The 72089-nt window shown below is 40.4% G+C and overlaps 1 protein-coding gene across 1 annotated transcript; it reads right to left on the bottom strand.

Annotated features, from left to right (window-relative positions):
* Positions 1-46866: 46866 nt before the first annotated feature.
* On the bottom strand, positions 46867-48616 carry LOC133823353 (uncharacterized protein At3g28850). The gene has a single exon (XM_062256038.1). The coding sequence runs from the start codon at positions 48312-48314 to the stop codon at positions 47064-47066; it is 1251 nt and encodes a 416-aa protein (XP_062112022.1). The 5' UTR covers positions 48315-48616; the 3' UTR covers positions 46867-47063.
* Between the last annotated feature and the right edge of the window lie 23473 nt (positions 48617-72089).

Raw genomic sequence — 72089 nt, 5'->3', positions numbered from 1 at the left:
TTGCGGATGATCTAATTACAGACCTTGTTGTGGGTGCGTACTAGGTGGTTGATCTAGTTGGGAGGCAGGTGCAAGCTGTCCTCGGGCCAACTGAATGGCTGCCTCCAGAGCTGCGATGGAATCCCTCTGCTGTCAGTCCATTTTGGCATGCCTATAACGCCCCAACTCCAGGGACTGTTATAGTGTGCCTTATAAACAGTGCTAAACTCGCTAATCGAGCCATTTGGCCAAAATCGTGTAACTAAGTATGATTAGCGATTTAGGGATTAAAATTTTTGGTTAAGATGTAACGATTCATTAGAACGTTTATTATGTACATTGGGATCCCAAAAATATAATTTTAGAGTCTATTACAAGAAAATATTTACAACAGACCGATCTAAGCGGCAAAACAGGGTTTAACCCTAGTTCCTCTTCAAACCTCGGTTGTGGCAGTCGAGCAGCTGCATATGTACACATCGTCACCTAAGCTCTCAAACTCAAGGATGGTCCAGCTTTCTTTTTCCTTTACCTGCACCACTTAGCACCCGTGAGCCGAAGCCCAGCAAGAAAAACTTAATATGCTCATGAACAGTAATAACATGTTATCAAATCATAAGACGCACGCCTAGCAGATATAGCCCTATTCAAGCAGGCAAATGAGTCCACGTAATGTTGAGTATAACACATCAACCAATGATCATAATAATCATCCAGGGTTTTTAGCCCCAAAGAGAAGAGTGACAGTGGTACAGTCACTAAGGTGGGTTTATTCCCAATAGCCATGTGACGATAGGGTCACCAGGGCTCTATAGATAAGTGATCCTTTCACTAGCTTAGATAGGATAGGTATGTGATGACTAGTCACCAACATAAACCTATCAAGTAAATAAGTGATCATTTCACTAGCTTAGATAGGATAGGTGCATGATGACTAGTCACCAACATAACCTTCCTCATGACCATAGAGTCATAACCCTGGAACATTGTTCCCTAGCCATGTGACAAGCAGTCACCTAGGCCCTGGCTCTGAATAACTAGTCAAAGACTAGACAAGTGCTTATAAGATTCATCGACCTTAGAGTCGGTCCAGCATTAATGCCTTAGAGTCATTCAACGCTGATATTGATTAGATCTAATCTTTATTCGGCCCGGCGTTCAGGACGCTATGCCGTTTCTGACTCTTAGGTCAGTGTCCCTGACTAGTCAGTGCCATATACAAGTAAGCAATGCCACCAAACATATATCATATATCCAATATCCGAATACAGGGCATTCAGAATGCTTACTTAACAAATACTAGTACAATTAGGATCATGCATAAACACAGAGGCTCAAGCTCTAAACAATATCATACTCAGTATACAAAGCATGTCCTAATCACATGTTTCTCGTGCATTACATTTAAACATCCAACATGCATCAAGAATAACCATGCATGTCACATATACACAGGGTACAGTTTTCTTACCTCGGGTTCGAGCAAGAATTAGTAAAAGAATAACCCTTGAGAACGATCAATCCTTCGATCCTTTAGCGGTCACCTAGTCATAACCAAATATGGAATCCCATCAATAAAATAAATCATAAAAAGGTTTATAATCTAAAACCTCACTCCCAGGATCCATCCCACACTCTCGGGAATCTCAATCTACCCAAACGGGGCAAAAGAACCCATGTAACGACCCGAATTCACTAATAAGGCTTAAGGGCCTTGATTAGTGTGCCAGGATGGCGTGTTGGGATTTTTGTGTGATCTTATGAGTTAAATGCGCGGTTATGATTTAAAGCATGTTATTTGGCTATTTGTTTAACTGAGATGCATGGCTATGTTTACTAGTATGCATGTAGGCCCGGATCGTGTTAGAAGGGCGTAATTGTAATTTTGGCCATGTTGGGCATAACTGTATTGATATGTGATAATTGTATTCTGTGAATTGTACCACGTGGGTGTGGTTTTATTATTGTGATGCACGTGCCGAGACGGTCCTAGAGAGCTAGTTAACTTAAGAGTCACAACGGGATTTCTATACCCGGCTCGGGAGGAGCCTAGGGGTACCTCGGGAATTTTATGGTTAAGTAGAGAATTAGCGGTTAATGGTTATTGGTGATTTAGTAACTTGGGTAACCATTAGTTACTGCTGTGGGTAACAAGTTTAGTTGGAAAATGGTAGAATTGAAATATTAGTGAAAGGACTAGAGTACCCTTGAGGAATTAGTTGAGAAAGGATCATTTGGAGGGGTAGCATGGTCATTTGGCAAGGGTAATAGGCAATTCTCAGCTGGGTTTTAGTGGGTCACGGTTTGGGTATTTAGGGTCATTTGATGCCTTGATAAAATTGGAAGAGAAGAAGAAGAAAGGAGAAGAGGTGTAGATGGGGCTGAAGTTTTGAGACCTAGGAGGAGATTCAAAGGGATTTGAGGAACCAAAAACCAGATTTGAGCTAGGACTACTCAAGGTAAGATTTATATTCTGTTATTTCTTGGGTTCAAGGTTGATTTCTCAAAGTTTTAGTGTGGAATTTAAAGATAGGATGGTTGGTTTAAAGTTTGAGGAATTTGAAACTCTAGATGAGATTTTTAGGTGTGATTGTGTTTTGATCTTGATACTAATGTTGTGATTATTAATTGGTTTTGATTTGGGAGCTTAAGGTGAGGTTTTAAGCTTGAAAATGGTGGGTTTTTCTGGGTTCGAAGGGTCGGGCCGCGGCATGGTCCTTGTAGGGCCGCGGCCCTTACCTGTTTCTGGGCGTTTTTGTGGCCCTGTTTGGGGGCCATGCCGCGGCATGGTTGGGCCATGCCGGGGCGCTTAAGGAATTTTGGGATTTTGAGAATTTAGGCTTGGGAATTTAACTTAGGGAGCTCGGGGTTGAGTCTTTTACCATTTTTGGTGAAGTTCAACGTTCCGAGTACTAGAGCTTGGCTTGGAAGCTCATTTAAGGATGTTTCATGTGTGTTGTGACTAGGATATTGGAGAGGCTCGTGCTAGAGGACCGTGCTCGCGGCTTGAGTGCATCAGGAGGCTCGGAACACAGGTAAGAAAACTATAACACCCGTAGGATAGGGCATGGGCCCATAGTGTGATTGCCGGGCATGGCCCTATATTGCATGTTGCATGATGAGATGATTGCAGGGCATGGCCCCAGATTGTGTTGTGTGCAAATGTTTAACCTTAAATTAATCATGATGTGTGAATGATTATTTTGAAGGTACTATATGTGTGATTATGATGAAATGAGCGGCAAGTGCCGAGAACGGCGTAGGCCGGGGCGGCCGTGGGCCGAAAGTAACACCTAGCACATGGGATGCTATATTCAGGGTGGGACCCAAGGGATACATGAGTTATCCTCGCGGTGAGAACCGATACCCCAGGGCTTTGGTAAGGCTCTGGGGCGGCATGGCCGTGTTTTCTTAGTCTATTGATTGACTTGTTTATCTGTGGATTATCTGTTATGATAAACTGTATTAACTGCATATGTTATGTTCTGCATGAGTTTTCTTGCTGGGCTTCGGCTCACGGGTGCTCCGTGTTGCAGGTAGGGCAAAGACTGAGTCAACCAACCATGAGTACGGAGAGCGTGAAGCGACGCGTACATGTTTGGCCTGCCCGACTGCTTTGGTTGGGGGTTTATTTGAAATTGGCTGTAATAATCTATGATTTTATAACTGATCAACTGTAAACTTACTTCAAGATGAAAATGGTTTTCAAACCTTATTTTTGGGATCCCAATTTTTTAAAACTAGAAGTTTTCATTGAGTCAACGCATTTTCAAGGATTACAGCCTTAACTTTTATTAGTCACACTTTTGCCTCAAAACCTCGGTTAGCGAGTTCATTGCACTGTTTTGTCTTAAAAATTCACTTAGTAACGGCTCTAAGGGAGTAGGGCGTTACAACTTGGTATCAGAGCGAGCCAAGGTTTATTGGTTCTGGAGATCGACCGAACATGTACGCTCGCTGTCAGTGACAAGCTCGACTCAGGGTTGGTTGGTATGAATGATTGACATGACTGAATATATGTTTGATTGCCCTGTTTGCCTGCTTATCTAGATGGAGCATGAGAAATGAGATGACATATGCATGAGATACTGATAGGGCCTGGCCCTTGACTATTGCATGTTGAGATTGATGCATGCTGAATAATACTATTATGCATATGGATGAATATTGGCATAATGGTTCGCATATTGAGTGTATGTGGTTAATTTTCTAAATTAATTCATTAGTTATATCTGTTTATTTGCTTGTGTGAAGCATGTTGAGATATGGGTATACTTGGTGATGATGAATTTGGTAGCTAAATGTATATCATTGTGGATTTGACCTAGTATATGCTTGTGTGTGCATTATTCCTATGGATGTTTGGACCTAGTGGTGGTTTGGTTCAGAGTAGGGACCACAGAGTTCAGGAGTTGGGTCAGTTTTGACAGGTGAACTCGTGTTGTTGGTTCCTAGAAGGGTTTGTGGACCTGATATTGTGTTGAGAGCGGGATTCTAGGTATAAGTTGGAGTTGGGATCTCCAGTTATCCCAAAAAGCAGCAGCAAAGGGTCACTAGGGTGTGAGTAAGCTGTGGAGTTTGTCAGTTGTGACGGGATAGAAGGATAGCGGATTTCTCTGGGGAAATAGCTGATTTCGAGGTTTTGACAGTAAGGTTACCAGTGTTGGTTTACTGTGAAGTATGGACAGATAAGGGTACTATATGAAAGGCTTAAAGGGTGTTATCCTCGGGTTTTGAGGAGAATTCGAGTTGACAAGGAATTTATCAATAGATGAGCAGAGTTAATTCCACACATGGTTAAGAGGATGAGAGATACTGATTAGAGGGTTATGTTAAATGTTGAGGCGGAGGGATGCCTGGAATTGGTACTTGGGCTGAGGTACTGGCTTAATGGGTTGGAAAGAACCTAGATGATGAATGGTTAGAAGAGATTTTAAAGACATGATTTGAACTGTGGAGACTGGTGGACTTATAAGTTTGGTTTGGACTGTTGGGGGTAACAACAGCGTAGATCGATGGGTTTGGTGATTTGGGTAATTCATTTCGGAAAGTTCTACTGATGGATGTATCCGGAATTGATGGCGACCCATTTAAGGATGTGAGATCGGGAATAGTCTAAGGTATTTGGGCTGCTCTGAGGTACGAGTTTATCGTCTGCATGTTGATGGCAGAGAGGGCCATGTTGTTCGAGGAACTGATGGTTGATGATTAGAGCATGAGTGCTAGAGCCGCAAGGGCGGTGCTTCCTTTGATGGAATTAGTAAAGATAGATTCGTGATAATCAAGTTGAAAGAACCTCCGGATAGTGTTGTGGCTTCTGGATTGCCAAGAAAAGGGGGAAAAGTCTGACTGATAAGACGGTACTTTTGTTGATAGAACGCAGCGAGGTCGGATTCTCAATTTTGAGGGAAAAAGGACTCCAGACAGTGCTTGGGCACCTAGATTGAGATTGGAAAGAAGCCTGATCGAAAAGGGTAGTTATCGAGATGGCGACAGGAACCAGGAGGTTAATTGGTATGCACATGAGGAGGAGGATGCCACCTGAGAGGAGGTCAGGTGAGGACATGACTTCTACGTAGAATGACTCAGGATGTTAGGATGGATTTCCCATGGTGCGGGAAACGGAGAAACTGGAATGCATCGATACATTCGAGGTTCGAGGCTGAGTCCTCAAGGATGAGTATTTAACTGACGAGCTTATACTTTGGACATGTAGCGAACTGGAAGGGCTCGGTGTTGAGAATGTTCCGAGAGGGAGATGGACATAGAGAGGTTACCTCAAAGGTGCCATTTGAGAGGCCGAAGACAGTAATACTTATTGAGAAGGAATTAGAAACTCTGGCAGATGGATTGTCGAGGATATCATCTGGAGTACGTAAAGGAGACAGAGCTGACCAGTGGAAAAATTATGTGGGTATGAAAAGAAACATTTGGGAGTACTTCAAGGTTGGACTACAGATAGGATTGGTATAAGGAACGAGGTAAAGGACGGTTATGGCTGGCAGGAAATCTAATGAAGCAATCGAAGGAATTTGATCTTGGATTAGCCAGAGTGTTATACTGCGAGGATTGCTAGTATCGTCGGGTTAGGACGAAAAGTACAATGTTGGATACAAGATGGGACGATGTCCCCAAGAGTTGGTCTATGACATGGTTATTGCCAGTTGGAAACCGAGGATAGAGACATTTCGTGGATGGTCTAGTTTGCGCCGGCTAGAGTGTGAGGAGCTAGTAACAAAGATTCTGGAATGGTTCAAGCTATAGTAGCACAGGTAAGTCTTTAGACAGAGAATGCATGAACGGTGTGGGCAAGTCCCCTTCAAGCTCACGAGCAGTGCATGTGGATTACTCCCAGACGGAAATGGTGAGCAACTGATTATTATGCTGAAGACGTTAGTACCCAGAAGACAGAGTCTCAGGTAAGGTTCTACGGAGTGTTAGTTGGGTGTCGTCAGGAGTTCTCAGATTACAGCTGCAAGAAGAAAGGTCAGGTATGAGAAGATTTGATCTGAAGTCATAAAGAAGCTAATGAAGAACGTCTGAAGAATTGAAGGCATAACAAGACTGGTAAGCGCGTCATCTATTGCACAAGCACCTCCGGAGACGACTACATCCGAGATGAGAAGAACAGCAAAAATTGAGGTTAGACGGATTGAGTGGTGTCAAATCAGAAAGAAATTCAGAAGACAAGGTAAGATTTGATTGGTTACGGACGATGATGGAATTTGCGTGTGTTTTGGTTAAGTAAAGAGTGATTGCATAAAGGACCTGATCTATGGTAGGGTTATGGATATGTGGGAGTGTACCATGATTGGACACGCCCAGGAATAATTGACGCGAGGATGGATCGAACCTAGCGGGAGGTGAAAGAATGAACGTGGTTGATATACTTGGAGCGTTAAGTTAACAGTTCTGCATATCATAAGGTGCTTGAGTATTGGGTATTAGTAAGAAAGATAGCGTTGAAGACACAGAGGTGGTGAAAAGTAACGGACAGATGATCTGTGTTTGAAATCCTCGATTGAGCAAGGGGAGTTATAATTGGAGACGGAACTCCTAGCTGTGAGGCGTGTGTCAGTCAGGGGATAGCGCCATAGACTGTAATAGAGTGGACAAGGCGACGACTGAGTTTGGTGTAACGCTAGTAGGTATGATTAGCTGGTGAGTGTCAATGATCTATGGAATTCAAAGTGTTGGCTTGAGATGAAGCAGGGAAGGACCCTGCTAAGGTAGTACAAGTTGGGATACCAGGAATGGATAAAGGATCCAATTAGATTTGATTTTTGAATGAGAATTCTGAATGGATATCATTCCACCTCCTTGGGTACGTTGTACCGGGAGGGTCGAGCGGGTGACGGAATCTAGTGTTTTCCTTTGGACCCTGAGGGGTTAAGTGATGTGGTAGTGTATGATGAGAATAGACCACTTTAGACCTTGAATAAGGTGTTTGGACATGAAAAGTTTTAACTCAGTTGATGGAGTTAATGTGGTTGGGTCAAGTGAACTGGTTTCAGGATGGAGCATCGATGATATCGAATTGAGACCCTATGGTATTTTAAATTTTGGAATGGATTTAGAGAACGAAAAGAACAGAGTGGGAATCTGGGATTATCAGTTGATTGCAAGTGAAGTGGCAGTCTGAAAGCTTATCGGATATCTTAAAGAATTAAGCGCTGAGTAGGCGAATACTTGAGGTTTTAAGGGAAGTGTAATCCCTGGTAAGTTAGTCATGGTGGCAGTTGCTGGTGTCTTGTTAAAGTAACACGACATAGGACATGGTAAGAGGTGAAGGATAGTGAATACTACGATTTGGCATTGGTTCAGAGAGAGCGTCGAAAAGGTTGTTGGAACTCTTAAGGCAGGAGTGTCTGCCTATTTGAAAGCATAAGAGCTGGTAAATTGTTAAATTACGAGGAAACAAAGCTCCGGAAGGAAAGAGCTGCATCTTTGCACAATAACAGACGAGGATCTGTAAGGTGTTCAGAGAAAGAAGGGAGAGTTCTGACTCTTAATTCAACATAAATTCCGAAGTTGTACTAAGGGTTAGGCCAGCGGGGCCTACAAGTTGATCCCACCTGGTAGAGGTGATGACTTTTGAGTATCTCTGGAATCAGGAATAAGACAATGAATTGGTCATTGTAATCTAGGCAGACCCTGAGCCTTCAGCAGGGTTGCGGTGTAAACGATGAGCTATCGAGAGTATGTTTTTTTAGACAAGATCTTGTGGGGCAAGATTGTTACTCTTGTAAGGGTGTTGTTGAAAAGTAAAGTAAAGGCGGTGGACTTTGGGATTCAGGGTCAGAGTTATGGGTAAGCTGACTGATGTGTTTGGATAAATTTCGAGGACGAAATTTTTATGAGGAGGGGATAGTTGTAACGACCCGAATTCACTAATAAGGCTTAAGGGCCTTGATTAGTGTGTCAGGATGGCGTGTTGGGATTTTTGTGTGATCTTATGAGTTAAATGCGCGGTTATGATTTAAAGCATGTTATTTGGCTATTTGTTTAACTGAGATGCATGGCTATGTTTACTAGTATGCATGTAGGCCCGGATCGTGTTAGAAGGGCGTAATTATAATTTTGGCCATGTTGGGCATAACTGTATTGATATGTGATAATTGTATTCTGTGAATTGTACCACGTGGGTGTGGTTTTATTATTGTGATGCACGTGCCGAGACGGTCCTAGAGAGCTAGTTAACTTAAGAGTCACAACGGGATTTCTATACCCGGCTCGGGAGGAGCCTAGGGGTACCTCGGGAATTTTATGGTTAAGTAGAGAATTAGCGGTTAATGGTTATTGGTGATTTAGTAACTTGGGTAACCATTAGTTACTGCTGTGGGTAACAAGTTTAGTTGGAAAATGGTAGAATTGAAATATTAGTGAAAGGACTAGAGTACCCTTGAGGAATTAGTTGAGAAAGGATCATTTGGAGGGGTAGCATGGTCATTTGGCAAGGGTAATAGGCAATTCTCAGCTGGGTTTTAGTGGGTCACGGTTTGGGTATTTAGGGTCATTTGATGCCTTGATAAAATTGGAAGAGAAGAAGAAGAAAGGAGAAGAGGTGTAGATGGGGCTGAAGTTTTGAGACCTAGGAGGAGATTCAAAGGGATTTGAGGAACCAAAAACCAGATTTGAGCTAGGACTACTCAAGGTAAGATTTATATTCTGTTATTTCTTGGGTTCAAGGTTGATTTCTCAAAGTTTTAGTGTGGAATTTAAAGATAGGATGGTTGGTTTAAAGTTTGAGGAATTTGAAACTCTAGATGAGATTTTTAGGTGTGATTGTGTTTTGATCTTGATACTAATGTTGTGATTATTAATTGGTTTTGATTTGGGAGCTTAAGGTGAGGTTTTAAGCTTGAAAATGGTGGGTTTTTCTGGGTTCGAAGGGTCGGGCCGCGGCATGGTTCTTGGAGGGCCGCGGCCCTTGAAGGCTAAGTTGTGCTGAGGATGGAGGGCGGGCCGCGGCATGGTCCTTGTAGGGCCGCGGCCCTTACCTGTTTCTGGGCGTTTTTGTGGCCCTGTTTGGGGGCCATGCCGCGGCATGGTTGGGCCATGCCGGGGCGCTTAAGGAATTTTGGGATTTTGAGAATTTAGGCTTGGGAATTTAACCTAGGGAGCTCGGGGTTGAGTCTTTTACCATTTTTGGTGAAGTTCAACGTTCCGAGTACTAGAGCTTGGCTTGGAAGCTCATTTAAGGATGTTTCATGTGTGTTGTGACTAGGATATTGGAGAGGCTCGTGCTAGAGGACCGTGCTCGCGGCTTGAGTGCATCAGGAGGCTCGGAATACTGGTAAGAAAACTATAACACCCGTAGGATAGGGCATGGGCCCATAGTGTGATTGCCGGGCATGGCCCTATATTGCATGTTGCATGATGAGATGATTGCAGGGCATGGCCCCAGATTGTGTTGTGTGCAAATGTTTAACCTTAAATTAATCATGATGTGTGAATGATTATTTTGAAGGTACTATATGTGTGATTATGATGAAATGAGCGGCAAGTGCCGAGAACGGCGTAGGCCGGGGCGGCCGTGGGCCGAAAGTAACACCTAGCACATGGGATGCTATATTCAGGGTGGGACCCAAGGGATACATGAGTTATCCTCGCGGTGAGAACCGATACCCCAGGGCTTTGGTAAGGCTCTGGGGCGGCATGGCCGTGTTTGCTTAGTCTATTGATTGACTTGTTTATCTGTGGATTATCTGTTATGATAAACTGTATTAACTGCATATGTTATGTTCTGCATGAGTTTTCTTGCTGGGCTTCGGCTCACGGGTGCTCCGTGTTGCAGGTAGGGCAAAGACTGAGTCAACCAACCATGAGTACGGAGAGCGTGAAGCGACGCGTACATGTTTGGCCTGCCCGACTGCTTTGGTTGGGGGTTTATTTGAAATTGGCTGTAATAATCTATGATTTTATAACTGATCAACTGTAAACTTACTTCAAGATGAAAATGGTTTTCAAACCTTATTTTTGGGATCCGAATTGTTTAAAACTAGAAGTTTTCATTGAGTCAACGCATTTTCAAGGATTACAGCCTTAACTTTTATTAGTCACACTTTTGCCTCAAAACCTCGGTTAGCGAGTTCATTGCACTGTTTTGTCTTAAAAATTCACTTAGTAACGGCTCTAAGGGAGTAGGGCGTTACAACCCATCCCTGAGCCTTAAAAGTCATCCTAAGCCCTAAAATAGGCTTGCTGGAAAATGGACCAGCGCTGCAGCCCTATTAAATGGCGCTAAGGTGCTATTTCAAGTCAGAGAGACTCTGCTCTCTGCCCTGCCTAGCGCTGCTAGGCCCTAAATGGCGTTGCTGCGCCAACCACAAACCAGAAACTTTCTGGTTTTCCCTCCTTGCGATTTCCCTTGAAACCAACCCTCCAAACCAATCCCAAACATCCAATTCAACCCCTAAACTTCATACATATCACAACATCTTCAAAAGCCAATCAATCTTACTCAAAAACTTCCACTAATTCTCAACTTATCATCTCAAATTCTCAACTGAAAAACCAAAAGGAAAAAAATAGAGTATAGATTATTTTCAAGGATGAAATATTACCTCAAGCTTGATTTAGATCCCCTTCAATGGAAGAATCAAAGTTCTAAACCTCAAACCTTGATTTCCTAGGTTGGTTCTTCAATTTGAGGTCAAAAATCAGAAAAGGAAAAAAAGAGAATGAGAGGTACGGGAGAGAGAGATGAGAATGATAGTGATGCTCTGTTTTTTTTTTCTACAGCTTTCTAAACTCAAAGGGCTGATATATATCTTAGGGGTGAAAAGACCATTTTGCCCCTAGGTCAAATAAAGGCTTCTAAAGACTTCCAAGGGTAAAACCATCCTTTCCTGCCTATCTCGTTAATTATAATTAACACCCTCCAATTCCTGTTATTCTCAATATTCTCAAATACCAATAATTTATATCCCGTTACCCTCTAATTCCCAGCAACGTTCTAATCACCAAATTACCCCGAGACTCACTCCGAGCCCTGAACTTAATCCCGTTATGACTAGACTGAAAACTTGCATTCCATGATCGTCTCATGTCAAATGGCTCGAACCAATCCACATATAATTTGGTATTATTTATAATTCACCCACATTCATGAAAATACACAGCCACGCCCTCAACGGGATAAATTACCAAAATGCCCTTATAATAAAATGTAGACCCATATGCATGCATTTACCATCATATAATAATATAATTCACATAAACATGCATACAATAATTAAATATCATAATAAATCAATTATGGGCATCCCGGCCTCCTAATCAAGGTCCTAATCCTTATTAGAAAATTTGGGGCATTACAACTATCCCCTCCTTACAGAAATTTCATCCTCGAAATTTACTTACACAGTCCAGAATAAAATTTCCGCACCACTGATTCCAGTTTTCCAGGTCATTCTCCTCGACTTCTCTGTTTCTGCAACCTAACTTAACTCAAGGTACACTTTGTTCCTCAGAACCTTATTCTTTTTGTTACCATCTAAATTGGCTATTCCCTATCGGAGTACTTAACCTTAACCTCCAGATTCTTATTACTCAACTCATGAGTTTCTTTCAACCCATGTCCTCAGCATGGAAATACATAATGCACTGTATACAACTGGCAGTACCAAAGATAAGGTCAAACCAAAGTCAACCCGACCAGTCCTATCCAGGACTCAAACTGTTATACTACTCTAGGGCTCAGCTTGCCCTTAACTCCTCACACTTTTCCATGGCGATACTTTAAGGAGGATACATTCTTCTACTTGGAATTCCACATTCCTACTTTTCCAATTCAGTAATACTTTTCCATTTATTCTGAGAAGTGAGCATCCAAGCTTCAACCTATGATAATCTCAATAGTCCCCTAAACTACCTCAGGATCTAGATATATATATTAATTCATTCATCTTATAAGATGTTCCTCCAATAATAATTGGATAACCCCCTCTCTCTGATTTACCATCAGTCTGAGAGTAATAATATGTACTGAATTCCATTTATATAATCATCACCTTATTAACCCTTCCAAAACCTGGAAGTCGCAGTAGAGTCTTCATCTAATAAGATAGACCTTGAGTTTCATGAAGGCGCTCTATCTCTTTCACATAGAGATTCGAATGCTGATCAACTGTACTATTTACTTATCCTTGCTGATAAAAGTGAACTCACTTGGATGAACTGGTCCACAATGACCCAATGCCAACTCATACTGACCCACTAACCTAGGCAAACCCACCGCGAAACCCATCGCGATGCTTTCTTATTTCCATTATAAAATATTCAAAGGCTACAATGGCCTTACCGATTTCTAACACTCTGATCTGACCTGCTATCAGGCTAAGAACTTTACCACGCATTCCATTACATCCCTCTCCATCTCAAGACACCACTATAAATCTTTCGTATCCTGTTACATTTCCATGATGCCTGAATGAAGAGAATAGAAGAATAACATGAGATTCATCCAGAATCTCCCAATTAATCTTAGTGCCCATCGGATTCCAAATCCGACCCCATACCACAACAAATTCATATCTGACACTATACAACTCTTAGCTAATCCAGCTAAGACTTTCCATTCAATCTTTCTTATTTGTGGTTCACTTAGTCATCTTTCCTTTTTAATCCTTTCTGAAATGATAATCTTACACATAAAACTGGCCACTTGGCCCACCAGAAACTCTACTCTAGTTCTGGTCAGATCCTTTAACCAACATATTGCATAGGCAATTACTTTCCTCTGTCACTGAGATGTCATAACGACCTACTAACTGGTTCTGATCTGCAAAAAGACTCAGAACTATTTCCCAAGGCACCTGTAATATCTTTACCACCCAAGGAAACTCTTGCCTTCTAAGGCGTTCCTTGACCTTGGCAAATCTCCGCAGAGAAAACATCACAATACCATCGTCCAAGACGTTCACAATTCCCATTCAAATAGGCCTTTGAATGCTCTAATCATCTGACTCACAAACACTTGGCATTAAACAATTTCCCAAATTATAACTCAGCACTCACAGTGCCCTTATCTGTTATAACACAGACTCCTGCATATTCTCTCTCTGATCTCTAGCTGGTACTAACCAGGTCCAAGATTCACCTTAGAGATTTCCATCTTACTCAATAACTGGATCCTTTAAATCCTACAATTCTGTTGAGCCATTCAATACAGTGCCTTAAAACCTGAATCTATTCCTGGCACTAATCCAATCACCATTTTATCTCTTCATATAAAAGAAACCCTGGCAAATCCCTTAGGAACACATCTAGAACTCACAGACTAATCCAATCTGTCTTGACCCCGCTGGCACAATCTAAGTGATGTCCACCACACTAGCTAAGAGTTCTATGTATCTCCCTGCAATAAAACTCTAACTCTCGATATAGATATCATCAACATACCAAATCTATGCACAGTGTCAGCTGCCCCAAGGCTTTCCACTCTCAAGCCCAAGAGTAACTATCCTTTCCTTACCATTTAGCATTGCCCCACACTTGGCTAACCAATCCATACCCTGGATCATACTAAAACCAATCAGTCGTAACCAACTTTATCAGAATCACTGATGGGTCCTTTCCACAATAATTCACCTGATCTCTTAAATTACCAATACAATGTTACCTTACCATAACAACGTAACCATGTGATCTGTATAACAACTCCATGTGTTTCTCTAGATGCAACAAGCAAAGAACAACATGGTACCAAAACCAATCAGCATAAATTAGAAATCAAAACTAGAAAACTGACCTGCCACCCCTGAGGAACTAGTCTCAGTCTCAGACTCTGACTGCCCCGGAATAAACACTCGAGTTGGAATCGAGCTATCTATCCCCTTTTGCTCATGCTCTCCTAGCCTTGGGCAATCCTTCTTGAAATGCCCAACCATACCACATGCAAAACATGCCCTTGCTCGACATTCTCCCAGATGACGCCTCTTGCACCGAATGCATACAGGACGAGTTTTCCAACTTTCACTCTTGCTTGCTCTAATGAGTGGAGATACCACTATCTGAGCTCCGTCCTCCCTAGCACTCTTTTTCTCATTTTTTATACTCTCAACAGCAAGAGCCTTCTCTACCACCTGAGCATAGGTAGAGACTTCATGCACTGGGGCAGCTCTAATGCCCTGAACTATTCCAGGATTCAATCCTTGAACAAACTTTTCCTTCCGAGCCATATCTGTGGGTACCATGTTAAAAGAAAACTTAGCCAACCCATCAAATCTGCTAACATACTTGATTACTGTTGCATTACCCTGAACGAGATTCAGAAACCCATCCATCTGAGCAGTCTTGGCTGCATCATAGTAATATCTTTCATTAAACAGCTGCCTAAATTCTTTCCAATCCATCACAGCTATATCTCGTGTCTGGGATACTACCTCCCACCACATCCGAGCATCATCCCGCAATACAAATGTCGCACAAGCCACCCTATCATGACCCATCAGCCCCATACTATCAAGAATGGAACTGATCATGCCCATCCATTGCTTAGCTCTGAATGGATCTAGGTCTCCCTAAAAGACTGGAGGGTAATACTCCTGGAATCTTCCACAGAGGAATGCCCACCTGCTCTTAACCCTAGGCTGAGCCAAAGCTGGTGCCACTCCTGGCATAACAAAAGAAGAGGTGCTTCCCAACAGATTTTGTTGTTGCTTCAAACTCCTAATCTCTTCATCATTCCTCTGCAATCTTGATTGCAAATCTGTGATCATCTGCTGAAAATTCATCGGAGCAGATGAAGAACTGATACCCTGGCTGTAACCCCCAGCCTCATTATAACCACCACCAGGCCTCATTATCTGCCTTGGATATAAACCTGCTGATTGAATCTGCAGTCAATAACTTGACCCATTAATCATGACAAGCATATCAAGAGCTCTCCCCACGGGATAAATCTTACCACACCACATTCACAAATCACTTGTAGTGCTAAAAACATGCCCATGGAATTCATACATCAATCATAATCCATGCTCTTCCAACCTTCACACCATGCCTCCAACGCCAGCATGCATATATCACAATTACATATTCATGGAGCAGGTAATCATATGATCACAATCATACATATATTCACGGAGCATATAATCATATAGTCAAGAGCCAGGCTCTATCAGAATCTCATGCTCCCTAATACAATGTGCGGGTAAAGCATTTACATTCTATTTAAGCAGTGAAGCACATAACTACAGAAATAGTTACCATTCCTTGAGTGAAGCTATCTTCAGTGACGAGTGTACATGCCCAGCTTGTCTTCAGGAACCATAAACCTTGGCTCGCTCTGATACCAAAGTTGTAACGCCCCAACTCCAGGGACCCTTACAGTGTGCCTTATAAACAGTGCTAAACTCGCTAATCGAGCCATTTGGCCAAAATTGTGTAACTAAGTATGATAAGCAGTTTAGGGATTAAAAATTTTGGTTAAGATGTAACGATTCATTAGAACGTTTATTATATACATTGGGATCCCAAAAATATAATTTTACAGTCTATTACAAGAAAATATTTACAACAGGCCGATCTAAGCCGCAAACCAGGGTTTAACCCTAGTTCCTCTTCAAACCTCGGCTGTGGCGGTCGAGCAGCTGCAGATGTACACAACGTCACCTAAGCTCTCCAACTCAAGGATAGTCTAGCTTTCTTTTTCCTTTACCTGCACCACTTAGCACCCGTGAGCCGAAGCCCAGCAAGAAAAACTTAATATGCTCATAAACAGTAATAACATGTCATCAAATCATAAGGCGCACGCCTAGCAGTTATAGCCCTATTCAAGCAGGAAAATGAGTCCACATAATGTTGAGTATAACACATCAACCAATGATCAGAATAATCATCCAGGGTTTTTAGCCCCAAAGAGAAGAGTGACAGTGGTACAGTCACTAAGGTGGGTTTATTCCCAATAGCCATGTGACGATAAGGTCACCTGGGCTCTATAGATAAGTGATCCTTTCACTAGCTTAGATAGGATAGGTATGTGATGACTAGTCACCAACATAAACCTATCAAGTAGATAAGTGATCCTTTCACTAGCTTAGATAGGATAGGTGCATGATGACTAGTCACCAACATAACCTTCCTCATGACCATAGAGTCATAACCTTGGAACATCGTTCCCTAGCCATGTGACAAACGGTCACCTAGGCCTTAGGCCCTGGCTCTGAATAACTAGACAAGTGCTTATAAGATTCATCGACCTTAGAGTCGGTCCATCATTAATACCTTAGATTCATTCAACGCTGATATCGATTAGATCTAATCTTTATTCGACCCGGCGTTCAGGACGCTATGCCTTTTCTGACTCTTAGGTCAGTGTCCCTGATTAGTCAGTGCAATATAAAAGTAAGCAATGCCACCAAACATATATCATATATCCAATATCCGAATACAGGGCATTCAACATGCTTACTTAACAAATACTAGTACAATTAGGATCATGCATAAACACAGAGGCTCAAGCTCTGAACAATATCATACTCAGTATACAAAGCATGTCCTAATCACATGTTTCTCGTGCATTACATTTAAACATCCAACATGCATCAAGAATAACCATGCATGTCACATATACACAGGGTGCAGTTTTCTTACCTCGGGTTCGAGCAAGAATTAGTAAAAGAACAACCCTTGAGAACGATCAATCCTTCGATCCTTTAGCGGTCACCTAGTCATAACCAAATATGGAATCCCATCAATAAAATAAATCATAAAAAGGTTTATAATCTAAAACCTCACTCCCATGATCCATCCCACACTCTCGGGAATCTCAATCTACCCAAACGGGGCAAAAGAACCCATCCCTGAGCTAGGAAAGTCATCCCAAGCCCGAAAATAGGCTTGCTGGAAAATGGACCAGTGCTGCAGTGCTATTAAATGGCGCTGAGGCACTATTTCAAGTCCGAGAGGCCCAGCTCTCTGCCCTGCCTAGTGCTGCTAGGCCCTAAATGGCGCTGCTGCACCAACCACAGACCAGAAACTTTCTAGTTTTCCCTCCTTGCGATTTCCCTTGAAACCAACCCTCCAAACCAATCCCAAACATCCAATCCAACCCCTAAAATTCATACATATCACATCATCTTCAAAAGCCAATCAATCTTACTCAAAAACTTCCACTAATTCTCAACTTATCTTCTCAAATTCTCAACTGAAAAACCAAAAGGAAAAAACAGAGTATAGCTTATTTTCAAGGATGAAATATTACCTCAATCTTGATTTAGATCGCCTTCAATGGAAGAATCAAAGTTCTAAACCTCAAACCTTGATTTCCTAGGTTGGTTCTTCAATTTGAGGTCAAAAATCAGAAAAGGAAAATAAGAGAAGGAGAGGTACGGGAGAGAGAGAGGAGGATGATAGTGATGCTCTGTTTTTTTTATTTTCTACAGCTTTCTAAACTCAAAGGGCTGATATATATCTTAGGGGTGAAAAGACCATTTTTCCCCTAGGTCAAATAAAGGCTTTTAAAGACTTCCTAGGGTAAAATCGTCATTTCCCGCCTATCTCGTTAATTATAATTAACACCCTCCAATTCCCATTATTCTCAATATTCTCAAATACCAATAATTTATATCCCGTTACCCTCTAATTCCCGGCAACGTTCTAATCACCAAATTACCCCGAGACTCACTCCGAGTCCTGAACTTAATCCCGTTATGACTAGACTGAAAACTTGCATTCCATGATCGTCTCATGTCGAATGGCTCGAACCAATCCACATATAATGTGGTATTATTTATAATTCACCCACATGCATGAAAATACACAATCACGCCCTCAACGAGCCAAATTACCAAAATGCCCTTATAATAAAATGTAGACCCATATGCATGCATTTACCGTCATATAATAATATAATTCACATAAACATGCATATAATCATTAAATTGCATAATAAATCAATTATGCCCCTCCCAGCCTCCTAATCAAGGTCCTAATCCTTATTAGGAAATTTTGGGCATTACAATGCCACTCACTCAACTCTTGGCATTGCCTCTCAATCTCCCTCTGCTGCAGCGCCATTGTTTCAGCCACACTTTCTTGATTATCTCTCAGATTGGCTAATTTCTCTTGCAACACAATCAAGTCGTCCTTAAAGTTTCAGAATCCATTTCCTCGTCTTCCAATTCTATTTGTGGCTCATCCTCAGCCACATTTTGCGGAGGAGGCTGGGTTGGCGCATTCCCGAAGGTCTACTTAGTTTTCCTAGTTGTTTTCGCCATTTGATCTTCTTGGAGGTCTTGAGTTCAACTCTCGATGAAAGCTCCAAAATGTTGACCCTCGATTTGACCAACGACACAGATTCAGATAGAACGACAATAATAAGATGAAATCAAACCAAAAAGATAAATGACACAAAGATTTATAGTGATTCGGCCCCATAGATGTTAATGACCTATGCCCACTTAGTGTTCTTATTAATGTAGAACTCCAAAACCTGCGATCAATTAACTAGGGTGCATGAGTCTAACAAGCTTGGAGATGAATACAAAATGTGCGGATAACAACATTATAATTCTCTCCTTAGATCAAAAGTCTCCTCTCTTAAGCCCTTTGAATCTTATTTATAGGCTCAAGATTTCCTCCTGGGTTAATGGGCCTTAATTACATTTAATATAAGCGTATTTGAATAATAATGGAAAAATAAAGGATAAATGCAAGATCTAATATATTTGGAAATAAAAAAGCTACGATCAGTCTTGGTTGCCTATGTAATATGCCTTCTGCTGAGTGAATCCTCTTATGGTCGATGGTCGAACAGATTGTACCCCCTTGAATAGTCACATGCACCCACGTGCATATTTATTTTTCCATGTCATCAGGTGAATCTTTTTTAGGTAAACATTGGTATTAAAAGATTAAATACTAAGCAATGGAAGACTTTTTAAAAATTTAATTTTCATCAATACCAAGGTAGAATCAATATATATACATTAAATTAAATCATACAAACATTAGATCTAATACCACTTGTAGCTTATCATGTGTCATCGCTATCATTTAGTATAAAATAATGATCATCCAATTCATGAATGCAACAATGAGATCCACATCACGATATTCCAAGCCAGTCCTCAACACAGTAAGAAGTGTGTGGGCACGTAAAATGATAAAGACAAATTTCTATATTTAGATGTACTAAACACGTGAGATTTGGAGAAGGAAAAACTTTGAGAAAATTAGAGAAAAGTAAATATTTTTCTCTCTTGGTCTTTTTTAGGCTTATGAAACTTTATAACCTAGAAATATATATAGTTTAGGTCTAATATGATTATAGTTAGTTTATTTATTTAATTAGTATTTTAATAAAATAAATATAAATATTAAATAATAAATAAATAACACAAACAAGTAACAACTTAATTTGTGTCAAGCCAAGTGGGTCTCACACATGTGACTTGCGTCAGTCACTGTGCAAGCACAGTGGCTGGCATGCGACATCAAAAAAATGTCATATGACATTTTCTCATTTCTTTATTTATTTAATAAGATGTATATTTAAGAGTTTTAAATAATATTATTTCAAATGTACATAAATATCACTTAATTCAAAATTAATTTTCTTTTATAAAACTTAATTAAATTATTGCGACTTAAAAACCTAATGTTTCACACCTATTACAGTTAAATACCTAATCTTTTATTTTTACGGCAAAAATATCCAATGTTCAATATATGTTAAAGATAAATACCTAATTTCTTTTCTTTGCGGCAAAAATACCTAAAATTGCTAAAACATTATTTTTGTTAGGACCTCCTATGTTGGAGTTGTTAAGTATTGACTCACCATATATGTATAACTTCGTAATTTGTGTATTTTTGTCCTCAAAATATGTATTTTTTTAAATTAGAATTAATTTAAAATGTCTTTTTAATTCATTTTTCAAATTTAAAATGTTTTTTTAAAAGAAATTATGAAATGGACCATTTACAGAGTAACAAATGTCTACTTAGTCAACATGTTGAACAACTCTAACATATGAGGTACTGACAGAAGCAATGTTTTAGCAACTTTATGTATTTTTATCGCAAAGAAAAAAGATTAGGTATTTATCTTTAACATATATTGAACATTATGTATTTTTTCCGTAAAAATAAAATATTAGGTATTTAACTATAACAAGTATGAAACATTGAGTATTTATGTCGCAAATACTTCTATAATAAATTAATATTATTCTCTCCCAATATTAATTAACTTAAAATCAATCAATACTATATTTAACCAACATATAGTTTCAAATATAATATATCAGTTAAATTTGATTAATTACTTAATCATATGTAATTATTCAATAATTATATATTTGCTCTAGAAAATTAATTTCCTTACAAATGAATCATTTCCCTTTAAATTTGTCACTAACATTCATACCTTAGACTATGTTATATAGACGTAACTTGGGGACCATGAACCTACAATCCTATACTCCAATAAACTAAATTATTAATTAAATAATATTATTTATTAATTCCATTATTACTCCACTATAAATATGGAATTGCACTCTTAATAATTATAAAATTATATTTACAGAATAATCTCGTGTAGTTTATTGATATAATCACATCATGCAGTTCTATTCTCCAATTATTGGTTCGTAAATTAGAACTAATCAAAATTATTGTTTTACACTTCCAAGTACCTCTTGTTCCTTAAGTGTCGTTAATTCACTAATGAACAGTTAATTTATAATCATATTATAAATTTGAGCTCAACAACTATTCATTTATAGAATAAACCTTAAGAAAATCAATATACGATCAATTAGGAAAGTTTGGATTCCAAATCTTGTAAGAACATGTTCCCAACTATCCATGCTATTGAATCTCCAAAACAAAAGTCATTAGCTTGATAAAAAATTGTAGCACCCACATTATTTCGATATAATATAGCCAATAATCACATGATTGCATTGCATTACATATCATACAGTATGTATAATTTGAGCATATGCATATTTTTGTAAGTGTTTTCATGTATAAGTATAAAAGTTGTGTATGTGATGTCTATGTGTGTGTTCAACATTATTAACCTTGTGGCATTTGAGTTGTCTTTTATGGGTGTTTTATGTGCTCAAGATATAATAAAGGATGAAATGTATGGACAAGGCATGAAATCAAGTGAGAAAAGTGAGATATAGAAGGCAAAAGATGTTAAGCGGTGAAAAATAGTACAATGTTGATGACTAGTATTTCGGTGTAAAATTGAGTATTAGTGGATTTACCAAATATAATTGAGGTATGATTAAGGTCTCATTGATGAGGTAAAAATAGTTTTAGAACCATTAGATCAAGTCTTGATGGGATGTATACACAATCAGCGCCGTTGACGCAAAGTCAAAACGAGCTTAGCATAAGTACGCTACCCTCAATCGGGTAAGCATAACTATTGGGTATGAACTCATATGGACCTAAGGTTTGGTGTGAGTGTTTAAAATATAAGGAGAATAGGCCTAGCAGATTATTAAGTCAAAATTATTGAAGTGATAAGGTTTTCATAAGTCAAAAAGTGAAATGATAAGGTGAAAGGTGTCAAATTTTGATACAATAAGGCCAAATCATTGAAAATAAAGGGTTGTCATCAACCTTATCACTTTCCACGACCAAGACTCTGAAAAACAGAGAGAAAAGAAAACCAAAAACCATTTCTTGGCTGGCTTGAAGAGATTCTAAGGAGATCCAAGTGAAATCAAAGCAAAGGAAGTGGATTAAGCTTAGTTCTGGCCTTTTTATGGTAAGTTCTTGTACTTGGAAGTTAAACCACGTTTTTTTATTTTGCTGAGAGCTTTTCTATGGTGTTTTATCTTTTTTAAGATATTTCTTGGTGGTTTCCAAGTGCTTTGAGGTTTATAAAACCTAGAAGAGATTGTTTTTGCCGAAAAGTTGCTCGGTAAGTGAAATTTTGTGTTTTATGAGGTTTTTGTGGTTCTTGGAGTACAAAATGATTTTGGTTATTTGATTGAGTTTATAAGAGGGTATATATGTTTATAAATGTTTGAATAGACGTGGAAACTGATATACCCAAACCGGGTATGTTTTAAATATTTATAAATCGCAAGCGCACGAATCGTTCATATAGAATAGTGATCGTGTAAGCAAGGATGTCGAACCCAAAGGAGTTGTCTAAAATAAAAAATAAAACTATTTTAAACCAAAATTAACAAATTCTAACCTAGCACCAAAGATTGAAGAGATTTTTGGATAATGAAAATAAAATAAAATAAAAGACAATAATATAGAAATTAAAGACAATATATATTACTAAATTAATAATTGTAAACAAGATGGTAAAATAAGATTATTAAGGATTAGAATCCACAAAATATAAGTTCAATAATATTTATAAGTACATTGATTCCCAAGTTTTAGTGATAGACTATCATTTTCCAAATAGATTTATAATTTTAAGCACAAATTACTTCTAAAAAGGTAAGATTTTTCTTCACTTTTCAAAATTATAATTTCAAAGCATTTAGTGTAAATCAATCTAATAAAATAAAAAATAAATCAATGAACATTATTTATAAGGCAAAACATAATATTTTTGTTCTAAGCATGGATGTGTACAATTTAATGACACATCTTACACAAAGAATACTATGTTTTTGCACTAATGAAGAACAAAGTGTAAATATGTGCTAACAATCCAAAATACATGATATTTAAGTGAAAGAAGATATTTGAAGAAGAAAATTCCATGAACTTTGTTGCACAAAATGGGAAATCAACATACAAAATAAATACTATCTAGTTACATATTGTTTCATCATCACCTTAATAATCTTAAAAAGATTAGAAACTCATAACTAGAATAGAAAATACAAACAAAAAGATTACAAACATAAATAGGAAAATTTGGAGGATGAACCCCCAAATTTTTCCTGTAAAAGCACATAGAAAATTTACAACAAAGAAGAAGAAGAAGAAAATGGAGAGGTCTTGAAAGTGTAGAATGTGTAGTATGGTAACCTCCTCCAAAATTGACACTAAACTCCCTTATTTATAGCCAAAAAAAGTGTATTAAAATAATCAATTTAAATTAATAATAATATGGCAAATAGGGGTAAATTATAGGGTGTAATGATAATGTTTTGGGGTAAAATGTGTAGAAAAGTTTGGGTAAAAAAAATGGCAATTTTAGACACAAGGACAAAGAGACATTGTTGGGCTCAAGAAAATTGAGCATGCATGGGTTTGGTGCCTGTTGGTAGGTGGGGAAGAGGCAGGCTGCTGGGTGACTTCGGGCCCAAAGGAGATGAAGGGGCTGGCTAGGCAGCAGAAGGGAGCTGCGGCGTGGCCCTGGGAGCTGAGGAGGCGGGCTAGGCCGAGAAGAGGGAGGCGGGCCCAAGGGCTGCTGGGCAGGAGTGCGTGGCTGGTGGGATCGGGCCCGTGGGGCCTGGTGTTGAAGGAAGGCCTGGTGCCTGGCTGAAGAGGGAAGGCTTAGCTAGGTGATGATGGGAATGAGTTGTGGCGGCTGGGAAGGAGGAGCTGGGAAATGGCGAATGCGTGGCGCGAAGACATGCCCCCACCTGGCGCGCTGGTGAGAAGAGAGGCAGGGGACTGGGCTTTAATTTTGGGCATTTTCTTGCAAAAAATGTCACTTTTCTTTTCTTGTTATTTTCTTTCAAAACTACCGCTTTTCTTTTCTTTTCTTTTCTTTTCTCTTCTTTTCAAGAGCAAAAGTGCCATAAATTCCCTACAAAATAAATATAAAATATATCATAATAAAGTATTTTCAACTATAAAATAAATCAATTTAATTCTTTGAAAATATTAATTATAACTTAATTTATATTTAACATTTAATTTCAATAATACAACATTTTTTTACCTCAAATTAAACAACAATAATTCAATTAATTAACTACAACATTTTACAACAAAAGAACTATAAAAACACATCTTACATCTATAAAATTAAAATAAACCTAATAAATTCAAAATTACTTTAAAACTTAATAAATCAATTAAAAACTCAATAATTAAGCAACAATTAGCACATAAAAAGTGGTAAAATAACTCTATTTTGTAGAGTTATCACACCCCGAAACTTAATATTTTGCTAGTCATCGAGCAAAAGAAAAATTAAAAACACACACATATGTTTTTTTAATTGGTGATGTCAAATGTTTTTGTCAAAAATTACATAATGGAAATAGTTCAAAGAAAATCACAAATAAAAGTAAAGCTTATGTAATTAATTAAAAAGTTAAAATTGTTTTCAAAATAGATATTTAACACAAAAACATCAAATCATCTTGTGAACATTTAGACAAGCTTATGCAAACAAAAATAAATTAAATCTCAAGAGATAATCAAGCAAATTCTAGGATTTTTAAAAAAAAGAATTTAGAGATTTAAAGAATTTAATGTTTAAATAAATTATATCCAAATATCACAAATTCGAATAGAATAGAAAAGTGACATATTATGAAAAAAAAATATTTAAACAAAACTAACTTAGAAATTAAAAGTAAAGCTTAATAATTATTTATATTTTTCTAAGAACTAAGAACAATTTCAATCATAATTCTTATAATTAGAAAATGAAAAATTACCAATATTTTTTTTTTCAAACAAAACAAAGAAAATAATTTTTTTTAACATTATATAACAAATGAAAATCACATAAAAACAAAAAGAAAAACAAATAAAGATTTTTTTTTAATTTTACAACAAATGAAAAACATGCATAAACACAAAGAAAAATACATACACACTACCCCATGTTGACCATCGTTTTGGTCAACGACACGGATTCAAATATACGACAGGAAAATAGTACGACGCTTGAGAAAACAATCTAATGGAAAGTAAAGAACACAAAGAATTATAGTGGTTCGGTCCCAGTAATTGGTAATGACCTATGTCCACTTGATACTATTATTAATATTGAGCTTCAAATGTGTGATCAAAGAACTAGGGTTCCTGAGTTTCACAGACCTTAGAAGGTGAAACAATACAGACGATGGATAATAGCAATACAATTCGGAAAAAGATCCAAAGATCCCCCCTTAAACTATTTCTTGTATATTTATAGGCTCAAGGAGGGCTACATGAGTCAATTAATCATATCTTTCCTTAATAAACCCTCATTTTGGTCAATGACACGAAGTCAAATATAAGACAGGAAAATAGTACGACGCTTGAGAAAACAGTCTAATGGAAAGTAAAGAACACAAAGAATTATAGTGGTTCGGTCCCAGTAATTGGTAATGACCTACGTCCACTTGATACTATTATTAATATTGAGCTTCAAAGGTGTGATCAAAGAACTAGGGTTCCTGAGTTTAACAGACCTTAGAAGGAGAAACAATACAGACGATGGATAATAGCAATACAATTCGGAAAAAGATCCCAAGATCCCCCCTTAAACTATTTCTTGTATATTTATAGGCTCAAGGAGGGTTACATGAGTCAATTAATCATATATTTCCTTAATAAACGGATCTTCAGGTTATAATGCAGAGATATGCTTGGATACCATTATAATTGTACAGATTTATTCATAAATATACGGAGTATACAACCAGGCTGGTCGTATATAAAACTTGAACTCCATATATGGAAGTATCTCTGGTCGATAGGTGAGCAGCATCTTTGCCACGTGTCGGCCAAGTGTCGAAAATTCTTGCCACGTCATCAACAGCTATTTTTTGGATAAACATTTACCCCCCAAGTTTATTTATTGCGACCAACAATAAGTAAACTTAAGAAACTAACCTTTCGTATGCCCCATGAAATCTGTCAGAGTCCCTCGTGCGTTCTTGAAAATTTTGACCTAATCACGTCCAATCACGCCTTTTTGGTTTCCAAGTAATCCTTCTGACGACTATTACACTCCCGCATGCCTTGAAAAAGGTAACTCATGATTACCCCTTTTCATCATATCTCAGCCATTATAAATAATCCCCAAATTTACCTTTTAACTTTTTACTCACCATTTTCTTGCCAAGAACTCCATCTCAGAGCTCAAAAAATTTGAAGATCTTCCGTCGCTTTTCTCTAAAGATCCTTTGTTCGCACGTCCAAAGTCGCTTCATTCCAGGACCTCCGATCTTCATCTAGGTAAATTTCTTCAACTTTCAAGCCCTTTGACATGCCATGCATACTGCTATACACATGTTTTGAGTTCTGAAATTTTTTGTGTTCTTGGGTAGAAATGCATGAGGATTGAGTGTATACTGATTGATGCATGATAGGGTAGTGTAGTTTTTCTCTATAGGAGTTAGGAGCCAATTAGATAGTTAAGATCGTAAGTTTAGGGCATAAAATCGAAGTAAAAATTAGATTTTTAGGCTAGCTGAAAAAATGGGTTTTTCCCGCCTCTTCAGAGTCGAAAAAGCTTTTTTCCAAAAACTTTTTATTTCCGCTTTCTAATTTGTTTTTCAAACTGCTCGCATAGAACTTAGTGTTTCAGTTAGAATGTTGCTGGTCGTAGACGCGAGCAACGTTATTCCAACTTTCAACATAAGCTCCCAGGCTGTGTGTCTTATCTCCTCCTTTCTCTGTTCGCAGTTTACATGCAAGATCTGTGGGGAGGAGAAAGACCTATCGTCGCGACCTATTGGCTCAGCTGCTCGAGGACGAGGAGCAATCATCGTCACTTATACCTGACATTCCATTCTCTCGTGTTACTTCAAACACTTCACTTGTCCTGGCTCAAAATATGGCTCGTGCCAAAACCAAAGCCCAAAAAAAGAAAACCCCCACTCCTTCACATCAGCCTGCTCCTCAGGCTGAAACTCCCTCGACCAGTGGTCGAGCTGAAAATGTTCCTGACCCCAACATCCAAAGACACACTCGACCCCGACATGCCAATCAGTCAGATGTTGAGTGGCATTTAGTTCCTGAGAGCAGAGTGACGATCAGGATGATCGCCAACTATATCAGGAAGTATGGTCTCACGGGGGTGACCTTAGTCCGACCTAACCAAGACCAACGGGCGAACCTGCCCGGAGGCACCTTCAGCGCCTGGTCGAGGTTCCACATCAAGGCAGGGGCTACCTTGCCTCTTCACTCATTTTTCCAAGGGGTGGCAACCTATTTTGGAGTTGCCCCTTTTCAAATAACTCCAAATGGATATAGAATGCTCGCTGCACTCTATATCTTGTACATCCACAAGAAATGGCCTGTGCCAACTCCTCATGAGGTCAACTACTTGTTCGACCTCAAGTCTAACCCCAACCAAGAAGATACGGGGTTTTTTCACTTCTGTCATCAGGACACCGGGCGCACCTTCCTAACTAACACCACCCATATATCAGATGTGGGGAGGTACTACCACGAGTACATCCTCACAACCGACATGATCGCGGATAATCTGGCCTTCGCTCAAGGAGGTAAAACTTTTCATACCACTAGTTGTTGATATTTATTTAGTGTTCTTCTCCACCATCTCTTAAAATTTTAATTCCTTCCAGGCCCATGGCTGTGACCATACCCAACTCCAGATATGGAGTTGAGGTCAGCCCTCTTGGCTAGCATGACTGACGTAGAAAAAAGCGTCAAACATCTAGTCACAGAGGCAAATCTTAGGCTGGTTGGCCTCTTGGCTCCTCATCAGGACATGAGGGAGTCAATTGCAGGGAGTGCCACAACCGAGGAGGAACCCGAGCAGCAACCACCAATGTCACCTCCATGAAGGAGACCAACCAGGGTCACGATTAGGGAACCTGCTGGCACAACTCCAGCAGAGAGGCCCTCTGTCCCCTTGGGGAAGGGAAAAAAGAAGGCCACCGAGCCTGTCGAACACTTGGACGAGTCTTCAGACGAGAATGGTACAGTTATTTCACTTTTAGATAGCTTGCCAATTCCCTATCACCTATTCGACGGGGACGACAATTTCAAATATGCTCCAAATTTAGGTCCAGACTTCTTCATGTCAGAGAGTGAGTATAAGACTAGTAGAGTCTATAGGATAGCGACCAGTAATAATAGCTCGGGTATTTGACTTTGCAATCTTTCTTTATTTCTTTTCCTGATGTTATATACTTAGTCATTTACGCTATCTCACTGGTCGACATTTTGCTTCTTTTCCAGACATGGACTCCGCAAACGTGTTCAACATTTACAGCACCCCCAAAGTTGCCGCAGCTCCCCCGAGCAAAAAAAGGCAAGCAAGAGGCACCATGGGGAAAGCAGCAAAGCGCCTTAGGCTAAGAAGGCTCACAATGCAGGCCCCCCAGAGGACGGGCCCTCAGCCAATGCAAATCCACCCTCTCCTCGCGAGTAGCAGACTCCCCCTGCTCCAGCCAGATCGACTCCACCTCCAGCGGCCCCAACCGACCAGACTCAGCAGGCCGGTCCTGCTTCGACTGGGGGCGATATAACTGGTCGCGTCTTCAAATCGGTCAAGGACAGGGTCGCGAAGATTGTAAAGCATGACCACTGCCGAGAGGCGATGATCGCGACCGAAGCGATGGATGTCGACCTGATCTTAAACCGTGCCTTGAACGAGTTTACCAGTGTAAGTCATCTTTTTCTGCGGAGATAACTCTTCTATGCTTTACAGTTAGCCTAAATTCTGCTCTGACCATAGGCAATGCTGACCCTTACTGCCGGCCGCCTCCGCTCAGGTGCTGTGTCCGAGGAGGCCAAATCTTTGGAGCAAAGGCACGCTGATGAACTTAAAGTTGCCGAAGCAAAATATGCCGAACAGCTTGCAGTGTTGCTCGAGGAGAAGAATAAGCTGGCAGAGGAGTTGAAGGAGAAGCAAAAGTCTCTGGACAAGGCCATTGATCAGAGGGACCAGTTCAAGGAGTCTAACCGCTTCAATTTCCGCGCGGCTAAACAGCTCGAGGAGGAACTGGTTGCGAGTAGACAGGAGAATACTACCCTGGAGGGCCGGATCGAGGAGCTCGAGAAAGCCAATGCCAACAACTTGGAAATGTATAAGAATTACACTCTCCGATGCTTCTATGATTTCTGGAAGCATAACCAGGGTGCCGACTTCAATTACCTTCCTGAGAATGCAAGAAATGTCGATCTTGCTCGCTATGTCGCTCGACTGGCAGAGGAAGAAAGGGCGAGGATTCCTGCTTCCCCTGAGATCTCGCTGGCCGCTGGGATGGATGGGGAAGATAATGAGACTGCAGACGTCGTCGATCAAGGCCCTCCTCAAGATCCTCCGGGTGATCAAGATCCTCAGGCTCCTTAAGCTCTTTCTGTTTATATTTTATCTTTTTAACTACACGACCTACGGGTCGTGATGTAAAGACAATATATTTTTTATTGCTGCATGGGCAGCTTTTACTTTTATTTGAACAATTACTTCCGAGCAGCGACTGCTCGCGGTGTAAAAGGATACATTTTGACATTATAATATATTTGCATATTATTATAACATCTGTTTGCGTGACCGAACTTAGCATATCACTTTGGTTTGATTTAACAAAATAACAAAATTTTGAAAAATACTCTAAGTTCCCTAGCATGCTTTCACTTATTTTGCTCATGTGTTTACATACCTTTTAACGATATGCTTTGCTTACTTGTACCTTATATGCCCCCCAAGTGATCGAGGAGCTTTAGGTCTTTGGTCACTTGCCTTGACCAGAACCTGCTCGAACATTACTGCTCGTAGCAATATGATTAGAATTATAATACAGCAAAACAACACACGTAATGAGCAAATACTTGTAATAAATACAATAGTTGGCAAGAAATGGCTGGCTGCACATAGTCCCTTTTATTTCTCGTAATAAATGGACTAAACATGTCTGTACGAGTGATCAATAAGATCTTACACTTTTTCAAAACTTGTAAAAAGTAAAATCAATACAAGCCAATTCTTTAAGAAGGGTTGTTTATTGGTAATACTTGTGCAGGTGTTCTCCATTCCAATAGCGAGGAACGAGATCTCCATTTAAGCGTGCAAGTTTATAAATGCCTGGGTGAAGGACCCCATCAATCTGGTATGGCCCTTCCCAATTAGGCCCGAGTACTCCAGCAACTTGGTCGCGGGTGTTTGGAAAAACTCTTCGAAGTACAAGGTCTCCAACACTGAATTTTCTTTCTCACACTTTAGAGTTGAAATATCGGGCGACCTATTGCTGGTACGCAGCTACTCGGAGCTGAGCTTGTGCACGCTTCTTATCGATTGAGTCTAGGGATTCCATCAATAGCTGACTATTAGAGTCTTGGTCGTATGTTAATCTGCGGTGCGAGGGTGGATCTAACTCGATAGGCAACATAGCTTCATACCCGTACGCCAAGGAAAATGGGGTATGACCTGTTGCTGTTCGGTGGGAAGTTCTGTACGACCAAAGAACTTCAGGCAACTGCTCTGGCCATGCTCCCTTAGTTTCTTCAAGTCTTTTCTTCAGGGTATCCTTTAGCATTTTGTTAACTGCTTCGACTTGCCCATTCGCTTAGGGATGAGCGACTAAAGAAAAGCTTTTGATAATATCATGTCATTTGCAGAAGTTCGTGAATAGATCACTGTCAAACTGGGTGCCATTATCCGAGACTATCTTCCTTGGTAATCCATAGCGACAAATGATGTTCTTGACTACAAAGTCAAGCACTTTCTTGGTCATTATGGTTGCGAGTGGCTCAGCCTCGACCCATTTGGTGAAGTAGTCGACGGCAACCACTGCATACTTTACACCACCTTTTCCTGTAGGCAAAGATCTAATTAGATCTATTCCCCAAACTGCGAAGGGCCATGGACTCTGCATTTTCTTTAACTCGTTGGGAGCTACTCGTGGGATTTTAGAAAATCTCTGACACTCGTCACATCTCCGCACGAACTCCATTGAGTCTTCATTCATGGTTGACCAGAAATAGCCTTGCCTTAGGATCTTTTTTGACAGACTTTGCCCCCCAGCGTGGTCCCCGCAAAAACCTTCGTGCACCTCTTTCATCAACTCTTTGGCTTTTTCCTTAGTAATACATCTAAGGAGTGGCATGGAGTATCCCCTTCAGTACAGGATTCCATCGACCAGGATGTATCTAGCAGCTTGCCGTTGAAGGGTGCTGGCCTTATTTCTGTCTGTTGGTAACACACCGTTTGACAGATACTCTACATATGGTGCCATCCACGTATCCACCATCTGGATGACCAGAGTGGTTTCTGCTACTTGGATGCTTGGTGCTGATACTATGTCCAGAGTATCAGCATCCTTCACACTTGCCAACTTTTCCAAAGCGTCTGCGTTGGAATTCTGGTCGTGAGGTACCTGCTGGAGACTGTATCTGTCGAACTGGGCTAACAGATACTTCGTTTTGTTCAAATAGGCGACCATCTTCAAACCTCGCACCTGGTACTCTCCGAGGACCTGATTCACCACCAGCTGAGAATCACTATAGATGTCAAGCACTTTTATGTTCATATCCTTGGCTAACCGCAATCCAGCGAGTAATGCTTCATATTCGGCCTCATTGTTAGAAGCAGTGAAGTCAAATCTAATTGCACAGTGAAATCGATTCCCTTCCGACGTTATCAATATCACTCCTGCTCCTGCGTGGGATTCGTTGGATGAATCATCTGTGAACAATTTCCACGAGGGTGCTCGGATTTGACACTCAGGCTCGCTGGGTTCTTCAGTCTGCTTGCCACCCACGAGCTTTGTGAATTTGGCGATGAAGTCAGCCAAGGCTTGTCCTTTTATCGCTACTCGCGGCAAGTAAGATATGTCGAACTGCCCGAGTTCAACTGTCCACTTTATCAATCTACCTGCAGCCTCTGGCTTTTGCAGGACTTGTCGAAGAGGCTGGTCGGTCAAGACCATAATTGGATGAGCTTGGAAGTAAGGCCGCAGCTTCCTAGAGGCCAAAACTAAACAATAGGCTAACCTTTCGATGAGGGGATACCTAAAATCTGCTCCGATCAGCCTTTTGCTTACATAATAGACAACCTTCTGCACACCTTCTTCTTCTCTTACTAGAACAGCCTAGCAGCGTAATCCGTGATTGCCAGGTAGATGAACAAAGTCTCTTTATCGACCGGCTTTGACAGGATGGGTGGTTGCGCCATATGCATTTTTAGTTCTTGAAAGGCATGTTCGCACTCATCTATCCATTCAAATTTCTTATTGCCTCTTAGTAGATTGAAAAATGGGCGCACTTGTCTATCAATTTCGAAATGAATCTACTGAGAGCAGCAATCCTCCAAGTCAGGCTTTGGACATCCTTAATCTTCACTGGCAACTTCATCTCGATCAGGGCTTATATTTTCTCGGGATTAGCTTCAATTCCTCTCGAGTTAACTATAAATCTCAAGAACTTCCCTGATCCTACTCTGAAGGAGCATTTAAGGGGATTTAACTTCATCCGATATTTATTCAGGATGTTGAAGCATTCCTGCAAATCCCTTACATTCCCTTCTGCTTTCTTCGACTTAACTAGCATGTCGTCAACGTAAACCTCCATGTTTGTGCCGATCAGCTCCTTGATCATGTGGTTGACGAGTCTCTGGTAAGTCGCACCAGCGTTTTTCAAACCGAAGGGCATCACCTTGTAACAGTAGAGCCCTGTATCAGTTTGAAAGCTAGTGTGATCCTCATCAGGGGGATGCATACTTATTTGATTATACCCGGAGTATGCATCCATGAATGAGAGGATCTCATGCCCTGCAGTGGCATCGACCAGCTGGTCGATCCTCGGGAGTGGGAAATAGTCTTTGGGGCAGGCTTTATTTAGGTCTGTAAAATCCATGCACGTATGCCACTTTCCATTCGGCTTGGGCACTAGTACGGGATTAGAGACCCACGATGGATAAAACGCCACCCTGATGAACCCATTCTCCTTCAGCTTCTCGACTTCCTCTTTCAAGGCCTTTGATCTATCTTTGTCGAGGAGCCTTCTTTTTTGTTGCACTAGTGGAAAGCTTTTGTCGATGTTTAGGACATGGCTGATGATTGCACGATCTATCCCGACCATGTCTTTATGCGACCAGTTGAAGACATCCTGGTTCCTCAAGAACTCCACCAGTGCTTGTTTTGTTGTTGTCTCTAAGTTTTTACCGACTTTCACAATTCTGGTCAGATTTTCCTCATCGAGTTGGACCTCTTCAAGGTCCTCGATGGGTCCCACTTCTTCTTCAAAATCCCCAAAGCGAGGATCTAAGTCCCTATCCTCACTTTGGGCAACACCCTATTTGGTGAGATTATCACTTGAGCGGGCCTGAACATCAGTTGCCATTTGCACCTCCTTTCCGGTGGCATCTCTCGATACACCTTTCTTTGCCTTGGTGATCGAGGCACTGTAGCACTCCCTCGCTTCCCTCTGGTTTCCCAACACGCATCCTATCCCTGCGTCCGTTGGGAATTTCATAGCGAGGTGCCATAGAGAGGTGACGACTCGCAGATTGACCAAAATTGGCCTCCCTATCACAGCGCTGTACGCCGAAGGACAATCAACTACTATAAAAGTAGTGAGTAATGTCCTGTTAGCAGGTGCAGTGCCTGCTGTGACTGGGAGTCTAATCGACCCTACTGGGGCGAGCCCTTCTCCGGAAAAACCATAAATGGTTTGGTTGCACGGCTCTAGGTCTTTCACGGACAACTTCATCCTTTCCAGTGAACACTTGTACCGGATGTTGACCGAACTTCCTGTATCGACCAACACCCTTTTCACCATCATGTTTGTGATTTGTACGTCCACGACTAGCGGATCGGAGTGTGGGAATCGCACGTGCTGGGCGTCGTCGTCAGAGAAGGTGATCAGTTCCTCCTCTGTTCAAGCCTTTTTTGGTGCTCGATCCTCAACACTCATCATCTCGATGTCCTGGTTGTGGCACAGGATTCGAGCATATCGTTCCCTTGCTTTTCCACTATCTCCTGCAAGATGTGGGCCTCCGCAGATGGTGAGTAGGGTACCTACCACGGGAGCTGGCTGTAAAGGTGGCGAGCATTGGCGTGCAGGCGCCAACTCGTTGCCGCCTTGGGCCTCTCGTTGAGAACCTCCCGTAGCTCGTACATATCTTCTTAAATGTCCCTGTCTTATCAGGAACTCAATTTCTTCCTTCAACTGGTTACACTCATTAGTGTCGTGCCCGTAGTCGTTATGAAAACGACAGAACTTTGTTGAATCTCTCTTGGAGATCTCTTTTCTTATAGGTGCGGGTTGTTTGTAAGGCACGCTTGAGCTGGTCGCCTAGTAGACCTTGGCTCAGCTTTCAACAAGGGCAGTGTAGTTGGTGAATCTCGGTTCATACCGATTACCTTCGGGGCGCTTACTCTCGGAGGTCGAGGGTTCGTTGCTCACCCGCTTTCCACCATTCTTACCATTGCCATTCCTGTTGCCTTTGCCGTTGCCATTGGGCTTCGACCCATTGGTGGCTTTGGCGGGCTCTTCCTTGGGCCCCTTGTCTTTTGCTGGCGATTTCCCTTCATTGGAAATCACATCCTCGAGCTTGATGTACCGATCAGCTCGATCTAAAAACTCCTGGGTACTTTTAACCCCATGATTTCTGAGGTTACTTCAGAGGGGAGAATGGTGCCTAACCCCAGCAGTTATAGCCATCATCTTGCCTTCATCGGCCATAGTCTTCGCTCCAGCTGCAGCTCTCATGAAGCGATGAACATATTCCTTCAAGGGCTCCCCCTCTTTTTGGCGTATCTCGACCAGTTGGTTCACCTCAGTGGGGTGCACACGACTCGCATAGAACTATCCGTAAAACTCCTTCATGAACATCTCCCAGGATACTATACTCGCAGGAGGGAACTTAAAGAACCACTCCTGGGCGGCATCAGAAAGTGTCACTAGGAAGATCCTGCAGCGAGCATCTTCAGAGACTTTCTGAATGTCCATTTGTATCTCAAACTTGTTGACATGAGATACTGGGTCTCCATACCTGTCGAAATTTGGCAGTGTTGGCATCTTGAACTTACTAGGGATTTCTGCCACAGCAATCCTCTGTACGAAAGGGGTGCCTCTCCTCCGATCGTACTCGATGTGCGATGTCTGCACAGCCTGGTTCAGGGCTGCACATCCTGGTTCAGGGCATCGATTTGAGCCTGAACAGCTTCTGGGATTGCTGGGGCCTCTGGTGCCAGGGGAATGTACTCATCGTGCCTTTCTCGGCAGTCGTTGAGTATAACCCTCACATCATCGTCTCTTCGCTGCTACTCATTGGCTCCGAGCCAACTAAACACGTTATTCTGCCTGGGCTGCCCCCCAGCGTTATGACCTGCTGGTCGGTCTTCTCTAGGTGGGGGGCTCCCACCTCCACCTCTCTCTTCGTTCCTCCGACCAGCATTTCCTCTGCCTGAGTCGACTTCATTGTAGCCGTGGCCATCTCTAAACCGTGGCTGGCTATGGTGCGACCGACTATTCCCTCTATTGCCTCCTTGGGCTGGAATTTCCCGAGCGTTAGGGGGAGGCCTGCGTTGGTCGGTGGGTCCTCGTGCATTGTTATGCTGTAACGACCCAAATTCAGTGTTAAGGCTTAAGGGCCTGGAGTAGTGTACCTGGAGGGCATGATGGGATTTTGTGTGTGACTTTATTAAGTTTAATGCATCATTATGATTTATTGCACGTTATATGACTATTGGATTATTTGAGATGCATGACTATGTGAATCAGTATGCATGTAGAACTGATTGTCTTAAAATGAGCATGATTGTAACTTGGCCATGTTAGGGCATAACTGTGATAATTATACTATGTGAATTGTGCCATGTGAGTGTGATGTTTTACCAGGATGCACGCATCGGGACGGTCCTAGAGAGCCAGTTAGTCTAAAAGTCACAACGGGTTGTTGTACCCGGCTCGGGAGGAGCCCAGGGGTACTTCGGGAATCTTATAAGTTGAGTTTAGAAAGAGTGATTAGTATTGGTAATTTGGTAACCATTTGTAACTGCTGTGAGTAACAAGTTTTAAGATAGGAAGTGGTAGAATTGAAATGAAAGTGTTAAGACTTAAGTACCCTTGAAGGTTTAGCTTAGAAGGATTAGTAAGGAGGGGTAATTTGGTCTTTTGGCAAGGCAAATAGACATTATGCAGCTGGGATTTAGGGGGTACGGTTTGGGCATTTGGGTCACTTGTGGCTTTGATAAATTAGAAGAGAAGGAAAAGAAGAGGAGAGAAAGGCTAGGGCAAAGAAGAAGAAAGAAGAAGAGGTGTAGAAAGGGGCTGAAGTGGGAAGCTTAGAAGGAGATCAAGGGAACTTTTAGGGTGGATTCTACTCTTGAGGTAAGGATCTTATGCTTATTTAAGTTTGTTTTCTGTGTTGGTTGAGGAATTTAATGCTTGAGTTAAGATTTTCATGGGTTTTGATTTGGGTTGTTGAATTTGAAATCAAAGGAGTGGATCTTGTGTGTATTGATGTTTTGGATTTGATTCTAGTGTTTATGGGGTGTTAGATTGTTCATATGAGGTTTGGATTTGAGTTTTGGGGTTTAGGTTTTGGTTTGGGATGATTTGGGGAGGTTAAAGCTCGGGGAAAATTGCAGGAAAAACCCAGAATTCTGGGTCTACGAAGGCGTGCCGTGGCAGGGTTTTTGTGTGCCGCGGCAAGGGAGCTTCTGTCTGATGGGTGCCGCGGCACAAGGATGTGGTGCCGCGGCACAAGGCAATTTTCAGGGTAGCTCTTTTTGGCAATTTTAGGTCTTAGCTCCGGGGGTTCGTGGGATGCCTCCGGGGTGTTGTTTTAAGGTTTTAGAGGTCCCGAGAGTGCGGGATTGGTCCCGGGAAGTGGTTTTGGGTTTGGTTAGTATTAAAAGTGTTTTATGTGTGTTGTGACTAGGATTTCGGAGAGGCCCGTGCTAAAGGACCGTGCTCGTGACCGTGGTACTTTGGAAAGCACGGGATACAGGTAAGAAAACCGTAACACCCGAGTTTAGGGCATGGCCCCACTGTGTGATTGTAGGGCGTGGCCCCGGATTGTATTACGTGCAAATGCTTAACCTTAAATGAACCATGATGTGTGTGAATGTTTATTTTGAATGTACTATATGTGTTATTATGATGAAACGAGCGGCAGAGGCCGGGTACGGCATAGGCCGGGACGGCCGTGGGCCGAAAGTAACACAGCACATGGGATGCTTATATTCAGGGTGGGACCCAAGGGATACATGAGTTATCCTCGCGGTGAGAACCGAAACTCCAGGCTTTGGTAAGGCCTTGGGAGCGGCATGGCCGTACTTGTTTATTATGGTGGTTTTCCTATGTATCAGTGAATTATTGCCAGCTATTTACTTTGCATATGTTATGTGTTATTTGGGTTTTCTTGCTGGGCTTCGGCTCACGGGTGCTCCGTGTGGCAGGTAAAACCAAGGAGTCAGTCAACCGGCCATGAGTATGGAGAGCGTGGGGGCGGCGCGTACATGTTCGGCCTGCCCGACTGCTTTGGTTGGGGGCATTTTGTATATGGCTGTATTTAACCATTCTTTTGATAGCTGATCAAGTGTAAATCTATTTTGAGTTGTAAATATTTTGTAAACCTTAATTTGGGATCCCAGATGTTTTATAATTAACGTTTTTAATGAAACTAAACATTTTCAAAGAGTACAGCCTTAAACTCTGGTTTATTCACACTTTGGTTTTAGAAACCACTTGAGTCAATTAAATGCACAATTTCTGTTTTAAACTCACTTAGTAACGACTCTAAGGTAGTAGGGCGTTACATATGCCGTGGGGGGCCCTTGACTGCAGAGCCTATCTCTGAGTTCCTCTTGTTGGCAGAAGGATGCTACCCCTTGTTCGGTGGATGCGGCTCTTCATCCCCTGGGCGTCTAGGGCTGCGGGGCTGTTACCCGGCCCTATTCTGCCTCTGGTGCAGGGGATTGCCTCGGCCAGCCTGAGAAGGAGGCTGCTGCTCAGGATCCCTAGGTGGGACATCATCCTGAGGCATAGGAGGCTGCTTCGGCCTTTGAGGGCTTATCGGGTGGAGCGGAGGACTGGGATAAGGACCCCTTTGAGGTGGCCCGTTTGGTGGCTGATCTGGCTGGGAGGCTGGCACAGCCTGATTCCTAGCTAGCTGGATGGCTGCTTCAAGGGCTGCCATGGTATCCCTCTATCGACGGTCCATCTCCGCCTGCCGCTCGCTCAGCTCCTGACGCTGGCGCTCTATCTCCCTTTGCTGCGATGCCATTATCTCGGCAGCATTCTCTTGATTGGTCCTCAGATTGGCCAACTCATCTTGCAACACCCCCAGTGTTGCCTTTAGGGTCTTAGAATCCAACTCCTCCTCATCAAACTCCAAATGGGGCTCGTCTTCAGCCACATTTGGGGGAGGAGGCTGGGATGGTGCAGCAGCAGCCTGTCCAATCTTCTTGGTAGTTTTTTCCATTAGATTCTTTGTTAAGCTCTCAATGAAAGCACCAGAATGTTGACCCTCGTTTTGGTCAACGACACGGAGTCAAATATACGACAGGAAAATAGTACGACGCTTGAGAAAACAATCTAATGGAAAGTAAAGAGCACAAAGAATTATAGTGGTTCGGTCCCAGTAATTGGTAATGACCTACGTCCACTTGATACTATTATTAATATTGAGCTTCAAGGTGTGTTCAAAGAACTAGGGTTCCTGTGTTTCACAGACCTTAGAAGGAGAAACAATACAGACGATGGATAATAGCAATACAATTCGGAAAAAGATCCCAAGATCCCCCCTTAAACTATTTCTTGTATATTTATAGGTTCAATGAGGGTTACATGAGTCAATTAATCATATCTTTCCTTAATAAACGAATCTTCAGGTTATAATGAAGATATATTCTCGGATACCATTATAACTGTACAGATTAATTCATAAATATACGGAGTATACAACCAGGCTGGTCGTATATAAAACTCGAACTCTGTATATGGAAGTATCTCTGGTCGATAGGTGAGCAACATCTCTGCCACATGTCGAAAATTCTTGCCACGTCAACAACAACTGTTTTTTGGATAAACACCCCCAAACTTAAATGAAACATTGTCGTCAATGTTTAATAAAATGGAAAAAATTAAGAACTACTCTCTTTGATGAATGCTTCCTTGATTTGGCTATTTTTTTGTCTTCTCTTCTTTTCTTTTTGGGCAAGAAGTTTCCTTCAAGCTTTTTGAAAAACATGAAACAAAAACACACAACAAAAGTGAAATATAAAATGAAACATAAAAATTATAGGTTGCCTCCCACAAAGCGCTTTAGTTTATAGTCTTTAGCTCGACTATAATAATTTTTTTCTTTCAACCTACACCAAATCGATGGTGTAGAATTTCATTTGTAGCGTGAGTTATGACTTTGATGCAAATGCCATAAGTAATAATTAATAACATCACACCTACAAGAAAATTAGAAATATGCAATTTTAATGGAATTTCAATAAAATACGAAAATTGCATATCTATATTAGGCTCATTTTCATTTTGAGTAAATATACAAATTTGTTCAATTATGGGCTCTTGAGATATAATTATATATTTTTCATTTTCCTCATGAGCCTCAAAAATTATTTCATTCAACTCTTTTGTTTCATTAGGGGGTTGGATGCATATTACAAGTTCTTCAACAACTTCATTCTCCATTTCATTTTCAATTTGACTATGTGGATTAGGAATGGGTTGGTTGGGAAAACTTGTTTTTCCGACTCTATAACAGTTGCAAGTTGTCCTACTATTGTTTCAATTTTTGAGATTGATTGAGACTGAGCTTGTAAGATTTGGTAGGTTGATTGCATGAACTGTTGTAGGGTATCCTCTAAAGATGGGCTCGTTTCTTGTTGAATGGGATATGATAGGTCGGATTGGGCATGACTTTGATTATGCGTGTTGAATTCATGCTTTATTGGAGACTGGGTATGACTCCATGAAAAATTTGGATTATAGGTGGGGGCAAATGGGATATCAAAGGATTCACCATAATCATACATATCATTAGTTTCTCCATAATTTAAATTTGATTGCACATAATAGTTGTACTCAGAATTCCAACTATAGTTAAAATGATCCATATGGTAAACTAAATGACAAACTAATAATTTTTTTTAAATGACAATTAAGGTAAAAGGAAAAATTAAATAAAATTAAGAGAACAAAAACAATGTTAAGATATTAAACAATTACACGATAATATGATAAAAGACAAAGAAAAATAAGATAAAATTAAGTAAGATTATCAAAAATTAGGCAAGAGTAGGGAGGCATATCATGCCATCAACCATAACAAAATTAAGGTAAAAATTAGGAGGCACAAGTGCCATCAACTAAAACATAAAATAAAAGACTAGGAGGGAAAATTGCCATCAACTAGTAACTTGCAAAAATAAAATAAAAATAATAACAAGATAAATAAAGAAAATTACAACAAGGGTTAGGAGGCACAAGTGCCATCAACTATAAAAATTAGAAAGATAGATAGGAGGCACAAGTGTCGTCGACTATAGAAATTAAAAAGATAAAAATGAGGCACAAGTGCCGTCAACTAAAAAAAACAATAAATATAAATATATAAGTAAGTTTTTTTATGGGTGGTAGAACCGTCCCAAATTTTCTTTTTATCGTTTTTTTAGATTTTATATAAATATATATTTTTTTAGTTTTTTTTTAAGTGCAAAAATTAAAATAACTAGTAGAAGAATTCACTAACCTTGAGATAAATTTCGTTTCTTTTCTTGCAACTCCCCAGCAACGGTGCCAAAAACTTGATAGACCCAAAACAGGTATGTTTTAAATATTTATAAATCATAAGCGCATGAATCGTTCATATAGAATAGTGATCGTATAAGCAAGGATGTCGAACACAAAGGAGTTGTCTAAAATCGAAAAGAAAACTATTTTAAACCAAAATTAACAAATTCTAACCTAGCTCCAAAGATTGAAGAGATTTTTTAATAATGAAAATAAAATAAAAGACAATAATATAGAAATTAAAGACAATATATATTACTAAATTAATAATTGTAAACAAGATGGTAAAATAAGATTATTAAGGATTAGAATCCACAAAATATAAGTTCAATAATATTTATAAGTACATTGATTCCCAAGTTTTAGTGATAGACTATCATTTTCCAAATAGATTTATAATTTTAAGCACAAATTACTTCTAAAAATATAAGATTTTTCTTCACTTTTCAAAATTATAATTTCAAAGCATTTAGTGTAAATCAATCTAATGAAATAACAAATAAATCAATGAACATTATTTATAAAGCAAAACATAATATTTTTGTTCTAAGCATGGATGTGTACAATTTAATGACACATCTTACACAAAGAATATAATGTTTTTGCACTAATGGAGAACAAAGTGTAAATATGTGGTAACAATCCAAAATACATGATATTTAAGATGAAAGAAGATATTTGAAGAAGAAAATTCCATGAACTTTGTTGCACAAAATGGGAAATCAACATACAAAATAAATACTATCTAGGTACATATTGTTTCATCATAACCTTAATAATCTTAAAAAGATTAGAAACTCATAACTAGAATAGAAAATACAAACAAAAAAATTACAAACATAAATAGGAAAATTTGGAGGATGAACCCCCAAAATTTTCCTCTAAAAACACATAGAAAATTTACAACAAAGAAGAGGAAGAAAAAGAAGAAGAAGAAAACAGAGAGGTCTTGAACGTGTACAATGTGTAGTATGGTAACCCCCTACAAAATTGACACTAAACTCCCTTATTTATAGCAAAAAAAAATGTATTAAAATAATCAATTTAAATTAATTAAATTAATAATAATATGGCAAATAGGGGTAAATTATAGGGTGTAATGATAATGTTTTTGGGTAAAATGTGTAGAAAAGTTTGGGTAAAAAAAATGACATTTTTAGACACAAGGACAAAGAGACATTGTTCAAGAAAATTGGGCATGCATGGGTTTGGTGGCTGTTGGGAGGTGGGGAAGAGGCAGGCTGCTGGGTGACTTCGGGCCCAAAGGAGATGAAGGGGCTGGCTAGGCAGCTGAAGGGAGCTGCTGCGTGGGACTGGGAGCTGAGGAGGCGGGCTGGGCCGAGAGGAGGGAGGCGGGCCCAAGGGCTGCTGGGCAGGAGTGCTCAACTGGTGGGATCGGGACCGTGGGGGCTGGTGCTGAAGGAAGGCCTAGCGCTTGGCTGAAGAGGGAAGGCTCGACTGGGTGATGATGGGAATGAGCTGTGGCGGCTGGGAAGGAGAAGCTGGGAAATGGCGGACGCGTGGCGCGAAGACATGCCGCCACCTGGCACGCTAGTGAGTAGAGAGGCAGGGGACTGGGCCTTAATTTTGGGCCTTTTCTTGCAAAAAATGTCACTGTTCTTTTCTTGTTATTTTCTTTCAATACTACCACTTTTCTTTTCTTTTCTCTTCTTTTCAAGAGCAAAAGTGTCATAAATTCCCTACAAAATAAATCATAATAAAATATTTTCAACTATAAAATAAATCCATTTAATTCTTTGAAAATATTAATTATAACTTAATTTATATTTAACATTTAATTTCAATAATACAACATTTTTTACCTCAAATTAAACAACAATAATTCAATTAATTAACTACAAAATTTTACAACAAAATAACTATAAAAACACATCTAAAATCTATAAAATTAAAATAAACCTAATAAATTCGAAATTACTTTAAAACTTAATAAATCAATTAAAAACTTAAGAATTAAGCAACAATTAACACATAAAAATTGATAAAATAACTCAATTTTGTAGAGTTATCAGAGACTCATTTAATTTGGGTGGTGATCTTGGAAATTAGAATTTTACCAAAATCGGTATATGATAACTTTGTGATGAATTATGTTGGTATTTGGGATATATGGTTATGGCAAGTTATTTGATGTTGATTACTGATTGATTTTGATATTTAGGGATAGCTAAAATTAAGGGGAAGCTCTGTCGAAATTTCTCCAAGTGTCTAAGATAAATCTAACGCTCAATCTAAGTGGTTTAAGGCACATTAGGCATGATTTGGATATGAAATTTGATATAATATTTTATGGATATTTTAAATGATAGTTCAATGCCTTACTGCCATCATTATGATGTGAAATTCATGCCATTGTCAGGATAAGCACATCAACACCTAAGACATCACTTGTTACATAGTGAAATATATTTTTGACAGAAGGTAAGTAAAGTATTCAACTGCAACACAAGCATTACATGTTATGTGAAAGTATGCATTATATGAATATGTTGTGAGTAAGTGGTATTGACATACATTGACACTTCATCATAAATGTGTATGCATAGTATAATAGTGAGTTTTATGCAACATAAATGTAAGTTGTAATAATAAGTTTAAGTTCAGTGCCACTGTTTTGAAAAGGTAAATGAGAATGTAAGTAAGTGTAAACGGAGGCCTATAGTTAGGCTCATAGTGGCAGCCCAATAATCTGGGCTAGGTTTTAGTGAACCAATTATATTGTTTGCCATGTTCCCATTTTTATTTCTCCTCCATATGAGTTATTGTTATATGTATTGACACCACAGTGTGTGGTCGCCTTAACTCTTGAGTCTGACGGGGCAACGATGGAATAAGGTTTTTAATGTGCCCTACTGTGGTGATGGCTAGCCGGAGGAGAACCCATGAGATTTTATATTATATGTGTAACAAGCCCTGCAGGCATTGGCCTAATCAAACAGTGTGTACAATATTAAGGGGCCCAAAATTTAAAAAGAAGTTGTGTATGTCCATTAACATTGGGTAAACATTAGCATTGCATGCATTACTTTGCTTACTGAGCTTTAGGCTCACAGTTGTCTTGTGTTGCAGGTAGAGAAAGAAATGAGTGAATGCCAAAGGAGAACTGAAGTATGGTCCTGACTCTGATTTGTACATATGAACATATCGACCTTTTGTGGGTTATTTCAGTTTATTAGTGTGTATGTTTGTAATAAAGTGTGGAGTTATGTTTTGAAAACAAATTGAGTTATTTAATACTTATGTATAATATATTTGAGACACACTTTATGTTTAATATAAATGATGTGAAATAAGTTTTCTAAAAAAAAATATATCCAGACTTCTGCTGAAAGTAACTATGATATAATTTTAAAACGTAACACATTAGATATGGTTTTAACTAACATAAGTGAGGGTGTTACAAAAACAAACATTAAAAAGTGAATAAAAAAACCCAATAGATATGAATATAAATTATTCCTGACTACTCAGAATTCAAACTGATCTACATATGATCATCATGTTGATATCAATTAAATCTTTGTGGCAAACAGTAAGTTTATAAAGAAATTAATTCACATCGGTCCTATCATATATAAGCTAATTACATAAAGTTTTTTTTTCACTAAGATGTTTATCCACATCAGTATTTTGAATCTAGATCACATGCATTCAAAGAATGCTCAGCGAACCGTACTAGCAAGTATTCATCAAAGATGTCTTACTTTAATATGTTGTTAATTATTTTATTCATTATTATTTATAATCTTAATACTCATACAAGACCATACTCTCATAAATAAAAATAGATTTTTATGATATTTATATTAATTATTCAAACAATAATGTATATATTCAATTGTAAGAAAATACACTTTTATTAACTTTCAGAATAAAATGGCTTTACATATGATTTCATGACATAAACTCTTACATTCTCCCACTTGCCCTAAAACAAATGTGACATACCTAATGTTTTAAAAAAATGCTAAAAAATTTAAAATATATAAATGAGCAAATGGCGGCTAAAATAGTTAATGTTTTTAAAATGTTTACTTTTATACCCAAACTTTTTTTATGAGAAAAATATTTAAAGTTCCTAAAATGTAGCATTTAAATACCCAAACCTTTTTTTTACAAGAAAATACCCAAAGTTTCTAAAATGTAGCCCTTAAATATCCAATCAATTAAAAAATAATTTTGTTTGATCATTTTTTTCTATTTTAAAAGTTTTTCGACTAATTAATTTTTTTAACTGTTTGGGTATTTTAATGCTACATTTTAGCAATTTGAGTATTTTCTCATAAAAAAGTATTTGAATATAAAGTGTAACATTTTAAAAATATTAAGTATTTTAACAATCATTTACTCTATATAAATTATAAAATGCATTTTATTTGAATTAAAAACAAACCCTTCTTTCAAAGAGTTCTTCCTTCTCTTCGTGATCAAACCTCAATTACAACAATTAGATAAATAGTTCATTGGATAGATGTAGTTAAAAAAAATCTCCTGAAATTAAATTTAAATTGTAAATTACATTAAAATCCTTAAAATAAAATAAGATTCATTTAACTTTGTCTTAAGAGTTCAAATACCGGCCAAAAAAGTTGACTTCATGCATGCCCTCTTTCGCTCCGTTGTCTTTTACTTGATTTTTTTTTCTTGTCTAAATCCCAAAGAACATTATTAAATAACTTTACTATCTATCTAGTTCTTTATGTGTGGCTGTTATTGTTTGCTAGTTAGTTGAATTCTTTTGGTGATCGAGTTCTCGTTTGCTCTCTTGTTGTCTTGTTATACAATTTTGAATTTGGTCCAGTTCGTTAAGAGTATCAGCAAGGTGATAAGTTGCTACTTATATGGTCGTTTTATAATACACATCATTAGCAATTCTCAAATACTCAGAGAGAAGACGTAGTTGTTTCAAAGAGATTTTGTGATACATAACACTCGATTATTTTTTACTTTTTTTTTTTCTTATTTTACATTATTTCATACTTATATGTGTCTATATGTTGTCTTGCTACACATTTACATGCTGAATAATACGATAATGTTGATATTTTTATAAACATTTTACATATAATTGTTTTTTTTCTTTTAATTTTAAATATTACTTATGTATAGTTCAATACATCTCAATTCAATCAAATCCTATCTTAACTAACAATTCGATGCAAACTAGTCTTTAAAACATATAAACTTTTTTTAAAAAAAAATTACCATGGCAGCCTATTCATATTGATTTAGAAAAGAAAAAAAACGAATAGAATTGACATATTTTGCTACATATATTTACAATATATAATCCCTAATGTGTCAATTTTGCCAAATATTTCTCTTTGACAACATATTGCAATTATGAATTTTGTTTGAGAAGTACTATAAGAAACTTTGAATAAAATACAACATACCAGATAAATTATGAAGGATTATAGTTCAATTCTTTTCACCTTATGACTTTTTAAGGTATGAATTAGTATTTTAATATTTTATTATGTGTTGATGTCCATAATAACAAATCAGAAATTTAGGTTAGTAAATATTTGAATAACCCAAATTTGTCTTATACGGCGCCAACAAAAGAAAAACAATTCGTTACAACACAGCTGTGCTCTTGACTCGAGATGAAGTATGAACCCAAATATGCACAAGTATTACTGTTGCGTCAAACCGCTACAGTTGGCGACCTTGACGTTATACTTATATGGCTAATTTCTTTGTCATCTAATTTATTTATGTTTTTTATACTTCCCTTACACTATAGAAAAATGTATTGTTGACTTATCATACACATCTCACACTAGAGCAATCGGATCACTATATTGGCTACCAATATTATAAAAGTGCAAAGTGTCAATACAATATCAATATCTACGACATGAATCGATTTCTTTTGAGAATGAAAATAATAGAATTAAAATTTATTGCATATTTTGAAATATATATAAACAAAAATTCCAAATTACCTCAAAATAAAAATCTCAATTAATGGAGAAATTTTAGTGACACATTCATGAGCAACAACCAGGGCATCTTATCAAGCCATTCTCGTTACAATCAGAGCATCTTCTCAACTCTCCTTGGTCTTCTTCAAATACTTTCCGGCTGCCATTACAGCTCGGGCATGGCAGAAACCTTACGCCACCGCAGCCATTGCAGACCATCCCGTGATCCAATATCGGGAACCCATTTAAGAGCTGAGCCAATTCTCCAACTTCATGGAGTTGTTTGATCTCATCTGACCCTCCAATGTACTTTCCCCTTACGAAAACTTGAGGCAAAGTCAACGCTTTTCCTCCTAGAGCTTTCTGAAGCTCGTTTTTGAGCTCTGAATCCATGGATATGTCTCTTTCGTCGACTGGGACTCTGAAGCCTCTGAATATCATCCGTACAGAGCAACAATCCTCATAAGTCTTCCTTATGCCTCTCAAGCTTGTAAAGTAAATTACGATTTTGTCCTCTGCTCTTGGTATTTTGAACCAAGTGTTTGAAGAAGAAGAAAATGAAGAGAAGGGACTCGAACCGAGTGATCTGGTTTTGGAGTGTTTGTAATTGTACCCCAATTGCCGTGAAGATAAGGCTCTTCTATATGTTAATCCCACATTGGGATCCATATTCGATAAGAGATTTTCCTCAGATAAGTGCTGCCAAAGGGGTTTGGTTATGGAAGACGAGGAGGACGAAGAAGAAGAAGTCGTCGTCGTTTCGGAATATCTCGATGACTCGAACGAGTTGACCCGTTTCTTCGCCGACCCATCAAAGTTGGTGTACCGACACGAACTGGGTTTGGTCTGGAATTTAATCGGACGGTCGAGACTGGCGGAGTTGAAAGCGGAGTCATCGTCGAGGCCGTGCATGAGTTCCCATGTGTTGATGACGGAGTCAGGTGACAGAGGGATCGATAGCTCTTCGTCGTGTTCCGTAACCGTAGCCGAGGCTCTCTTCTGGGCATTGAGCGACGCCGTTTTAGGCTTCTTACGAAGAGTATCGTTCAGTTTCAGGGTCGGGTTTCCGGGTGTAGCACGGTCAAGGAGGAAACCGTAGCCATAGGTAGTGGAGGTGAGAGAGACCAAGTGGTGAGTGTCGCCTTTTCTGGTGGCAGGGTGGTGAACCAAAGGAGTAGGCAGAGAGAGAGCTCTAGGGACTGGAGAGGAAGAAATGGAGGACTCCGAGGCTGAAACAGAAGGATTTGATAACGATGATGACCCTTTTTCTGGTTTTTTGGTGAGAATGACACTGTTTTTCGAAGCAGAGCAGCCCATTAATGAAAATGCCCTTTGCCTTTTCTTTTTTCCTCCTCCTTCTCCTCCAGTTCTTCTACTACTACTACTTCTCTCTCTCAAAAGAGAGATTTTTTCGCTAGTTTTCCACACTCTCTCTCTCTCTCAAATATCTCACAAGAATAGAGATTTTTCTGATTTGGTTTTTACGATTAGGCTTTTTGTGAGTATTTGGTTGGTTTTAGAGATAGAAAAAGAAAAAAAAATGTAGCCTTGCAAAAGTGGTAGGAGAGCTTTTGAAAGCTTAGATGAAAAGAGAGAGAGAGAGAGAGAGAGAGAGAGAGAGTATTATTGGGTGAGGAATTGCTTTCTAGGTGTTGGAGTGGGGAAGATAAAATGATATTGAATGCACTGTATATGTATAGGTTATGACTGGCAAAAGCAATGCATTCTTTTTATTTTATTACGTTTTAGCTAAAATTATTAAATAGTTTCTTAATACAGCGTATTAAGAAGACTTATTTGGTCCTTAATTTTTTTATCTTTTTTAAAACAAGGAAAAATCTTAAATGTGTCTCCTTTTATAATTATACTTGGTCCATCCAATCCAACTGAGTTTCTTCAAGTATTTACCAAAAAGAAAGTGCTTGAGAAATCTAGATACCTTATCCCTCTACAATTTTCTTTCATACCGAATTTTATTTTCTTTCAATAATCCCCCACTTACAAGTTGCAAATTAATTAAAAAAAATCAATAATTCATTTAATATTTATTGAAAATATACAAAAAAAAATTATTTTTATTAATCCAAATTATATACTCCAAAAAATTTATCATTAAAAAAAAATTATATAAATTAATTGTTAAATACTAAATTATAATAATTTGTGGTAATATGGTAAATAAAAAAGTAGTTGTTAACAGTGAGAACTCGTCAACGAATTAAGGTCGGGAAACTCAAAGGTTTAACACGGAACTAATGAACTTATAAGAACTTGCAAAACTTAGTGAAAAATTGCAGAAGAACAATGGAAGAAAACTTGTATATTGCTCTTAGAATAGTTTGATATTACAAGAATTTTCCAACCCCCTTCCTTGGAGAAGGGAGGTTCATTTTATAGGTGAGCACTACTAGCTCTTACTACACAGTGGTCCCGTGTGACAAAAGAGGGGGTATCTGCAGGCTATAGGTGATCGTGGTGCAGGTGGTAGTGGTGTTGGAGGAGTGGTGATCAAATCCAGTACATGTCAGAGACTTGCAGGTAATGCTCCAAGCCTTGTCATATGTCGTACTACCACCACTTATCTGTTACGAATGTCTGGAGCGTGATAGTGGAGGCTTCACCATGTACCATCCTTGTACAACCATGACTTGTCGGGCACGGACGTTGTATACGTACCTTGGTCCTTCTTGTCTTGCATGCGCCTTTCATACTTGATAAATGCTATCATTTTTCCTAAGCGTGCTTGTGACTCGAGCTTCTTTGTATTCGGCTAAGTATAGGCGCTTATGGTCTCAATTCGGATACATACATGAGGTATATCCCGCTGGTGACACCCACTCTAGAAAAATAGAGTAGGACCTCATCAGCAAGAAGCATGTTTCCAAGAGGCTTGGGAGGCAAGGACTTCGCGGGATGGCCCTCTGAAAGCGAGGCGTGAGGGGTCTTTTGGGACCTTGGCCGTGACATCCTTACCGCATGGCGCGACATCGTTGGCGAGGTGTGTGCCTCGCGAGACCCTTGACGCGAGGCTAGGGAAAAGGTGCATGGGGCAAGGCACCGTGGGCGAGGCGTGTCCCTCGCGATACCCTCGGCGCGAGGTGAGGGAGAAGATGCCTGGGGCAAGGCCTCGTGGGCGAGGCATGTGCCTCGCGAGACCCTCGGCATGAGGCAAGGGTCAAGGTGCATGGGGAAAGGCCTCGAGAGTGAGGCGTGTACCTCGTGAGACCATCACCGTGAGGCGAGGGATAAGGTGCATAGGGCGAGGCCCCGTGAGCGTGGCGTGCGCCTCACGAGACGAGGTGTATGGGGCAAGGCCCCATGGGCGAGGCGTGTGCCTCGCGAGACCCTCGACACGAGTCAAGGGCCAAGGTGGATGGGGCGAGGTGTGTGCCTCGCGAGACCCTCGGCGCGAGGCGTGAGATAAGGTGCATGCCTTGCGAGACCCTTAGCGTGAGGTGCAGCTTGGTTGGTGAAGCGTGAAACCAGGTTTGGTTGTTTCCATCTTAAGTTGGTATTCTGAGAGACACGAGGAGAGGGGGGGGGGGGGGGGGGGCATTGTAATCACGGAGTTTCAGCATCCACACTTGTCCCCCAGTCTTTGAGAGGGCCTTTAGGCACTTTGGTAGACTTCATGATATGGTATCTTCAAAAAACATGTGGTGTTATTGTGTTTCTTTGCTTTGGTAGTTTGAAGAAACACACTTTGCATGTAGTGATCCTCGTGACTTCTTAAGAATGAATGTGTGCCTATGGATTGAATATTGAATCCAAGGGCTAGGATGGGCTTGGATTTTTTATAAATAGACCTTCTTCTTGAAAGCCTATTTTATAACACCATTTCCCTTAGTTTAGTGGTGCATTAGTCTTTTAAAACTCCAAGATGTGGGTGGTTCCATCCCCCATGAGAGCATTTTATTTTATTATTATTTTTTTTAGTATAAATATATATAGATATTCACATATTCACTTGGGTACTAAAGAATTGTCTCTTTCTACCCCCCGCCCCCTTTTTTGTAGGAGTGTGGTGCGAGGTATAAAGGTACCGACGGTGCGTGCAAGTGTTTGCTGCGAGGAGTCAATGTAGTGACGGTGGTGGGCATCCTTAGTGATTACGAGCCTTTGGTAACTGTCCCTTATCTATTCGAGGTATTCCCTTATTCACTTCTTTAACATTTTCATGCTCGGAGGGTTTAAGTTACCATTGGGGACTAGTGTTGTTTTAGCCCCAGTACCCCCTCATGTGAAGCTCTGTGCTAGCGTCCATTAGCATGTTCACTTCACGCACACACTACCGCGCCCCATTGTTGGTCCCTCTTTTATGCATAAGTGTCTCGGGGTTTTAAACCCACTCTTTAGTATCTTTTAGCACCTCATATACTGCACACACATTTGCACTCGTGCTCTTCATGAAACATCGTTCCATGGATTTTGATGGGTCATCTAGAGTTCCTCCTAGTGTTGAACCCATAGAGCTATTCTCATCGGATTCAGAGCCTTCTATAGATAACCCATACCATGTGCGTGAGATCTTAAGGAAGGCCCGTATGTATCATTTGGTGCGATTAACCGACCTTAGGAAAAAAATTTGGGTTATTGAAAGTGAGATAGACTCTTCCTCGAGGGGTGAGGGGGTTGCTTCTTCTAGGGACCCTGACGACTACATTGCTAGTCTTAGAGCAAGCCTTCAGGACATACAAATGGAGCTGGCATTTATGGAAGAGAACCTTCCACCTGAACCTCCACCTCCTAGCTCTCCTCTTTATGAGGAAGCTTCCTATAATGATTTTGAAGCCACCTATAGATCCCCTCAGCCATTGTCAGAAAGCAATGGGGGATGTAAATGAAAGGTAAGATGCCCTATATTGACGTCACCCTTTTCTTTTGGTCTTGCAGATATGTCAAAGAGAGGTCGTCAAAACGTGGCACCCGAGAAGCCGAACTCCGGTCCCCTGCTAGCAGCTTCCCTTGTCTCCCATATGTCGGAGAGTAAGTTAATGGAACTAATGGAGAAATACCACATAAGTGGTGAGTTCCAATGCTACGAGCCCATTTCTAAGTGTCGGGCTCATGAGCCACCCTTGGTTCTATAGTGTTTAGTGAGCATATAGTGAAGGCAGGAGGCACGATTCCTCTCCATTTGTTCTTTGAAGAAGTAGTAAAGTACTAAAGGCTTGCTCCACTTCAGCTGGTGCCAAATAGCTGGCTGACTATCAGTTTCCTATACATGGCGTATATGAGATGCATGGGTCATGCTCCTACTGCGAAGGAGGTGCACTTCATGTACAATCTCATGACGACTCCTAAGTCGAAGGGCTTTTATTTTCTGTAGAAGGCTAATACTCAAGTTCCATTGATCGAGGGTGGTGTCTCCAATCCTGGCTCGTGGAAACATGATTTCTTGTTCGTCAGGGGTTGACTCTCGGTTCGTGAAAGTTTTTGCACCTCTCAAAGTAAGCATCGTACCACTTTTTTTTATATATATATATATTGTCATTGTTATTAGGCTAACAATTGAGATGGTGTTTTAGGGGACCTCCCTCCTCCCAAAATATTTGCACAACACCTTCTTTGTGTAGAGACCTTGGCTAAGGTAGACGTCATGGAGAAGATGGTGACTTACCTTTTTACTACAGAAAACCTCAATGCCTATGGTATTTCTGGCATCTCTGATCCTGATTTGTTGTGGCATTTTACAGAGCGGAAGAAAAAGGTCCTTCTGATGGACACATACTCCTCTGATGGAAGTGACGACTGGGTTCAAGATGAGCCATCTCTTGAGTCCAAGCGACCGCCCTAGGGGTCGAGGGCCTTCTACTTCTGTGAACCCAGACACAACCTCTCATTCGCGAGCTCCGCCTTCCAAACTAGGGGGATTTGTCTTGCCCTCCTACGATGAGTTTAATGTTGATCCTATCAAATTCCTTGGGTATGGCACTTTTGGAGGTCTTCCGCCTCGTTCGGCTAGTGCGTCGTCTCTTCCTGTACATCCAGACGTTTCTAGTTCAAGTGAGGTGCCATGGGTGAATTACGTGTTAGCTCCTTATGTGCAGAGGTATACCCGTTCAGCTGAGGACATTGCCGAGGCTGAGTGGATGGGCCTTGAGAGTTTTAATATGACAGAGCTCGAGGAGACCCTTATCCATTCAACTACCTGGGTAAGTTGTACCTTGCGATACTTTATTATGTGTGGTTCCTTATATATGCTTCTTGTGTCTTGACCTCCTACATGTACACGCCTTTTTCTTTGCAGACTTCTCTCATGGCTCAATGCTTAATAGCTTCGTCGAAAGACTTGTCCTCGCCTGAGGCGGAAAAAGATCGACTTAATTCCAGGATTCAAGAGCTTGAGAAGCAACTTGCCGAGGTCAACCTCAAGGTACAAGTAGCCATGGCAAAGGCTTCCTCTTCCTCTAAGAGTAAGAAGAGAGCTGAAGCTAAAGTTGAGGCATTGCGGGAGAAGATTAGTGCTTTCAAGGCAGAATTAGTCGAGCTGAGTACAAGTCAGTGGAGCGCACCTTATATGGAGTGTGGAGACAAAATCCTAGCTTCGATTTCTCCTCGTTCGGTGACCATGCTGTTGCTAAGGCTGCTAAATGGAGTGCTCGCAGCAAGAAACAATGAAGTTTTCTTTTTTCCTATATTTTGCTCCCTTGCACGGGAAGCTTTTATCTACTTATTTTGAATTGGTTATAACACTACTTAATTATTGTGCCTGCGAGGTTTCTCCAGGCTATTTTCTTTTCACGAGGAACTTTGACAAGTCCCTCTATAGTTTATTGTTGTTTTATGATGGAACACTACTATGTTCTTTTATCTAATTGGGTTTCTTATTAGCACATCTTTATTATGAAAGGGTTCCCCTTCGAACCTCTTTACTACGTGTGATACGTGTCTGTTGGTGCACCTTGACTACTTGTAAGGATATGTTGACCCTTTGGGTTCTCGTTATCCTTTTATATATTTTTGCGCGCACTTCTTATTCTGTGCAAGAAGCGTCCTTCTCGTCATTATGCATAGTACTATTTTTACAAGGGTCTCTTTTGGGAACCTTTTTGGCTAGACGACTTGATGGCCGCTCTAGGCTTATTGATGGATGTTCTCCTTGAGGCCTTACCTCTTGTGGAGGTATTAGCCTATCAGGAGATTGTCCTTGTAGGACTCATTGACTCCCTTGACATCTATAAGGGTAGCTAATCCTCATGAATTCAATAAATTCCCTTGGCTTATTAGTAGATGTCCTCATTGAGACCTTACCCCTCATGGAGGTATTTATCCTTTTCACAAGGTTATCCATGTCAAACCTTTTGGTTCCCTTGATATCCATAAGGGTAGTTAACTCTTGTGAATTCAAGAGATGCCTTGGAAGTTTTTTTTTTTTTTTTTTTGCAATACATGTGGCTCCTATCTTCCCCCCTGAGTGCTTGGTGGGATTCATTCCATTGAGAACTTTGATCATTTTGCTCCCAACATAGACTTTGACAATTTGTGTATATTTGTTATACAAGTGCTTGCATAGAGAAAGAATGTAACATGCGAGATAGGAAACACTTTCATTGATAGCAAATAGATTACAAAGTCATGTATGGCAATGTTGCATCTACTATGAGGTTATCTGGGCACCCTCTTTGATTTTTGACTACTAAAATTAAAATAAAGCAAACAAATGAATTACAGATATTCTTGCATTGGATGTGAAAATCTTACTGGTATTATTTCTTGGGATTTTCTGCATTCCATGCTCGGGGTACAACGATGTCATCTAGACGTGCTAACTTATAGGTGTTAGGAGGTATTACCTAGGCAACCTGATAGGGTCGTTCCCAATTTTCCCCCAGCACACCTGCCATTGGATCAAGTGTATTGGGGATGACTTTCTCAACACTAGGTCTCCTACCCTGAAGGTCCTTTCTCACACCCTGGAGTTGTAGTACTGTAACAACCCAAATTTCCTAATAAGGCTGAGGGCCTTGATTAGGGGGCCAGGATGTAAAATTTTGGAATTATATAATTATGTGATATTTATGTGTATCATCATGTGATTATGTGAGTTATATCATAATATGACTTGATATGCATGTTTAGGTGTATTAAATATGCATGTGGACCCATTTCTATATAATTGGTCCAATTTCATAATTTGGCCCGTTTTGGGTATATTTGGCATATATGTGGTATATGTGTGGTACTTCATTATTATTTGGTTATGCATGGGTTACTCAGCACGAGACGATCCTAGGAGGCAAGCTAATGGGAAAGTCACAACGGGATCTATACTTGACTCGGAGTGAGTCGAGGGGCATTTTGGGTATATAGCACATTACTGAGATATTGGGTAATGGGAGTAAATATTTGATGATAAATTGGGAGTTAGTGAGATCAGGGGGGAAATTCTGGGAATTTTGACTATCTTACCCCGGGGGGCATTTTTGGGACCCTAAGCATTAGGATTTTCTTGAGGTTACTTAAGCTTGAAGTAACCTGTCAGAATTATAAAAAGAACGTTCAGAACATTCTCTCTCTCTCTCTCTCTCTCCTGTTCCCTTTTCGACACCCGATCACATTTTTTACGGAAACTCGAGTTTAAGGACTCGGATTCAAGTAAGGATCGAGGCATAGCGATTCTAGGATAGATTAGAAGCTTATCAGCCGGAGGATTTAGTTGGGAAACGACTCAATCGAAGGTAATCCAAGTTTTAAAAGTTTTTAAGCTTGAATTAGATTTTATATTTTGATGAGTTTTTTATTTGATTGAGGCTTAGGTTTTGTTGGTTTTGGATCATGGGGATGTTTGGGAACTTTGTTTTTGGGATTTGGAGATGTTTGGATAGGTTTATGGAGGATTTAAAATGAGGAAATGAAGGTTTTCTAGCTGGGTTCGAGGTCGAGTCCCAGCCCTGTTCTTGGGCGCCATGGCTCAAGCTTGATGAAGCAGGTGAATGGGGCTATTTGAGCTGCGGCTCCTGTGGGGAGCGTCGTGGCGCTAATACAGTCAGAGAAGGGCTTTGGGCCCTGACTTGAGTGGGGCTGCGGATCTAGTGTTTGGGGACGTGACTCAAAAGGGGAAAAAGTGGGTTTTTAGTCATGGAAACTTAAACATAAGGGCTCGGGATCGATCTTACTACTCGGTTTGGTAGGATTCGACGTCCCGGAGGCTTGGACTTGGTCCGAAAGTATTTATTTACCCATTTTTGATGGGATTTTATATTATGGCTGTGACTAGGATATCGCTAGGGGCTTGAAAACAGGATCGTGCTTGAGGGTCATTTATTGGTAACCTGTGCTTGGACCAAACGTAAAAAAACTGCACCCAATATGTGACATGCATGGTTATCGATGGACTAGTTTACAAAGTCAGCTTTGGTATAGGGATCGGACTTGGAATCCGTTGGACACTGGGATTAAACGAGGGATTCTGGATGAATCTCATATTACCTCTTATTCTCTTCATCCAAGCATCATGAAAGATGTACCAGAATATGAAAGTCTTATAGTGGTGGCCTGGAATGTAGATGGACGTAACAGAATATGTGACAAAGTTCTTAACCTATTAGTAGGTCAAGACAAAGTAACAGAAACCAGTAAGGCCATTGCAGCCTTTGGGTAGTCTATAGTGGAAGTAAAGAAAACATCGCGATAGGTTTCCCAGTGGGGCTGCCCAGGATAGTGGGTCAGCATGATTTGGTTCGGGTCATGATGGACCAGTATACAAAGTCAACTTATTTCTATCAGTAAGGACGAGTAACACAATTGATCAATATGCAGATCTCAATGTGAGAGAGAGAGTACACCCTCATGGAATTTGAGGTCTATATTATTAGATGAGTACCCTGTTTTTACTTCCAAGTCTTAGGGAAGGTTGCAGAAGGCAATGAGTATATAGTTGGAGTTTAGTACAACTCATTATCCTCAGACTAATGGTAAATCAGAGAGAGAGTTATCCAGTTATTGGAGAGGCACCTTATGAGATGCTGTATGGTAGGGAATGTATATCGCCCATTCATTGGAATGAGATGGGTGAGATGTTTTATCTTGATTTTGAGGTAGTTCAGAGAATCATTGAGGCTATTGAAAAGGTTAGAGATCGGATGCTCGCTGCTCAGAGTAAATGGAAAAGTTATGTTAATCTGAAATGCAGGAACATGGAATTCCAAGTGGAAGACTGTATCTTCCTTCGGGTATCATCATGGAAAGGGGTGAAGAAATAAGGGCAAGTTGAGCCCTAGATTTGTGGGACCATTTGAATTATGGATAGGATCGGTCAGGAGCCCTAGATTTTCCTATGGATTGGCCTTAGATTTGTCACTGTCGTTCGTATATAGTGTATTTCATATTTCCATGTTGAAGAAACATGTGTTAGATTAGACTCATGTGTTGAGTTATGAGAATCTGGAACTGGAGGTAGAGTTATCCTATAAGGAATAGCCACTTCAGATTTTAACAGAAAGAACAAGCTCCTGAGAGACAAATTTGTTCCTTGGATTAAGATATTATAAGGAAATAGTAGGGTCGAGGGAGCGACCTGGAAACTGAAATTAGAGATGCGAAATTGATATTCCAGGCTACTCAGATAAAATTTCGAGGGCGAAATTTCTGTAAGGAATCGATAGTTGTAACGACCCAAATTTCCTAATAAGGCTTAGGGCCTTGATTAGGGGGCCAGGATGGCAAATTTTGGAACTATATGATTATGTGATATTTATGTGTATCATTATTTGATTATGTGAGTTATATCATAATATGACTTGATATGAATGTTTAGGTGTATTAAATATGCATGTGGACCCATTTATGTATAATTGGTCCATTTTCATAATTTAGCCCGTTTTTGGTATATTTGGCATATATGTGGTATGTGTGTGGTACTTCATTATTATTTGGTTATGCATGGGTTACTCAGCACGAGACGATCCTAGGAGGCAAGCTAATGGGAAAGTCACAACGGGATCTATACTTGACTCGGAGTGAGTTGAGGGGTATTTTTGGTATATAGCACATTACTGAGATATTGGGTAATGGGAGTAAATATTTGATGATAAATTGGGAGTTAGTGAGATCAGGGGGGAAATTCTGGGAATTTTGACTATCTTACCCCGGGGAGCATTTTTTGGACCCCGAGCATTAGGATTTGCTTGAGGTTACTTAAGATTGAAGTAACATGTCAGAATTATAAAAAGAACGTTCAGAACGTTCTCTATCTCTCCCATTCCCTTTACGACAACCAATCGCACTTTCGAAGGAAACTCGAGTTTTAAGACTCAGATTAAAGCAAGGATCGAGGCATAGCGATTCTAGGAAAGATTATAAGCTTATTAGCCGAAGGATTTAGTTGGGAAACGACTCAATCGAAGGTAATCCAAGTTTTAAGTTCTAAGTATTTAATGTTTTTAAGCTTGAATTGGATTTTATATTTTGATGAGTCTTTTATTTGAATGAGGCTTAGGTTTTGTTGGTTTTGGATCATAAGGATGTTTGGGAACTTTGTTTTTGGGATTTGGAGATGTTTGGATAGGTTTATAGAGGATTTAAAATGAGGAAATGGAGGTTTTCTGGCTGGGTTCGAGGTCGAGCCACGACCCTGTTCTTGGGCGCCGTGGCTCAAGGTTGATGAAGCAGGTGAATGGGGTTGCTGGGATATTTGAGTTGCAGCTCCTGTGGGGAGCACCGCGGCGCTAATGTAGTCAGAAAAGGGATTTGGGCCCTGACTTGAGTGGGGGCTGCGGCTCTAGTGTTTGGGGTCATGGCTCAAAAGGGGAAAAATGGCCAAAGTGGGTTTTTAGTCATGGGAACTTAAACCTAAGGGCTCAGGATCGATCTTACTACCCAGTTTGGTAGGATTCGACGTCTCGGAGGCTAGGACTTGGTCCGAAATTATTTATTTATCCATTTTTATGGGATTTTATATTATGGTTGTGACTGGGTTATCGCTAGGGGCTTGAAAATAGGATTATGCTTGAGGGTCATTTATTGGTACCTGTGCTTGGACCAAAGGTAAGAAAATTTCACCTAGTATGTGACATGCATGGTTATTGATGAAGAATGTTGAGTGCTCTACATACGGACATTGATTGCATAGTAAGTGCATAGCAGCTTTGCTTATCTGTGTATGGTACTGACTTATTAGTTAGAGAATGACAATGGTGTTTAATATTGATCATGAAGCTGTGACTTATTAGTCAAGTTCAGTGGTGATACTGAGCACTGGTCATATGGTATTAGCTTAAGAGTCAAGAACGACATGAATGTGTTTAACACAGGCCAAAATGATTAGATCTAATCAACATGAGCATGAAATGCTTGACCGAACCCAAGTTCAATGAAAACTAAAAGCTCTTGTCTAGTCTAAAGGCTAGTTACATAGAGCCAGGGCCAAAAGGCTCAGGTGATTGAAACGTCACATGGCTTAGGGAGTAGATCTCTAGAGATAGACTTATCAGTCATCTATACTGTGATAGACTTATCAGTCATCTATACAGAGAGAGACTTATCAGTCATCTATACAGTGATAGACTTATCAGTCATCTATTTAGAGAGTGACTTATTAGTCAACTATTCAGAGAAAGACTTATTAGTCATCTACCTCAGAGAGACTTATTAGTTGTCTACCTTAGAGAGACTTATCAGTCATCTACCTCAGAGAGAGAGACTTATTAGTCATCTACTCTGAGCGCAGGACTTCACAATTATTGATTTGCACCTGCCTGCATGCACGAATAAGATTATTACTGCTAGACATGCTTATTGTGATTTAGTAACATGTTATTACCTGTTTATGAGTATGTTTAAGTTTTCTTGCTGAGCCTCAGCTCATGGGTGTTTTGTGGTGCAGGTAAAGGAAAAAGAAAGCTGGACCATCCTTGAGTTGGAGAGCTTAGGTGACGATGTGTACATATGTGGCTGCTCGATCACCACGTCCAAGGGACTTGGTTCGGAAGTATTTATTTACCCATTTTTTATGAGATTTTATATTATGGTTGTGACTAGGTTATCACTAGGGACTTGGAAATAGGATCGTGCTTGAAGGTCATTTATTGGTAACCTGTGCTTGGACCAAAGGTAAGACTACTGCACCCAGTATGTGACATGCATGGTTATTGATGAAGCATGTTGAGTGCTCTACATACGGACATTGATTGCATAGTAAATGCATAGCAACTTTGCTTATCTGTGTATGGTACTGACTTATTAGTTAGAGAACGACAATGGTGTTTAATATTGATCATGAAGCTGTGACATATCAGTCAAGTTCATCGGTGATACTGAGCACCGGTCATATGGTATTGGCTTAAGAGTCAAGAACAACATTAATGTGTTTAACACAGGGCAAAATGATTAGATCTAATCAACATGAGATGAAATGCTTGATCGACCCCATGTTCGATGAAAACTAAAAGCGCTTGTCTAGTCTAAAGGCTAGTTACATAGAGTCAGGGCCAAAATGATCAGGTGACTGAAACGTCACATGGCTTAGAGAGTAGATCTCTAGAGATAGATTTATCAGTCATATATATAGAGATAGACTTACCAGTCATCTATTCAGAGATAGACTTATCAATCATCTATACCGAGATAGACTTATTAGTCATCTATTTAGAGAGTGACTTATTAGTCAACTATTCAGAGAAAGACTTATTAGTCGTCTACCTTAGAGAGACTTATTAGTTGTCTACCTCAGAGAGACTTATCAGTCATCTACCTCAAAGAGAGAGACTTATTAGTCATCTACTCCGAGCGCAGGACTTCACAATTATTGATTTTTACCTGCCTACATGCATGAATAAGATTATTACTGCTAGACATGCTTATTGTGATTTAGTAACATGTTATTACCTATTTATAAGCATGTTTAAGTTTTCTTGTTGAGCCTCGACTCACGGGTGCTATGTGGTGCAAGTAAAGGCAAAAGAAAGCTGGACCATCATTGAGTTGGAGAGCTTAGGTGATGATGTGTACATATGCGGCTGTTCGACCACCACGGCCTTGGGTTTAAAGAGGAACTAAGGTTAAACCCTATTTTTCCTCTTAGGTCGGCTGGTTGTAAATCTTTTACTATAGCTAACCTTTAAAATATATTTTGGGATCCCAATGTATAAAGTAAACGTTTTAGTGAAATGTTGTATCTTTGATCAAAATTTTTAACCCTAAACCATTAATCACACTTAGTTACACAATCATGGCCAAATGACTTGTTTAGCGAGTTTAGCACTGTTTAAAATGCACAGCATAATGGTCCCTGGATAGTAGGGCGTTACAAGTACCTTGCGGCTTGCTGTTGGTATGTTGCTACCCTCAGCTGGGCCCTCTCTCTTCTTTCTTCCAACAAGTCTAATTTTCAGCCATTGCAATGTGGTTAGCTTGGTCTTCGTAGGCTTATACCCTGAAAGAACTGATCTTCATTTCTACTGGGAGAACAACCTCACACCCATATCCTAAGGAAAAAGGGGTTTCCCCAGTAGTAGAACATGGCGTGGTTATATAGGCCCAAAGTACACTGGGTTGCTCATCGACCCAAGCTCCCTTCATCTTCTCCAACTTTGCTTTTAAGTTTTTCTTGAGGACCTTGTTAATGGCTTCCACTTTCCCATTGTCTTGTGGATTTACTACGACAGAGAAACTCCTCCTTATACCTTTCTCCTTATAGTAATCTTCGAACAACCCTCTTTTGAATTGAGTGTCGTTGTCAGATATGATCTTATAGGGCACTCTATATCTACAGGTGATGGACCTGTTGACAAATGAGACAATCTACTTGGCCGTTATTTTGACCAGAGGTTTTGCTTCAACCCACTTGGTGAAGTAATACACCGCCACAACTGCGTACTTTGCTCCTCCTCTACCTTCGGGGAGTGCGCCAATCATGTCTATTCCCCAAATAGCAAAAGGCCAAGGGCTGGTCAGGCTAACCAGCTCATTTAGGGGTTGTCAGGGGTAGTTTGCGTGTCTCTGGAATTTGTCACACCTTCTTGCGAAGTTTCTAGCATCATTCTCCATAGAGGGCCAGTAGTACCCTTGTCTCATGGCTTTCTTGGTCGTGGACTACCCACTCACTTGGTTGTCGCACTCACCTTTGTGTATCTCATACAGAACCTTCATTGCTTCCTCCTTGCTGACACATTGCAGGAGCGGGACAAAAAATCCCCTCTTGTACTAGACTCCACCCCCTATGGTGTATCAGGCAACTTTGAATGCCAGCCTCCAAGCTTCTTTCTTGTCTGTCGGTAAATTTCTATCCTTCAGGTATTTCATAGTTGGGTCTACCCATGACTATTTGGGGGTGTTGGCCATGTGAACCTCCACTTCAATGATACTCGGCTTGGATAAGTATTCAACAGGTACAGACTCGAGCGTATCTCCATCCTTGATGGAGGCCAACTTTGCGAGGGCATCGACATTGGTATTCTTTTCCCTTGGGATTTGCTCTATGGTATACCCCTCCAAATGATCCAAATAGCCTTTTACTCTCGCCAAGTATGCAACCATGTTGGCTCCCCTCGCCTGATACTTACCTCTCACTTGAAACACTACCAATTGTGAGTCGCTAAAAATGTGCAAACATATTAACTTTAGTTCCTTGGCCAACCGTAAACCAGCCAAAAGTTCTTCGTATTCTGCCTCATTGTTCGAAGCCTTAAATCAAAACCTTATTGCACGGTACATCTTGTGCCCCCTGGGCCCAGTCATCACAATTCCTGCCCCAGCTCCCCCTTCGTTGGACGCTCCATCTACATGGAGACTCCACTCCTCGAGCTTTTTGTCTTCTTCCTTTCAAACTGATTCACTTTCTTCTATCTCTCCCTCTTCATTGGGCCGATTGGTGAACTCGACTATGAAGTCTATGAGTACATGCCCATTGATTAAGGTCCTTGGGGTATAGGTGATGTCGAATTAACTCAACTCAATCGACCATTTCAGCAGTTTTCCCGAGGTTTTAGGTTTGTGCAAGACCTTCCTCAAGGGGCTGTTAGTGAGTACCTCAATCGCATGGGCATGGAAGTAGGGTTTTAACTTTATCGAGGCCACCACCAAGGCATATGCCAACTTTTCTATTTCTGGGTATCAGGTTTCCACATCTACTAAGCATTTACTAATGTAGTATACATGTTGTTGGTGCTTCTTCTCTCCTTTGACCAAGGCAGCACTTATGGCATGTTCGGACACCGCTAAGTACAGGTATAGCCTCTTGCCATTTTTTGGGTTTAGCCCATAGGGGTGGCTTCTCGAGGTTCTCCTTCAACTTTGCAAAGGCCTACTGCAATCTTCGTCCCAAGCAAACTTTTTGCTTCCTTTTAAGATGTTAAAGAAGGGGAGGCACTTGTCTGTGGACCTCGAAATGAACTTGTTACACACTATTACCCTTCCCATTAGAAATTGCATCTCTTTCTTGTTCTTGGGTGGATTCATCTCTACTAGGGCTTTAATTTTGTCATGGTTGGCCTCAATGTCTCTGGAGTCAACCATGAAACCCAAAAACTTTCTTGACGATACCCTGAAAGTGCACTTGAGTGGGTTTAACTTCATCTTGTATCTTTGAAGTGTGTCAAACATCTCACTAAGGTCCCAATTGAGTTCTCCAGCCTTCTTGATCTTCACCAACATATCATCTACGTATACCTCCATATTCCTTTCTATCTGATTAGCGAACATCCTATTAACCAACCTCTGGTAAGTGGCGCTTGCATTTTTTTAGCCCAAGAGGCATCACTCTATAGCAATAGAGTCATTTATCTTTTATGATTGAAGTATGGTCCTTGTCAGTTGGGTTCATGGGTATCTAGTTGTATCAAGAATAAGCATCCATGAAGCTAAGTAACTCATGCCTGGCTGTTGCGTCCACCAATTGATCTATCCTTGGAAGCGGGAAGCTATCCTTGGGGTAGGCCTTATTTAGGTTAGTGAAGTACACACAAGTCCTCCACTTTCTATTTGGCTTCGGGACTAGTACGAGGTTTGATACCCATACTGGGTAGAACCCTTTGCAAATGAATGCATTTGTTTTCAATTTGTTGACTTCCTCCTTCAAGGCTACATATCTCTCTGGGTCAAGTGCTCACCTCTTCTGCCTCACAGGTCTTTCCTTGGGATAAATATTTAGGTGATGGCATTAGATGGAATGGTCTATCCCTACCATGTCTTTGTGACTCCAAGTGAATGCATCAAGGTTATCCTTCAGAAACTTTACTAATTTCTCTTTTATGTCATCTTGAAGGTTTTTTCCCACCTTCAACTTTCTCAATGGTTTCTCCATCACAATAATCTCTTCCAACTCCTCCATAGGTTCGGCCTTAGGATCCTCTAGGACTCGGGGGTCTAGCTCTTGTGGGTTTATGCCTCTATGTATCACTATTTCCATGGGTTCTTTTGGCTTTGCAGCTATGCAAAGGGAGGTGTTATAACACTCCCTCACTTCTTTCTATTCCCCTTTCATGCTTGATATTCCCTCAGGAGTCTAGAATTTAACAGCTAAGTGATATATTGAGGTTATTGCTTTCAATTCTCTTAGGGAAGCTCTCCTTAATACCACATTGAAAGGTGAAGTGCAATCTACTACGATGAAGTTTGCCATGACAGTGGTTTGTCTGGGTTGCTCTCCCATGGTGAGGGCCAATTCGATCATTCCTAAAGGTTGTATTGAGTCCCCAGTGAATTCATATAAGGAGGTATGGTAGGGTTTCATGTTCCTGATGCCCAAGCCCATCTTCTCCAAGGTGGGGAAATACAAGATGTCTATGGAGCTTCCATTTTCCATGAGGACTCGATGTACCCTCATAGTGGCTAGCTAGACGGTCAACATTAGGGGGTTGTTGTGGGGGAAATGTACCCCTCGTGCTTCCTCCTCCATGAAGGTGATCGAATCATTCTCCCCCTAAAAAATTTTGGGGGTCACTGCTCCAAGCTCATGATGCACAGGGGTGGATTTCGTTTAGCTTCCCTAGCTAACCTATCTCGCCCCTTCCTTTACTCTCCTCCAAATCCTGGACCTTAGAAGATCATTTTTACTTCTCCTTGTACTTTCGGGGCTCTTTCTCGGGCTCGTTGTGAGGTCGGCCTATCCTCTGGTCTTTGGTTTTCCCTTCTAATATATCTGCCTAGGTGCCCCCTGCGTATGAGTTCCTCAATTTCCACTTTCAAATGGGTACACTTCGCTGTGGTATGGCCAATATCCTTGTGGTATTGTCAATACTTACTGGGATCCCTTTTGGATTAGTAATTTTTCATCGGCGGGGTCTCTTGAAGGGAGCCTGATTTTCATTCATGAGGAAGATACATTCCCTGGTATCTGCCAGGTTTGTATAGAACGTGTATGGTGTTTGCCTGGGTTCATCTCCGCGTTTGTGTTTTCTCTAGTGGTCATCCTTTAGCCCTTCATACACTCTCTTCTTCTTTTCACCATTTGAGCCTTCATGGGCCGAGGGCTTGGAAAGGGGTTCACTTTTTCTTGCCTTAAGGTTCTAGTGGCCATCCTCGACGCAGATGTATTTTTGTGCTCTTTCATAGAAGTCGTCTAAGTCAGTGGCCTCTTTTTTGAGCATATTGTCCCATAGCTTGCTGCCTAGGCGTACTCCAGCGGTGATAGCCATTTTTAGTTCTCCTCAAGTCAGGCTTCCCACCTTAGCTACTTCCATGTTGAATCTATGAATATAAATTTTTAAGCTTTCGCCTTCACCCTGCTTTACGTTAGCAAGGCTAGTGCCTAGCATGGTGTAATTTCCCACTGCATGGTGTTGTTAAAAAAATTCGTTAGAAATCTGCTTCCATGACTTGATGGTTCTTGGCCTTAGCCTCTCGAACCATTTGTATGCAGCCCCCTTCAGCGTAACAGCGAAGCAATGACACCTTGATCTGCTATTGATTCCCCTCAACTTCATCAAGTCGTTGAAGGCATCAAGATGGTACTTGGGGTCCGTAATGCCCTCATAAGGGGTCATGTGAGGCTCTTTGAAGTTGGCTGGGAGTTGTTCAACTTCAATCTCCCTGTGAAAGGTGACTCATAGTCAAACTCATCATTGATAATATGCCCCCCAAACACGGTGACTATTTTTCTTCAAAGGCTCCTCATCTCAGTGTCTAGCTCTTGCCTCCTTTTATTCAAGGAGTCCCTCAAATTCGACAGTTTGGCCTTTCCTTTCCACTTGTCTTCTAGAGGGGCCATAGGGGGTGTTGCCCTTACATTTGACCTTCTATTGAGCTACTCTCTTAGGTTAGAGGGTGTCTCCATAGAGGTGACCTCGACTTCATTTCGATGACCAGCATCATCCCTCCACCTTTGCTCTGGGGGCACTTCACTGGCCTTGGGCCATCATGGTGCTTTGTTCGGGGAGTGTTTCTAGTGGAAAGGTGGGTCCTCCCATCGTCTACGGGTGTAGCGTCCCAAATTTTCTAATAAGGCTTAGGGCCTTGATTAGCGTGCCTGGAGGGAAATAATTGATTTAATTATGTTAATAAATGAATTTGATGATTATGTGATTAGAAATGCATGTTTAGGTGAATTAAATATGCATGTGGGCCCCATCTGGCTATTAGAGGCATAATTGTAATTTTTGGCCTGTTGAGGGCATAAATGCAATACTTGTGTATATTGTGATTGATACCACGAGTGAGTGGGGATATAATTGTGATGCACGATCCGAGATGGTCCTAGGGAACAGTTTAGCTAGAAAGTCACAACAGGTCAAATACTCAGCTCGGGAGGAGCCTAGGGTTATTTTGGGAACGTAATATGTGTTCGGGATTTATCGAGTAACGAGTAGTAATTTAGTAATTATTTGGAAATTTCGGGATTAAACAGGGATTTATAGGTCGAGGAATTAGTAGGATTTGGAAAATGACGGAATTGCTCTTTGTGGCACTTGAAGATTTAGATAAGCTTAAGGGGTATTTTTGACTTTTTGCAAGGGATAAGCTTCGACTCTTTTGGTTGTTAGGACTCTAGAGGGAGTTAGAAGGAAAACAAAACATAAAGAATTTCAGATCTTGCATGTAACGACCCAAAATAGCTAATAAGGCTTAAGGGCCTTGATTAGTGTGCCAGGAGGGCATGTTGGGATTTATGTGTGATTTTATGAGTTAAATGCATGATTATGATTTAAAGCATGTTATATGACTATTTGTTTATCTAAGATGCATGGCTATGTATATTAGTATGCATGTAGGCCCGGATCTTGTTAGAAGGGCATAACTGTAATTTTGCCCATGTTGGGCATAACTGCATTGATATGTGATGATTGTTGAGACCACAATGGTATGTGGGTGTATCTGTGATTTGTGACTCGAGGCGATCCCAGTGAGCAGGCTAGCGGAAAGTCGAGGCGGAGATTTATACCCGGCTCGGGGCGAGCCTGGGGGTATAAGCAGGAATTTAGAGAATATATTGAGATTAATTTTGATGATGGGGAATACTTATTTGGTGATTTATCAGGTGTTGGAAAGCAACGGGAAAATATTAGAGACACTTGAGGATTAGCGGGAATTGGGTGAATGACTAAAATGGCCCTACTTGGACAAAAGGATTTAGAGTTAATAGGAAGGGAATTTTGGTCAATTGGCTTTTAGAAGATTGATTTATGAGGCTTTATACACTTAGTGGGTTTTATAGAGAAAGAGTGTTGGCTGTGGAGAGAAAGAAAGAAAAGAAAGAAAAAGGAAAGAAAGAAAAGAGAGAAAACAGAGGGGTTTTTCTCAAGGTTCGGTTTGTGCATTCTTGCACCATTTCTCTCCATTTTTCTTGGGGCAAAGCTCAGTGGAGAGCTAGGATAGGCTGAGCATCAAGAATCTTAAGGTTATACTTGAAGGTTTGGCAAGGATTAGCAAGAACACATCAACTTTTAAGGTAAGTTTTTAGAGATTTCAGTTTAAGGGTTTTGATGGTTTGAGCTGTGTTTTGAGCTGAGTTGATGGGAATTTTAGGGAATTTCTGGGCAAGCTTTGAGGATGAACAAGCTAAGGAGGTCTAGGGTTGAATCAAGGTCGAAATTTTCATAAATGGTAAGAATTCTAAGCCTTTAACTTTGTTGTTGATTGAATTTCTGGGTTTAGGGTTCATGGTGAATTTTGAGATTTGGGTTGAATGTGCTTGGGTTTTGAGTTCTTGGGATGCTTGGGATGAGTGTGAGATGTTTATAAGCTTGATTTTGGGTTTGGAAAAGGTTTGGACAAGTTTGGGGTTGAATTGGTTGAAGGAAATCGCAAGAAGCGATTTTCGGGTTCTGCTGGGCTGCAACTAGCGCTACAGCGCTAGTCAGTGGGCGCTGTAGCACTAGCCCCTGTTCTGGGGGGTGTGTTCTGCTTGTAGCGCTATAGTGCCCTCTTTAGAGCGCTGTAGCGCTGCATTGTTCACAGAAGTGGATTTTTGGGTTTTTGATGAGGGATTTTGACCTAGGGTTCGGGGCTCGATTCTGCCACTTTGTTTTGGGGATCTAGGACTTCCCGGGGGCTCGGGGTTGGTCCCGAGGCTAGGTATTCGGACTTGGGGTTCGGTGTTGAATTTGACCTATGTTTGTGCCTAGGTGTGCGCTAAGGCTCGGGTGGGATCGTGCTCAAGGAGTCAGGTGATCTAAGCTATCGAATTGAAAGGTAAGAAAACTATAACACCCGTAGGATGGGGCATGGGCCCATAGTGTGATTGCGGGGCACGGCCCTATATTGTATGTTGCATGATGAGATGATTGCAGGGCACGACCCTATATTGTATTACATGTTAGGGTGCAGATTTAAATGAATTGATATTTGTTTGAATGTTATTTTGAAATATACTATATGTGTGATTATAGTGAAATGAACGGCTATGGCCGAGGGCGGCAAGGCCGAGAACGGCAGCGGGGCCGGAAGTAACACTTAGCACATGGGATGCTTATAGTCAGGGTAGGACCCAGTGGATACATGTGAGATCCTATGGTAAGGACCGAGACCCCAGGCTTTGGTAAGGCTTCTGGGGTGGCATGGCCGTGTTTGCTTAGTCTAATGGTTGACTTGTTTATCTGTGGACTATCTGATATGATTAACTGTATAATTTGCATATGTTATGTTCTGCATGAGTTTTCTTGCTGGGCTTAGGCTCACGGGTGCTCCGTGTTGCAGGTAAGGGCAAAGACTGAGTCAACCAACCATGAGTATGGAGAGCGTGAAGTGACGCGTACATGTTTGGCCTGCCCGACTGCTTTGGTTGGGGGTTTATTCGAAAAATGGCTGTAATAATCTATGATTTTTATGATTAATCAACTGTAAGCTTATTTCAAGATGTAAATAGTTTTCAAACCTTATTTTGGGATCCCAAATGTTTAGTACTAGAAGTTTTTATGAAACGACGCATTTTCAAAGATTACAGCCTTAACTTTTTATTAGTCACACTTTTGTTTTAAAAGCCTCGGTTAGCGAGTTCATTGCACACTGTTTTGTCTTAAAACTCACTTGGTAACGGCTCTAAGGGAGTAGGGCATTACAAATTGGTATCAGAGCGAGCCAAGGTTTATTGGTTCTGGAGATCGACCGAACATGTACGCTCGCTGTCAGTGACAAGCTCGACTCAGGGTTGGTTGGTATGAATGATTGACATGTTTGAATGCCCTGTTTGCCTGCTTATCTATATGGAGCATGAGTAATGAGTTGACATATGCAGGAGATACTGTTGGGCTGGGCCCTTGACTGTTGCATGTTGAGATTAATGCGTGCTAAATAACATTATTATGCATGTGGATGAATATTGGCATAATGGTTCACATATTGAGTTTATGTGATTGTTTGTTTAAATTGAATCCGTATGTTATATCCGTTTATTTGCTTGTATGAAGCATGATGAGTGTGGATATACTTAGTGGTGATAAAATTTGGTAGCTAAATGTATGACATTGTGGATTTGACCTAGTATATGCTTGTGTGTGCATTATACCTGTGGATATTTGGATCTAGTTGTGGTTTGGTTCAGAGTTTGAACCACAGAGTTCAGGAGTTGGTCAGTTTTGACAGATGAACTCGAGTTGTTGGTTCCTAGAAGGGTTGTGGACCTGATATTGGGTTAAAGAGGGGGATTCTAGATATAAGTTGGAGTTGGGATCTCTAGTTATCCCTGAAAGCAGCAGCGGAGGGTCACTAGTGTGTGAGTAAGCTGTGGAGTTTGTTAGTTCAGATGGGATAGAAGAATAGCGGATTTCTCTGGGGAAATAGCTGATTTAGATGTTTCAACAGTAAGGTTACCGGTGTTGGTTAACTGTGAGGTATGGACGGATAAGGGTATTATATGAAAGGCTTAAGGGTGTTATCCTCTAGTTTTGAGGAAAGTACGGAAAGTAAAGGGTGTTATCAATAGATGGGCTGAGTTAATTCCACCCTTGATTAAGAGGATGAGATATCCTGATTAGAGGGTTGTGTTAAATGTTGAGGCAGAGAGATACCTGGATTTGGTACTCGGGCTGAGGTACTGGCCTAATGGGTTGGAAAGAACCTAGATGATGAATGGTTAGAAGAGATTTTAAAGACATGATTTGACCCGTGGAGACTGGTGGGCTTATAAGTTTGGTTTGGACTGTTGGGGGTAACAACAGTGTAAATCAATGGGTTTGGTGAATCGGGTGATTCATTTCAGGAAGTTATACTGATGGATGTACCTGGAATTGATGGCGACCCCTTTAAGGATATGGGATCTGGAATAGTCTAAGGTATTTGGGCCGCTCTGATGTAAGAATTTATCGTCTGCATGTGGATGGCGGAGAGGGCCATGTTGTTCGAGGAACTGATGGTTGATGTATAGAGCATGAGTGCTAGAGCTGCAAGGGCAGTGCTCCCTTTGATGGAATTAGTAAAGATAGATTCGTGTTAATCAAGTTGATAGAACCCCAGATAGTTCTGTGGCTTCTGGTTTTGCCAGAAAGGGGGAAAGGTCTGGTTGATAAGATAGTACTTTTGTTGATACAACGCAGCGAGGTCGGATTCTCAATTTTGAGGTAAAAGGACCCCAGACAGTGCTTGGGCACCTAATTTGAGATTGGAAAGAAGCCTGATTGAAAAGGTAGTTATCAAGATGGTGACAGGAACCAGGGAGGTTAATTGGTATGCACATGAGGGAGAGGATGCCACCTGAGAGGAGGTCAGGTGAAGGCATGACTTCTACATAGAATGACTCGAGATGTTAGGATGGATTTCCCATGGTGAGGGAAACGAAGAACTGGAATGCATCGATACATTCAAAGTTCGAGGCTGAGTCCTCAAGGATGAGTATTTAACTGACAAGCTTATGCTTTGGGCATGTAACGAACTGGAAGGACTCGGTGTTAAGAATGCTCCGAGAGGGTGATGGACATAGAGAGGTCGCCTCAAAGGTGCTATTTGGGAGGCTGAGGACAGTAATGCTTATTGAGAAGGAATTAGAAACTCTGGCAGATGGATTGTTGAGGATATCATCTGGAGTATGAAAATGAGACTGAGTGGAAACTGGGCTGACCAGTGGGAGAATTATGTGGGTATGTAAAGAAGAATTGGGGGTACTTCAAGGTCGGACTACAGATAGGATTGGTATAAGGAATGTAGTAAAAGATGGTTTTGGCAGACAGAATGTCTATTGAAGCAATCGAAGGAATTTGACCCTGGTGTAGCCAGTGTGTTATACTGCGGGGATCGTTAGCATCGTCGGGTTAGAACGAAAAGTACAATGTTGGATACAAGATAGGATGATGTCTTCAAGAGTTGATCAGAGAGGCATTTTTCCTCTGACTTGAGCGCACTACAACCTTTAAGGGGCTGGGCCGCGGCTCATATGCAAGATATTGGCTGTTTGAATGTTTTTAGCTAGGGAACCCAAATGTTAAGGCTCGGGAAGGATTTTACCACCCGGTTTGGTAAAATCCAAGGTCTCGGAGGCTAGAATTATATTCCAAATTTATTTATTAAATTAGAACTTGATGGATGGCTATTATGAATATGTTGTGACTAGGTTTTCAACGAGGCTCGGGTTAGAGGACTGTCCTTGGGATGGCATGGCCGCTATGTGTTTAGCCTGTTGGCTGCTTTGTTATATGTTGTTGATAGATATGCATATGTTATTTGTTTTGTGTTGAATTTTCTTGCTGGGCTTTGGCTCACGGATGCTCTATGGTGCAGGTAAGGGCC

Source organism: Humulus lupulus, chromosome 3, assembly GCF_963169125.1.
Source record: "Humulus lupulus chromosome 3, drHumLupu1.1, whole genome shotgun sequence".
Taxonomy (NCBI): domain Eukaryota; kingdom Viridiplantae; phylum Streptophyta; class Magnoliopsida; order Rosales; family Cannabaceae; genus Humulus; species Humulus lupulus.
This window is presented reverse-complemented; position numbering and strand designations above follow the sequence as displayed.

What these genes read in the sequence shown, in the direction of transcription:
- LOC133823353 (XM_062256038.1), bottom strand. Translation starts at nt 48,314, where the DNA reads ATGGGCTGCTCTGCTTCGAAAAACAGTGTCATTCTCACCAAAAAACCA.